Source organism: Melanotaenia boesemani, chromosome 3, assembly GCF_017639745.1.
Source record: "Melanotaenia boesemani isolate fMelBoe1 chromosome 3, fMelBoe1.pri, whole genome shotgun sequence".
In the NCBI taxonomy this organism is placed as follows: domain Eukaryota; kingdom Metazoa; phylum Chordata; class Actinopteri; order Atheriniformes; family Melanotaeniidae; genus Melanotaenia; species Melanotaenia boesemani.
Window position 1 is genome coordinate 15,243,840 of NC_055684.1, and position 71,577 is coordinate 15,315,416.

The 71,577-nt window shown below is 37.4% G+C and overlaps 5 protein-coding genes and 1 pseudogene across 6 annotated transcripts; 4 read left to right on the forward strand and 2 right to left on the reverse strand.

The window, feature by feature from the left end:
- Positions 1-3,425: 3,425 nt before the first annotated feature.
- LOC121637057 (cytochrome c1, heme protein, mitochondrial) lies at positions 3,426-8,632 on the forward strand. The gene is made up of 7 exons (XM_041980953.1): positions 3,426-3,576; positions 5,218-5,408; positions 6,647-6,773; positions 6,963-7,120; positions 7,210-7,370; positions 7,486-7,586; positions 7,976-8,632. Exons 1-7 carry the CDS (start codon positions 3,496-3,498, stop codon positions 8,078-8,080), a joined length of 924 nt encoding a protein of 307 aa, XP_041836887.1. The 5' UTR covers positions 3,426-3,495; the 3' UTR covers positions 8,081-8,632.
- Positions 8,633-11,689: 3,057 nt separating this feature from the next.
- LOC121636441 lies at positions 11,690-13,046 on the reverse strand (annotated as a pseudogene).
- Positions 13,047-17,376: 4,330 nt separating this feature from the next.
- LOC121635866 lies at positions 17,377-22,896 on the forward strand. Its single transcript, XM_041979235.1, has 10 exons — positions 17,377-18,009; positions 18,085-18,149; positions 18,243-18,384; positions 19,127-19,272; positions 19,370-19,509; positions 19,615-19,777; positions 20,222-20,315; positions 20,426-20,504; positions 21,631-21,704; positions 21,827-22,896. Exons 1-10 carry the CDS (start codon positions 17,996-17,998, stop codon positions 22,482-22,484), a joined length of 1,575 nt encoding a protein of 524 aa, XP_041835169.1. The 5' UTR covers positions 17,377-17,995; the 3' UTR covers positions 22,485-22,896.
- A 3,889-nt stretch (positions 22,897-26,785) lies between these two features.
- Positions 26,786-30,089, forward strand: hesx1 (HESX homeobox 1). The gene is made up of 4 exons (XM_041979955.1): positions 26,786-26,906; positions 28,021-28,187; positions 28,479-28,580; positions 29,886-30,089. The coding sequence occupies exons 1-4, from the start codon at positions 26,786-26,788 to the stop codon at positions 30,087-30,089; spliced, it is 594 nt and encodes a 197-aa protein (XP_041835889.1).
- A 1,517-nt stretch (positions 30,090-31,606) lies between these two features.
- On the forward strand, positions 31,607-47,316 carry ergic3 (ERGIC and golgi 3). Of its 2 annotated transcripts, XM_041979771.1 has the most exons (14): positions 31,607-31,776; positions 33,562-33,632; positions 34,696-34,783; positions 34,876-34,995; positions 35,415-35,511; positions 35,606-35,771; positions 36,346-36,403; positions 40,828-40,842; positions 41,913-41,944; positions 42,243-42,339; positions 45,534-45,598; positions 45,678-45,814; positions 46,196-46,251; positions 46,335-47,316. In XM_041979771.1, exons 1-14 carry the CDS (start codon positions 31,689-31,691, stop codon positions 46,412-46,414), a joined length of 1,170 nt encoding a protein of 389 aa, XP_041835705.1. In that variant the 5' UTR covers positions 31,607-31,688; the 3' UTR covers positions 46,415-47,316. The 2 variants fall into 2 exon arrangements, with proteins under 2 accessions (XP_041835705.1, XP_041835706.1); XM_041979772.1 differs by lacking the exon at positions 40,828-40,842.
- On the reverse strand, positions 42,912-45,311 carry romo1 (reactive oxygen species modulator 1). The gene is made up of 3 exons (XM_041979773.1): positions 45,180-45,311; positions 43,846-43,976; positions 42,912-43,165 (listed from the first exon to the last, which is right to left on the reverse strand). Exons 2-3 carry the CDS (start codon positions 43,974-43,976, stop codon positions 43,057-43,059), a joined length of 240 nt encoding a protein of 79 aa, XP_041835707.1. The 5' UTR covers positions 45,180-45,311; the 3' UTR covers positions 42,912-43,056.
- Positions 47,317-71,577: the final 24,261 nt, after the last annotated feature.

The window sequence follows — 71,577 nt, forward strand, 5'->3', positions numbered from 1 at the left end:
CCCTGGGCTGCCCCTGGTGGGGGTGGGGTGGGGGATGGGCAAGGGTAAGGGTTGGGGTAAAGAGGGGTTGTGTTTTTTTTTGTTTTTTTTGTTAGGGGGGGGACCCGCAGACTTGTTTTTGTCCCTGGGGTGCCTAGCCTTGGTGTTGGGTTGGCGTGGCCCACGGTGGATTTGCCTGGGGCGGTCGGGCCCCATCAGGTTCCTGGGTGGGGCTCTGCTGCGGGGAATGGGTGGCCCTTGGGCCTGTGGGGTGCCTGCCCTCAGTGAGGCCCGCGCCGCAGTGCCCGGCACCCGCTGGGCCTGCTCGCCATCGCCCTGGGCTGCCCAGTGCCCCTGCCCCGTCGTGCCGGGGGTTCCGGTCTGGGGGCCCCTCTGCTCTGGTCTGGGTGGGCCGCTGCTCTGTCTGCTTTGGCTGTCCCGGGCTTGGTGCTCTGTGGATCTGCTTGGCCTTTGGGGCCTTGGGCTCCCCCCGTCCCCCACTGATGCTTCGGGGTGCGGCATGATCCCGGCCCCCTTGCGGGTACACATTTCCTCCTTGTTGCATGGCCACACATGCATGTTAACACGTGCATGCTCACAAACGTGCTCGTCTCTCCATCCGCCTCTCACTAGATGTAGCTGATGTTTGTGTTGGTACGTTTATCTGCAGGTACGTTTGATGACTATTGTAATTTTTCATATCATCATCATCATCATCCCATTTTTCTTTTGGTATCATGTAGTACTGTGGTAGTTTATATTGTTTTTTTTTTTGTGATATGTTCTGGGCAGCGTAGACAACTGTTATTTCCACATTTTAATCCTGTCCTTTTATCCCTTTTTTTTTTCTCTCTTCCTCTATCTCCCTGTCAGGTTCAGCACTTACATATAAAGACTAAAGAAAATGAGATAACAATAAAAATATTAAAAATATCAAGGGCAGCCATGTATATAACATGTCTCCCTTGGTAGAGCAAATCTGTCAAGCAAAATATGGCACACAGACCACCGTTCTGTATGTTAGGATGCTGGACAGGACAGGGAAAAGAGAAAAAAAAAAAAGCCAAATTCCAAAAAAGTTGGGAAGCAGTGTAAATGCAACGATTTCCAAACCTCATGAACTGAAATTTTTTTTTCCAATACAAAGAGAACAACATATCAGATGCTGAAACTCAGACATTTTGCCTTTTTGTGAAAAATAAAAAAAAAAATTTTTTGCTCACTTTTTAATTTGATAGTAGCAAGACGTCACAAAAAATTGGAACGGGATATGTTTACTAATGTGTAGCATCCCCTCTTCTTTTATAAATCATCTGTGAATGTTTCGGAAGTGAGGAGACTAGTTGCTGGAGTTTTAGGAGAGGCATGGTGTCCAAATCTTGTCTGATGCAGGATTCTAGCGGCTCAACAATTCTGGACCTTCACTGCAGGATATTTTGTTTTTATGATGCTCCAAATTTTAGTTGGTGATCTGGGCTGCAGGCAGGCCAGTTCAGCATCCAGACGCTTCTCCTGTGAAGCCATGGTGTTGTGATAGATGCAGTATGGGGTTTGGCATTGTCTTGCTGAAATCTGCAAGGCTTCCTTGAAAGAGACGGCTGGATGGGAGCAGATGTTGCTCTAAAACCTTGTTGCTATTCAATATGAGCTAATATTTTTTCATGAAATAGTTAAATGTCTTAGTTTTGACATATATGTTGTTTGTATTATACTGGGAATAAAATATGGGTTGATGAGATCATTGCATTCTATTTTAAATTACATTTTATTCAGCCTCCCAAATAAAATAAAGGTAGGTTGCAACTGTACTTGTTCATCCATTGTATGTGTCATTTCTTTGTTGTTATTTATTTTTATCTGGCCTTCGTTGACAAAAAAAAAAGAAAGAAAGAAAGAAAGAAAGAAAGAAAGAAAGAAAGAAAGAAAGAAAGAAAGAAAGAAAGAAAGAAAGAAAAGGAAAAAAACAATATCATGGGATGTTGACATGGACAATGTCATTTCTGGTTAGAGCTTAAATTATACAATTTTAATGATCAATTTAATCAAATAACTGTAACAGTTCCTTTTTTAACTATTACAAACATGTTCAGGTGTCTATAATTTTCCTTTTGACACCAGTTTTATTCAATTTTATGAAGGGGTCATAGAGCAGCCGCTGAATGAAGTTATTTCTTTGAAAAATAACCTTCACATTGTTCAAAAAAAACGTTGATAAAAAAAAATTCTTAAATGAGAAAACTGATGTCATATTATAGCTATTTTAATATTTAATCTTGTGTTACCAAACAATTAAAAAAGAAAAAAAAAAAAAAAAGATTGTGTAAAATGTTGTGTAAGATTTGCATCAAGTTAACAACAAGTAGCATTGTTCTACATTTCCGGTCAGTCATTCAGTGCTGCCTTCAATATAAAAGCTTACGTAATAAACTCAGTCCATGGAACAGACAAAACAAAACAAAACAAAAAAACAAAAAACAAAAAGGACAGCAAATGTCTGTATCCTGATGGGAGCCACGCAAACACAGAATGTAAGGGGTCCCTGAACATGCTGTGGGTAGTTTTGATTGTCTTTTGTTGTAAGAGGGGAGACATGATAGAGCATTAACAAGATGTTCATTAATTTTAGGACAGGTCTTCATAATGGAGTTTAAGCATGTCTGGTTGTGTAGGCTGATCGAGTTGAACCAGCAGACAAATGAAAAGGTAAGCACACTCTTAATAAAGGAATAAAAGTGGTGAGAATGTCCTTGTTAACTCCAAGTGACCATGGCTTCCAGAGTTGATACTGGCACAAGTGACATTTCCCAAAGATTTTTGCAGTTTTTTAAGGAAAACCCCTAGAAAACAGTTAGAAGTTGTACAATGCACTCCACTATCTCCACAAGTCGACCCTGGTAGTGGTGTCATCCTTTGTCAGCTGTCTCTGCTTACTAAAGAATGTCACAATGAGCTCTTTTATCTTAAGCAGTGTTTCTCAATCCAGGTCCTCGGGACTCCATGCCCTGCATGTTTTAGATGTGTTCCTACTCCAACATATTTGAATCAGAATAATGAACTTCATCATCGCTTTCTTTGCAAGCAGTTCATGTCATTCAGGTGTGTTAAAACAGGTTTATGTCTAAAACATGCAGGGTAGTGGGTCATGAGGACAAGGGTTAAGAAGCACTGTTTTAGGACACAATTTATGGAAGGTTCTGTTGCACTGTGTACTGTATTAATTTGTAAATGAGCAGCTCAACATCTTTGCAGATCTAAATAAACAGTTACATGAAAATAGTGCCAAAGAAATATAGCCCACATATTTTTAGGCTTTGCATATCTCCTGTTCCCAATATTCTTACTCTCTGGTGTGACGAAACCTAGACTGGGTGTTTTTATTGTGACAGACGTCTGAGTAATACCAAAAACGTCACCAAGTGTTTTTATTTTGAAGCTTTAGCCCGGAAACACTTCAGTATTACTCTGACGGCACTCCTGACTGCACTTTCCTTCAAAGAGAACAGTACCGCAGCGAAGATGGCGGCGCTTCGAGTCTCGGTGCTCGCGGGGAGTGGGAGAGTTCTCCTCAGCACCCCAAAAACCCTCAGAACTCCCAAGGTATATCCATGGACCATTCTAGCATAATCACTGAAAATGTGTATTTTTTATGAATGATGTGGTACAGAAACGCTGCTCTGAAGTGTCCTGCTAGCAAGCTAACCTTAGCGGCGTTGCTTGCTGCGGGATAAGACAAGGTCACTTGTGTCTCCACATATTTCAGGCTTTCCGCAACAACTGTACCTTCAACTTCTCAGATATTTAGTCAGTGTTAACTTGTAGATATCGACACTACGCATGTACCTTTTAACACAAATATTATATTCTACTAACACGTTATATGCATTGCGGTAAAGTATATAGTAGGCTAACCAGTTAGCCAACTTGGTCATAATGTGTCATCCACCTGGTACACGCGTAGCTAAAGAGCTTTTTCCATTAACTGTAGAGACTGAAAAGCAAACATGTATTCTGGAATGGTATAGATGTATGTACATAATAAAACTCGGACACGGTCTCTTCGTTTATATTACCTAAGCAGCGGCTACTTAGGTAACTAAGCTATCACTCTAGCTAACGAGCTAACATTTCAAGGACTGAAAGAACTTCCGGTTAAGAAAAGCCGGTTCTCGTCGTATTTCGATTAACATTTCATCTTTGATTAGTAAACTAAATGATTAGTTTGTTCCATTAAGTATCAAAGTTCCATATGTAATAAAGGGTTATGATCTCGTATTATTAAGAAACTAACTTAGTCGTCTGCTTATAAACGCAGGTTTTCTGTATCATTTTTTGAGTCATGGTTTAGCAGAGATTAAGACTGAAAATGATAACTTGACAGGGACTCTGGGACCAGTTCATGAATTCCGGTCGTTTCATTGTCATAATAAATGCCGAGATTGTTTTCCAGCAACTGCTTCTGTCAATTAGTCTCAAACTAAATTTGAATTAATTTGTAAATGACATCCTGAGTGTTGCACTGTGACACCTTGGAGGTGGAGGATGATGAAGGCAGGATTTAGTGAGATGCAGGGATGCAATCATGTGATACCCCTCCTTCCCCTGCCTGGTTATAAAAAACACCACCAGTGAAGGGCAGTTTCATAAGTATGATCAAACCACACATCACAGCAATGACAATACCATGATCTAAACTTCCTAGTCTGTGTCCTTAGAATAATTAGATGTGAACAATATTTTTGTTTTGTGAATGTTGACTTTTATTATTATTGTTGTTTTTTATCATAGCAATGTAATGAATCTGTATTTATTCAAATAACCTGTTTTTGACATAAGCATTTTGTTTTTGTTGAGATCTGGCTAGGTATTATATGACTTACTCATTTAAGCTTAAATTTCATCACTACTAACTCAACTAGAAAACTGGAAACGGTAGTGTAGTAGCTTAGGTGATGGTGAACTGGGCAGCTGATTTGTTCTGTAGGTTTTAATAAGCAGTTGCACAAATGACCATAAAACAGGACCAATGCATATATGTAGTAAACTAGAAAATTGTTGATATTCTGTCTGCAAGGTCAATCAATTGCTCTCAGCTCTAGTCTGATTTTTATAACAAATGTTATTAGACTGGATCTGCTGAGTAACTACCTTTATGTCTTGTGTATAGGTGTGATCCAGAATAAGTGAATAACCTGTCTTCTGATTGTCTTTTCGTCTTCTTCTTCCCTTTTTTGCCTATAGGCCAACATGTCTTTTGCCAGCCTGCCAAGTAAAAAAAAGGTTGCCCTGACGACACTAGGTGTGGTCGCAGCTGGCGGTGCAGGACTCGCCCTGATGCTGCACCAGTCCGTTAAGGCCTCTGACTTAGAACTCCATCCTCCTCAATACCCCTGGAGCCATGCTGGACTTCTGTCCTCTCTAGACCATGCAAGGTGTGTTGAAGCTACTCAAGCATACACAGAATGTGCAATTATCTTTCATAGTCACTTTGAAGCAATGTACTTCAACACAAGAATCTTGCAAAAACAACAGACTTTTGAGCTACAAAATCTTCTACACTTACTGTCACAAAGTTAGTATTTTTAATTAGCTTAAAAGTAAATTTTGTCTTTCCCATTTTGCTGGGATAGCCTCCAGCTTCCTCGTGACCCTAAATTGGACTAAGCGGTATAGAAAATGGATGCTTTCTCATGACACAGCCTGGGCATAAATACTTAAGGTGTCAAAAAAGAAATTAGAAGTTGCTCCTGATGGGTCGTTGTTGAGCACCTTGCATGGCAGCTTCCACCATCAGTGTGTGAATGTGATGTATCATGTAAAGCGCTTTGGGTATCGTTTCAGATACAGTAAAGCGCTGTATAAATACGGACCATTTACCATTTAAACTGTAACTTTATCAAATGGTGCATAACTATCAACGCACATGCAGTCAGCTTCAGCTTTTTTAAAAACCCAGGTTAGCTGCTGCAGAAGTTTCAACTTTTGTGGACTCTGATTCATATTAGCATGGATGATCTGAGTTATGTTTTGACTTCCTTTTAGTCCAGTGATGCTATTTCGTACATGTGAGGTTGTAGCTCATGTCACCATTCAGCTAAGGAAGTTGCCATGATTGTTTATATCCAGTCACATCATCACAAGCACTAGTCTTATATCTTGAAGAGGTGAACACTTCCTTCTCTGTTGCAATTTCTGTAACCATTACAGTTTTGTAGACAAGATGATAATTACCATTTAAAACCAGTTACAAATGGCATTGTGGTTGGTGGTCTGAAACCTGTGTGTAGGTAACCAGATGTATTTCTTTGAGGTCTGCAAGCTGAGTGCCATCATGTTCATTTATATTTCCACTGTAAGGCCCACATCTTGGTGACAAATGGCTGCAGAACTGGCTGCTCAGAACAACCACCTAACTGGTTAATTATTGCTGGAGACCAGAGAAACATCTTAATAGTTTTGACTGTCAAAGTTTGCAATTGTCATTTTTTATTAAACAACTCTAATAATGGTTATAGCATCTACCAATTAGTTCAACTTCAGCCAGTATCTTTTTTTATTATTATTAAATGCACACATATGGTTAAAATCTTGTTTGGACTGCTTCAGTCTTTATAGAAGAAAACTACATGTTAACTCAAATGTCTCGTGTTGTCTTTGTCTGTACCTGCAGTGTTCGCCGTGGCTACCAAGTGTATAAGCAGGTGTGTTCAGCCTGCCACAGTATGGAGTACCTGGCGTTCAGAAACCTGGTGGGAGTGTCACATACAGAGGAAGAGGTTAAGACCATAGCTGAGGAGGTGAGGCTGTGTGTGGGGTGAAGTGAGTTTGGAAACTGTGCACATCATGCTGTCGACGCCTTTTTCAAAACCTGGTGGTGTTTAATTTCTAATGTTTTGAGGTTTATGCTAAGTTCTGCCACTAGATGGTGACTACTGGCTCTCAGCTATTACATTTACAGGAATTTAAACATTGTTTGGTGTGTTTAGGTTGAGATTGTCGATGGTCCTGATGAGACCGGTGAGATGTTCACCCGACCTGGAAAATTGTCAGACTACTTCCCAAAGCCCTACCCCAACCCTGAGGCAGCCCGTGCCGCCAACAATGGAGCCCTTCCTCCAGACCTCAGCTACATCGTCAACGCCAGGTTATTCAGGAAACATAATCACTGTCATTTAAAATCTCCTGAAATATTGATATTCTTGATGTTTACTTGTGTCTCGCTGCTACCTGCAGACACGGAGGAGAGGACTATGTGTTCAGCCTGCTGACAGGTTACTGCGACCCACCTGCAGGAGTCACAATGAGAGAAGGTCTTTACTACAACCCCTACTTCCCTGGTCAGGCTATTGGCATGGCCCCACCCATCTACAATGAGATTTTGGAGTTTGATGATGGTAAGTCAGCTGTGTATAATCTAATGTCATGCTGCTGCAGCAAAGAAAATCTACAAAGAGAAATTTTGAAGTTACAGACAAGAAGGATGCTCATGGTTTCTATCTGTTACCGTAGGAACCCCTGCCACTATGAGTCAGGTTGCTAAAGATGTCTGTACTTTCTTGAGATGGGCTGCCGAGCCAGAGCATGACCAACGCAAACGCATGGGATTAAAGGTACAGTTCACCTTGTAGCCTCTTTTCAGAACTCAGGATTTTTTCCTTTTACTTTTTCCTTAAAATCATTTTACTTTCTTTTTCTAAGATTATTTTAGAATTTGTCAGTGGAGGTCATAATACACCAATGATAACACACATATATATATATATATATATATATATATATATATATATATATATATATATATATAGACATCGATTTTGGCCACTAAACAACAGAAAATGCTACACAGTGGCCCTTTAAAGTGGACCCCCCTGGTTACCTGCAGTTCATCTAAATCACAAGCCCACTGGACGATTTTTATCTTGCAATTTTAAGAGGGGAAAAGTTCAAATTCAGACACAGAGACAGGTGTAGCGGAATTAATCTGTCGTTGTCCTTTCAGCTGTTAATGGGTGCAGGGATCCTCATCCCGCTGCTCTACTACATGAAGAGACACAGGTGGTCTGTGTTGAAGAGCAGGAAGATCGCCTACAGGCCTCCCAAGTAAAGGGAAAGAATCACACCCCAACTTGAGCCTAAAACTGAGAGGGCTGCGTTCAAAGACCCCACAATGCTCACCACAAGACGATTATTTAAACACACATCTCTCAAATACACACATGCCTTTTTAAGAGGGGGTACTAAGAACTAAGGGTATGTATGCATATACTATGTTAATTTCAATGGAAAATGCCTTTTTTTTTATTATTGGCATGGTAGAACCTATTGTGTGGCTCATTCTTCTGTATCTAGAATGTTGTGGTGCAAGTTTATTAGAGATTTGTGGTGTTATTGAACGCACCCTTCACACATTTTGTCGGATCTGCAAGAAAACATGAATGGCAGTTGACATCTGTGTATCTTGTCAGATGCTTTCTGGCAATTGACTGATACGTTTATTGACTAGATATCTTTGTAAGATACTCAATACCCATGCAAATGTTGAGAAATGGTTGGCTTCAAAGTGTGGGTGTATGTAAATTCATCCTTGATTTTCCTCTCCAAAAAACGTGACCTAAACATCTGTTTTACTGTATAAATAAATTATCTTAAAAGGAAACTAACTGTGTGGCAGTGTTTTTTCAGCTGCAGCAGCATTGATGGCACACAACAGCTGTTTAATTTGCTTAGTTACATAAATATGTATGATGTGGTGAATCAATAAACTTTGACAGCTGTTTGTTAACATCTGATTTCGAAGTTTCTATTGTGGTTTCTAGTAGGGCTGGGCGATATGAACCAAATTTAATACATCAATATTTTTTACCTGAATCACGGTATACAATATATATATATATCTCGATATATATGTGTATATATATATATATATATATATATACATTTATATATATCTATCCATTTATTTTCTGCCGCAAGTCAGGTCGCCTAGGCAGGGAAACCCAGACTTCCCTCTTCCCGGCCACATTCACCAGCTCATCCAGAGGGATCCCAAGGCGTTCCCAGGCCAGCCGAGAGATGTGGTGATGTAGATGTAGTATATATATATATATATTTAATTTACAGCCTTGAGTGCTAAATGCACTTATATTAAAGTTTAACTCAAATACACAGGCAGAAATTATTGAATAACAGCAGCCACTAGCAAGATGGAAAGTGATACAGATTCACACAGCACCTACGCCACAGCGGCCATTTGACTTTATTTTAAAAAATAACATCTTTAAAATGTATCAAAAAAAATAGGTTCAAAAGTAAAATATCAAAAACAGACCTATTCAAAAAGCAGTGGGCAGAAGTAAAAACTTATTAAGCCCACCCCCTCATCGGTTAATCATGTAATGCTAACAAGCTTCCTTTGTACAAATAGATATGATACAATATTAATATAAAGTATATATATATATATGTATACATATACATATATATATATATATATATATATATATAGTGTGTGGTATATTTATTCCTTATTTGCAAGTGTTATTACAGTAAAATACAGGAAAAGTGCACTTAGTAACCCTTTCTGAATGTTAAATCTCTGCACCCATGTACCTGTTGTATATCATGTTTTTTTACAGCTTTTTAAATTGCATTATATTTGGACATTACTTCTGCCTGTGCTAGCCCATTCCATAATTTTACATTTGAGTTTTTAAGTTAGATTTTCCTCTGAGATTGTAACCTATCTTTTCCCAGAAAAGTGTTTGAATATTTAAGGGTAGTAAATTATTCTTTGCTTTGTACATTGTCTGTGCTCTTTGAAGCACAGACGACATACGACACGAAGCACCATGACAGACAAACATCTGGACAGGAAACAATGGCTCCAGAAGGACTAAGAGTTTTTTTTTTGTTTGTTTGTTTGTTTGTTTTGTTTTGTTTTGTTGTTTTTTTTAGTTTTAAGGGAAACTGTAAGGGAGAAAAAAATGTTGAATATGAACCAAATTTTATGATAGCAATAAAATTACTTATCTAATTTCATATTGTGGCATCTCAGGTTGGCAAGGCATTGAATAGCACATTTCATGTACAAGACATTCAAAGATAATCACAATTCAAAGTGCTTTACATTAAACATTAAAAGCATTAGAATAGATAGAAATACTTTATTAATCCCTTTGGAGAGTCCTCAGGGAAATTTGGGAATTTATATTAAATTACATTAAATAATAATAATTAAATTAAATTATATTATATTAAACTATAGCAGGGTTCAGGAAGCAATAACAAGTGCTTTAAAAAACAAACTTTAAAATAAATTAAATAAAATAAAATAGAAAAAATGCAAGAAATTAAGACACACAAATGTGGTTGTTGCCATGGTTGCTATGTTGCTGGGTCTCGTCACATTGCTGGAATCATCCAAACTACTGGAAGTGATTGATTCTTGCAGCCTGACAGCTGATACATGTTCCTTTCTTCATGTTATTGTTGAGCCTTTTTTTTATGTCTGTTGTCAAAGGGTATCAGTCTACTACAAGAATCACCAACTCCTGTCAAACTGTCAAACTCTTTATTGATTTAAGGTTACAGGTGCAATGTTGATACAAGGCTACAATGTAAAAAGTCGGCTTTCATTTCTTTTGTTGGCGTGGTTGTTTACAAATAACACAAAGACACAAAAACCCTGTGATCAACAGTTTTAAAGACAGATTTTACAATCACTTGCATTTGTAAAATAACAAGCATTCTTGAGTCATTATTAGGAAGATTACAAAAGACAATCACTACATATAAAGTCACAAAAACATTTACATAACTGGCAAATGACTGGAGGTCTCTCTGCACTACGTATTTACTAAGATAAGCAAGCCTGAAGCTGGTTGTAGCAAATAAATTGGTTCAAATCTCTTGTGGTTTAATGCTTATAGCTTCAATATTAGAAGAAGCAGGAAACACACATAACTTTGCATCAAGCTTGCCAGAGTTTATTGTTTAAATTTAGTCATGGATAGAACATTAGGCAATTAGATAAACAGTTTGATTGGCTGCTGAATTCATATAAATGCTCAGGTGCAGGATAGTTCATCAAAATCTTCTATTGTTTAATCTCTATAAAGCCATTAGGAATCCCCACATTGTTGGCTCCCATAATGGTGAAAAGTTTAACATGTAATGCAAGATATTAGTATGTGTTTATTAAAACTGTAGATTAACATGAGCTTTAAACAGCGATTAACAGGGAAGATGTCAAACTGCACATATCTCAAGCTTATTAATCAATAAGTCTATTTTAGGCAACACCTTGTCAAAATTAGAAAAGAGCTGTTACCTGCCTGACTGGATTTCCTGCTTCATAACTGGGACATAAGTTATTTTTAATAGTAAGTTGGGAGAAAAAGGAGTTTCCAGGCATGTATCCATGCATCCATGTATCCTGGCCTGTGAGTTCAAGCTTTTGGGACAGTTACAGTCTTCCTGTAATGTGTATGTTAAAGCTTCTTTTCTTCTTTTACACAAGGACAGTAACATGAAACACATTAATAAAATGCCTGTCCAGTGACTAGTTCAGCATGCCTTGTGCTCCACTACAGATGTTTTACAAATTCAGTAGGTTTATCCGGTATGAGTTCTCTTGCGCCCCCTGGTGTAATCCTGATACATGTAGTACACAAGCAAGTGTACGCAGACGCGTGTTTAAACAGCAATTATATTTTTACCTCAAGAATAACTTGTCGGATATGATCTTCAGTGGTCGTGGATTCACTGTGTTAAAGTAAGGAAAAAGTCTCTCAGTAAAGTTATGTGTGAAAGTGTGAATGTGTGTGTTAGTGCCAAGATCAAAGAACAGCAGCTTCCCCCTGTTCCAGTCCAGGTAAACTCTGATCTTGTGGAGCTCCCCAACTAGTGAAAGGGCTGTGGACGGATCCGATAAGGAGCGTGCAATGTATTTACCATTAAAGCATCCTATTCTCCATAAACAAGATGGGTGCTTTCCTTTCCTTTGCACAGACTCCGCAGCGACACCCACAAACCAGTCTGTGCTTCCTCCAACCTCAACATCCCAGCTATGGGTTCCTGAGTTAAAGCCCTCTGAGCCCAGGACAATGTGGAAGAAATCAAACCTCTCTGGGTTGTCAGGAACATTCTGTTTATTTCACGCTTGTCAGATCTTTAGACAAGATGAGCTCTGAATTTGCAGAGTTTGGATCCAGGATCACAGGAGTGTATGAGACCATATCTTTCATCTTGCTCCAGATGTTGAAGGTCAGGTTACCCAGGTGTTTGGCCACGTCTATCAGGGCCCCTGAGACTGGCTGTGGATCTTCCATCAGGGGACGTTGCAGGACTCCTTCTACAGACGTTTTCAAGGTCAGGAATGACACATCTTCCGCTCCCATCATTTCCTCTGTGGCTCGAATTGTGTCTGAAAGAGCTGCAATCGCTTTACTCAGTGCTTCAGTCTTCACCTTCATCATCTGACTTTTCTTCTTCTCTTCCCCCCTCAGAGCACCGATCCTGGCCTCCTCTTCCTTTTGGAGAAACTGGTGGAGTTTCTTGAACTGCCCCCTGATGTGCCCCTCTGTGTGTTGAGCCTGGACCTTAATGTGCCCTGCAGTTTCATTGCAGCATGCTTTAACCTCTTCAAAGACCTTCATCTTCTCCTGTAAGGGCTTCAGAAGTTCCCCTAAAACTTCATTAACAGGTTTAAATCTGTGTCCACTGTGCGCCTCTGAATGCTGACAAACGAGGCAGACGAGCTCCTGATGATCCAGGCAGAATAGTTTAAATTTCTCAGAGTGGAGATCGCAGAGGATTTCATTTTCTGTTGAAATTCTCCTGTTTGGTCTTTGTAAAATCGTCTCACAAACCTTTTTTAGTGTCCAGTTGCAAGGAGGGTCGCTCCTTGATGATCTCCTTTTACATACTGGGCACTCCAGGATTTGTTTCCCTCTCCAACAGTTCTGTAGACAGACTTTGCAGTAGCTGTGGTTGCATGACAAGACAACAGGATCCCTGAAGATGTCACAACAGATAGTACAGCAGAGATCCTCGTCCGATCTCAGTGACATTTTCTGTCAATCGGTGAAGCAAAGAACACAGACCCGGCAGCTAGTATGTCTCTCCTGGTGTCACCCTCATACTTAAATGATATTTTATGTAAAAACTTACATTCTGTGGATGATATTGGAGGAGATTGACGTAGCGTTCCCTCTCTGAGTTCATGTGATTAAATTCAGCTGATGGATCTGAACTGGTTGTTTTTGTGTACACCTTTACAAGGAAGACGATCATGTGGTTACTGGCATTACTGAGTCATGTCAGAGGTGGAGTTTTTGTCAAACCACAGCTGTGCATTGTCCAGGAATGATGCCAAATTTCTGTTTCAACTCCTTTGATCTCTTCTGGAATCATAAATTGTCTTTTACATGTTTTCACAGCTGTAACATAGAGCTGGAAAAAAAGCAAATTCTCTTTTTATTGTATGGCAACGCTACTTTACAAGAATCTAGTTGCCTCATATAAACACTTGTGGTTAATAACTGTTATTGGGTTATATCCCTATCTTTAATCAAGAGCATAATTGTTTGATTTGAAAGCAAGATTTCTTGTTTTCATTATCAAATATCATATTGCTCTCTCTCTTAAAACTCTACTCTCACACTGAAAAAGTCCCTTCTTGCTTTCAATATATATCGTTCTTCCTTTCAAAACTCTGCTGCTCTTCTCAAATTTAGTGTTGCGGGTTCAAATCTCCTGCGTTCACTCTTGGTCTCTTTCCCTCACACTCATTCTCACATTCTCTGCTTTCTCAAAACTTCTGCTCTTGGATATTTTTTCTCTCTCTTGGGTTACTGAATGAGCTGTCTGCCAAACGTCGTTCAACCAGATAAATGCTGACTGAGCAAATTCATCACTGCCAGTTTCAGGGTGCACTTGTTTTGTCTTTTGACCTTTAACAAAATGTAAAAAAAAAAAAAAAAACGTATATATATATATATATATGTATATATATATATACATATATATATATATACAAAGTATCCACTAGGGGGCATAAGACAAGTATCAGATTGTATGCAAATGGTTTTGATAAAAGTTTTTACTTTAAGCTAATGCAATAGGTCTCAGAAGGTGTATGTATCAATTATGATACACACTGCATCAAAGAGTTAAAATTAATTTCTAACTTCTAGCCAATGAAAGCAATGTTTAAAAAAAGAAAAGAAATATCAGTTTATTTCTGGTCCATGTTTTTAATGTACAAAGTTATTAAAAAATGGCTTCCATTTTTTATAACTGCTTGTTCCAATGCAGGGTCACAGGGGGGCTGGACTGGAGCCTATCCCAGCAGTGGCCAGGTGAGAGTCAGGGTACACCTTGAAAAGGGCACCAGTCAATCGCAGGGCCAACACAGAGAGATAGACAACCACTCACTCCCAGGCAGGATTCCAGAGTGACCAATTAACCTAACACACTTTGGTACTGTGGGAGGAACATACATGGGGAAGACATGCACACTCCATGCAGAAAGGTCTGGCTCAAACCCCTCCCAACCAGCTGAAGCTTCTTGCTGTGAGGCAATGATGCTAACCACCGCACTATATACAGCCCTATTTCAAAATGCTTTATTCTTAAAAAAAAAGAAGTGCCTTTGCATAATTTCTCACAGTACCAGGAAACTGGATAAAATCTCTCATGGCCAATAGCAAAAGGCAAAGAATGATACAGGTAAAGTACGCCATGCATACCTCCTACATGATTAACTTATAAATGATTATGTGTGGGCTTTATATGAAAATAATGTGATACTTGAGGCTGTTCAGGTTTTTTCTTTTTTGTGCTTATCAAAGGAAGTCTATTTTTTTCATCATAGTGTTGCAAGTTGACATCATTAGCCAGGGGTGATGCATACTTGTCACTATGGTATAATTCAACAGGGTGGAAGCTGAAAGGGTTGCATTTGACACATCAAAAATTTTGTTCCTCTATCATACTGAGATGACTGAATCCCTCACAACATGCTATCATAAACAAGCAAAGCAAAATTTTTAGGACGTTTGAAGAGCTAGAAACATTCAGATTTGTTTTCAAATGATAAAATTTATAGTAAAATGCAAATATAACCATAGTCCCACAGAAATGTGATTGCTGGTTCAACACAGAGAGGCCACTAGTCAGCATCCCTTCCCAGCTGCTGTCAAAGAGCAGGAGAGTCATGACATCCTGCTACTGTAAGAAACATAACAGCAAAAACAATGCAAACATTACAAACATAACAGATTTTACTTTGGATGGATCTGGATGGACTTTTGATGTTCATTTTCCTGAGACATGACAGTAAGGAAGCTTTCAGGAGGCCTGTGGGTGTAAAACATTTTTCCAATCATAGCATTAATTACACTTTTAGCATTTCTCAGAAAAGTCCAACTCCATTTACTGTCATGGGGTTGCCATGGTTGCACTCCTGCTATGTGTTCATTGCTGAATGAAGGTTAAAATGACCTGATTTGAAAAATGACTTGTGCCAGAGTTTGATTTGCAGCATATCATCCAGTCTCTGCATCAGTAATAAAAAACAAGGTAGGTAGACGTGCATCTTATGGATTTAAAAAAAAAGCCTTGTGATCCAGACAAAATGGGGAATGCATGGAAAAGGGAAAGAAAATTAGCTCAGTCCATGTAGTCTGTAACTGCTTGGACAGGGAAGTGATGACCCCCTGGCTGCTCACCCTGCTCATCGCTCAGGTTGGGAGGTATGCTTTGCCTTCCATTCCTTCCTTTTTAAAAACTGGTGTATGTGTATATATAAAGCTATTCTTGGTCTGGGCCTGTGAGCTAGCACAGACAGGCAACTTGACCTGCTCTTCTGTTTTCCATGTTATCTAGTTCATATTTTACATGCCATATATCAAACATACTCATCTAACCTCCGTGCTCTTTTTAAGCTGCACTGTCTCATACTTGCTGCCACCCTACAAATAAAGCCATTCAAGAGGCTTAGAGAGAATACCTGTTAAACTTAAATTAGATTATATTTATTGACTGTGGATTGATCAGTTAGGCTCCAGCTCCATGTGACCCTTCACTGGAACAAACAGAAAATAGATAAATAGTCAGTGAACGTGTGATGAGCGCACCTACAGCCACACATCTCGGTTATCCCCATGCACAAGGATAATTTTTCTTTAAATTTATTTAGCATATTTGACATGCAAAAGTTTTATTTGTAAGTGCACACATTTAGTTATATTTGTATTTTCACCTGTTTTAACTTTTTTCTTATTTGTTGTTAACATTGTTTTCTTGTTTTAACAGTGCTGGGGAAGACACATGAGAAGTGGGGTAAGCAGTAAGCAAGATCAGTGCTTTGACAGCCACATCGTGTACTTTAAATACAAGCTATTTTTTTCATTTTTAGCTGTTTCTTTACTTGTTTAATTAGCAAAATGAAACCCAGTTTTCTGAAACTGCCACTTGTGTACTTACTCAGTCCTTACAGAGAATATCTTATAAACATGTTTATTTTTTATTTTTTTTCCTAAATATTAGATTTTGTACCATTTATTATTTAACTAAATGGTTGCCTACTGGGATTTTAATAATCAAATTCTGTAGACTTATCGGATCTGTCTTTATGAATACTTTTATTGAGATAGCTGAACCAGACACACTATCCAGACAGGATTAATTGATTATTATTATTATTATTATAATTGTTGTTGGTGGTGGTGTTATTATTATTATTATTAATCATAAGAAGAAGAAGAAGAAGAAGAAGAAGAAGAAGAAGAAGAAGAAGAAGAAGAAGAAGAATTTGGTACCACAAATTTGTGTCCCAATTCAGGGTCTGCACACTTCGAAGTGCGCAGACTACGTAGGCTAGTCTACACACTTCGAAGTCTGCTTAACGTTCGTGAAATGGGACAGCCTACCTAGTCTACAAGAATTTCCCATAGCAACAACACAGGACGTTTAATCACTTAAACCTCAGAAATTAGTCGTAGGAAACGTCAGTAGACGCTGAACACGGAGCGGCAACACCGACAGTTTAAAAAAAAACAAAGAAAAGAAAAAAAACGGTTTGAGGCTTTGTTGTTTTCCAGCCGGTACACACTTCATTAACCCCTTAAAAGTAACTGAATATCAAATATTACCGAATTTTAATGTCACCATTTAACAAACATGCTTTAAATGTACTTGGTTTTGTAACGTTTATACTAAAGTGTAGTTAAAAAACGAACTTTTTTAAAAAATAAAACTTTATTTAAACTTAATACAATTCTTCTGAGGTTGCTGATTCGCCACCGTCCTGTGCGCAACGAATTGTGGGCGAAAAGAGGCCGCGAAGGATGCATCACCAGCATCCTTCGTTTGAGGCCAAACGAAGTGCGGATTCGAAGGGTGGATTCAGAGGGTCCTTCAAATTCTGTGAATTGGGACAGTACTTCGCGCACCGCGATGACGTATGTGGCCGACGAATCCGCACTTCGAAGTGTGCAGACCCTGAATTGGGACACACACAGATTCTATCATTCAGCTGCTTTAATCCTTTAGTTCATGTCCAACAGGCTTCTCCACTTCAGCCCTCTGATTCCCTTGAAATGAACTTTTCTTTCCATCCATAACAAAACCTGATAAGCAGCAGAAAAGGTGAGACGAGAATCTCCAACACCCGCTTTTACGGTACAGTAGTTTATTTATTTATGTTATTATGTTTTCTATTACATTCTATCAGAGATTTATTTATTGAGGTGCCTATTGCAAGCAATTCATTTTCTCCAAATCTTCGACCAATAAAATAGAAAAAATGAAACGCTATAGTAGCTAGTAAGTGTAAACAGACGTTTCTTTTGGTTTTATTTTCTCCCTTTCTTTTGAAATGTTGCGCAATCTTTACAGTAAACCGTGTGTTTTCACCGGAAATATTCTGGCACAAGAAACCAGCTGCCACAGTAAACGTTTACCTCTTTATTCCCAACATTAAAGAGATCGCGGCTGAACTATTTGACTGAAGAAAATGGAGCTGAAGCGGTAAAGTCCGGCATTGTTACTACTTTTTCAGAATTAAATGAAAGAAAATTATTAATCTGATTTGATTTTTTCAAGGTCCTCTCGTCGCTGGATGACTTTAATGATGCTTTTTATTCTGGGGAACGTCTCAACTTCATCCGGTAACCTACGTTAGAAACCCTGCTTGTAATTAAAGTTTTTGTTACGGAAGAGTTATCCTAATCCACTTCTCTTATAATATCTATTTTACGCAGCATCTGAAGATACAATGGATTTGCAGCTGGACTGTTACAATGACTGTGAGAGGATGTTTTGTCGTTTCCAGCCACAGGAGCAAAGCTGCAGCGACTACAATCTGAATCTAAGTAACCCTTTAGCTTTCGGGGACAATGAAAAGTGAGTTTAAGTGCATCGCAGAAGTCGCTACTTGTGAAATTTGGACCGTGAAAGGTCATTTTAATCACAGCCGGTGACATGACAGCCCTTAAAAACGTCCAGATTTCAGGAAGTAATTAACTGATAATTTAAACTAAGGTGGTAATCTAACATAAAAAGTAAAACAAAATTGTTAATGCATCAGTCAAAAATATTATTTAAACAACAGTTTGCTTGATGATCCTGCACCATATGGTTTTAATCACTGCTTTTAATTCATTCATGGTAAAAACTTGCTTTGAGCCAAATTACATGACATTACATGTCAGTATTTCTTTAGCATTATTGGCCATTTATCTTTGCACTGTTGTCAAACCTGGTGGTTTAATATGCCATTTTCATAAAATGGTAACATTTTAGACAGACAAATATTGTCACCCAGGAGGTTTTGAAGTGATGCTATACGAATGCTGCATTGCAGCCAGTAGCATTTAAATAGAACATCATAAGAACATAATTGAAAGGTAAAGTACATGCTGCATTCACTTACACTTGGGCATCTAAGATTTACCCAGGTAAAGATTTTATTTCCTACACTTACCCAGATTGGCACCTGGGGAGACCAGTCGGATTCTGGGGTGCTCACATGTCCCCCCAAGGCCATTGCTTTGGTCTTGCCCTTGATCATGATCCAGTGTAAGGAAATGTAACTGTCTCTCTCTCTCTCTCTCTCTCTCTCTCTCTCTCTCTCTCTCTCTCTCAGGGAGAAGAATTGTGTTTTACAGTACGATACTGGGCTGTGTTGTTGCTCTGCTGGAATTGAGTTTGTCATTCGGGAGATTTATAACGTAACAGTTAGGAAAAGAGGAAAAATCATGGAAGTGAAAGTAATCGACCTCATACGCAGCTGTAAGTTGACTTCTGTTCAAGTCTGCAGTCTTTTATAAACAAACTAAACTAAGTTTAATTGATGTTAACTTTCTTTTTTTCTGTTTCTGCTATCCAGTGAAGCCCAAAATTCCAACAATCACCTCAGTGAATGAATCCAATGGGAATTTTGAAGTAAGGTGGAGGACGAACATGGAGAACTGTCCCATTCCTGAATACTCTGCTGATGTAACTTACTGGAGAAAAGGAGACAAACAGGTAGATGAAATGCCACTAGCTGTGTATGATCATTTAGAGAATGGAAGCACAGGGGTGGTTATTACAGCATGACAAAGAATTAAAACCACCATTCCTCTTTTTAAGGTAACACATCATAATTTTAACAAAGACTATGTAAACAGTGCTTACTATCAAATACCTGCTCAAGACCTGGAGCCAAGCACAACATATGTGGTCAGTTTGAGAAGCTTTCAAGATCAGAGTGGCAGGTTCAGTGACAGTAGTGAAGAGTGGGAATTTACAGCTGGTAAGTGTTGAATTATTTTAATTGATCATCAATATGTAGCATGTTTCTGTTTTGTGGCAATGAAAGAGCTCCTGTTTTGCATAGTTGTTTCCAAATTATTTAAAGAAGTCATGATGCAGCATGTGTTTCCTCCCCTAGCGTTTCACAGAAAATAGATTTCATCATACAAAGTATGTTTTTATTATTTTCTGTGTAAACGAAGGCTTTACATACAAAATAAGGCTACTTTGGATACAAATGAATTGTTAAAATAGAAATGCCTTTTTTTCAAATAAATAACACAAGAAACAATTTCACTCCACCACAATAAAGCTAAAAGTCACACACACACACAATTTCAGCTTTAGTTTAAAAATAAATAAAATCGTCAAAGAGCTTGTTAGCTGCCTATTTATCTGTTATGTGTTGAATTAGAAATAAAACAGCCACCTTCTTACTCCACAGCTGCCAAACCTCAGTCTCCGCTCATTGTTGCGACTATCAGCCTCAGTTTTGCTGCTGTCATCGTCACTACTGCTGCATTTGGTTGTTATGTGAAGTAGGTATAAAGCACATGCACATTATTATTTCCTATTTCGGAGTTAATAAAAAGCTCATTCTTTTGTATGTCAAAGTGCTCCTGTTGATTTATTTGTGTTCTGACTTCAGGTTGAAAGCTAAATGGAAGAAAAGCATTGCATTGTGTCCAGTGCCAGTTCTTTTGGAAATGCGTTTGGGTAAACAAGAGGTGAGATACCTGGAGCTTAAACTCTGTAGTTTTACTAAAACTATGTGGCATATGTAAGCATTCTTTGCATTATGGGGTTCTCTTTGGCATCAATTTAAAAGACTCTGAAATAATTTGTAAAGTAACAGCAAAGAAGAAACCCTACTTTTAGAAATTGTGAAATGGAGGTGCTCATCGGTGAAACGGAAAAAATAGAAATAGAAAAGAAATTGGTTTTATATTGGTGGTGTCAGTTGTGAAATAACAAAAGGGTCTAATTTTCTCTGAGGTTTGCACAAAAGACCCTACAGAAGTAAAAATGAAATGTTTAGAATAAAGAGATATAAAAAGTGCATCGTGACACATTTGCCTTTGTGTCTAAATGTGAGTTCAGCAGAGCACCATAAAAAATAACACTAGAGTTGAATTGACTCAATGCTTATTTCATCCTAAACAGTAGTTGTCATTCCTGAGAAAATTACACAGCTTCACTGCAAGAGTAGCACTAAAAGTCAGACAGGAAGTACTTTATTTGAAGCCAACATGTCACAGTTTCAACTTATGCCTTACTTTGACATTTCCAGTAATTGTACTTTCTAATAATTGTAAACATGCCAGTTTGTCCTGTTTTTCAAATGCACCACTCATGTAAGATTTTTTTAAAAAGTTACAAATATTCTAAAGGTGCACAAACAACAGGGAAATGCCTGGATCATCGATTACTGTGACCCATTATTTGTGAGGTCGAGACTTGTGACCATAAATGTAGCTTAAAGTGCTTTAGAGAACAACAACAACAACATTTAAATCAATGAAAAAGAATTAAAGAATTCAAAAATATTCCATTGGATATATTGGATTAAAATCAAATGGATCCAAAAGCTTTTCAAGATCAGCTCAGCTCATTAATTGGAATCAGGTGTGTTGGAGCAGGAAAACGTCTAAAACCTGCAGGACTGTGGCCCTTGAAGACCAGAGTTCCTCACCACTCTAAACAATGCATGGGATGTGCACACTCTAACCAAACACCTTAATAAAGACCAGTTTTTATGAAGAAAATGTTGGATTTGGAGACCAGTCTTTACTTTAGCTTTTTATCTAGTGATTCTCTTTAACATACTAAATGTTTTCACCCTTCTCGTTGCAGCTTTTAAAACCAACAGAAGTCAGCGTCTGCCTCGTCGCCATTGATCCTGTAGTTCAAAAAGACAGTCCAACAAGGTTAGTACAGCTGCACTGGTGCGTCATTAACTAAAGATATTTATTTCTAATGATGCTGTCATTATCATATTTTCTATTTGAGGATTAAACGCTGTTCACTGTTCATGTTTCTCTGTTTTCAGCTTGGAGACGTCATCGAAGGACCCCAACAGCAAGAGTCAGCAGCAAAGCAATGGAGTCTGCGCTCACTCATTCTCTTTCAGTTCTGTTGACGTGGAGGCTGAAATCCAGAAAGCCCTCAGGGAAAAGTTAGGCCATCTTTTGCCAGCATCTTCAGTGACCAGCAGTCAGCCCACAGGACCAAACACAGACAGTCGATTTCCTTTTGACGTTTCAACTAATGACTCACACAGTTCTCCTGAATGCATCTGCTTTGACAATCTGACGTATTCCTCTCGTGTTGGATCAAAACAGAGCACTTCTCAGACTGAGAAAGTAACGGTTGACTCTGCATACCACCGCAATGAGAGTAACCCTTGGGACCAGCATGCTCCAACTTGTCAGGTTTCTACAGAGCAAGTTCTTGTACCAAAAGTGGCTTCCTCTCTTGTGATGACAGACTTGTCATATCAAATGTCTAGTGTAAACTCAGGAGCATTTTCACTTGTACATGACTCCAGCTTGTCTTCCGTCTCTTGTGACATTAACACAACCGCATCTTGTGATCTTGTGCCCAGTGCTGAAGCTGCTGGTGATAGCTCTGATTCTGGTGTGATGAAGCTTAATGATAAAAAAGAAGATGGCGCCTTCTGTTACAGAGAGCCTTGCTTCGAACCATAAGCCTGCAGGACCACTCGGCCTCTCTGTGGATGACGACTATCAGCCATTTCCAAATATAATGGGGCAGCCAAGTGTTTTATTTTCCCAGGAAAAAAGTTTCAAACAGAAGGAAATCTCTAAGGACTTGTTGAATTCAGTTGTTCCAGATTTAATTAATGTTTCCCAGACTCAGTGTTTCTCTGAACTCCAAAAACCTTCTGACTCTTTATTGTCTGCTCAGTCTGTGCCACTGATCACAGACAGTGGCTATCGCAGTGTGTAGTTTAATGACCATGATGTAGGTTTTAACACAAATTTTTAAACTGATAAATGACTGATGTTTCAAGTTATCTTTATATCTGATGGTGATTTTTACGTTAAATCTATAAATAAATTAAGTTTACTTTTGCTCAGATCAGGGGCGTTACCAGCCCCCCCCCCCCCCCCCCCCCCCCCCCCACACACACACACACACAGAGCTTTGTGCCACATTCCTATGGAAATGCTAATTGAAATATAAAACTGACTGTTTTTGTGACACATTAGGAGACCTCAAACTGCACTGTGCGCTCACCCGACACACGGGAGACGTGTGTGTGGTTCACCTGCTGCTCGTGCACAATGACATGCAGAGACAGAATGTGCCCCTGAGCTGGATCCTCTATTTGGAGTTAACGCTCTTGCTACGCCTTTGAGTTGAAATATATATCTTTTCCCATCTGAATTATCTGAATTGATGTATAATAAATATTTACTGTCAGCATTTATACTGTCACACGTGCCCCAGTAAATGGGGTCTGGCGACGCTGATGGCTCAGATTGATATGTTAAGAATATTTCATTTGTGAATAGCAATTCTTTTCAACGGGTCAGACATTACAAAAATGCAATTAAATTCTATGGAGAATACAATTTTTTTAATTCTTTTGATATATGTGAACATCGATTTGAAGACAGCTAGGTTGTCCCATGAAAATACTGGATTTTTTTAAACATATTTGAAGAAGAAAGCATTACATCCTCTTAGTTATGATGGGTAAGATTTTCAGTTAAAAAAAGAAAAAAACTAACAACCTAGGCAATGTTTCTCCCTCTTGTCTCTATCAGTTGTGTGCATAATCCCTGTTGTAGTGTTGTTTAAGTTCAAGTTGTTTATTTGTCACGTGCAAGATGGCATTGAAATGCAGACCTACATGCATCCATGGCTGTGCACGGCCACCTCAGCGGAGCAGTCTGGACAGCGCCATCTTGAATTGTTGGCTGTTGTGAAGCACTTTGTGATTTTATATCTTGAGAGGTATTATTTAAATGAAGTTTTACTTACTTACTTTCTTTCCATGACCAGAACCTCCATTGTGCCTTGCAGTCTTGGCTTTTCTAGACAATGTTTAGACCAGACATTCTAGACATTTAATATTTTTTAATGTAAGCCATTTCTTCTATCTGCTATGATGCATAGTAAGCTGGCCACAGGAAGAAATATTTCTCTACTCAGGCCATGAATGTCTTATTCAAGTACACCACTTCTCATATGCATGTCCTTGACCATGAATGTTAAAGAAAGATGTTGTAATTGGGTTGAAATGTGAGTCAGCATGGTTCTTGCTCATGTAAACTCAAAGACAGGAGGCTGGAGGCTTTCCTTGATTAGGAACGACCACTTACTGTATCTTTGGGCCCAACAATGGCTTTATCACTTTTACACCAACTAGTGAGAAAAAAATGAAGTACAAAAGACAGGAAGAGCTTAAATCCTGAAATACAGTGTAGAATCCTTTAACTCTCAGGCCTCTACATGAGTTTGAAGGACAACCTCCCACAAGAGGGGCAGGGAATTTATGTAGGCAGAATAACGAGGTTGGTTGTCACACCTTCTTTTTTAATTTCAATTCTGAAAAATTGTTACCCTCAACTGATTTCATTTTAATGTGTAATGGAAGCCTAAAATGTCAGGTCATAATAGATGGACCTTTCGCTCCTCAATATAAATCTGTTCAAAAGATATGAACTGCCAAATACAACTCCTGCTTTTGTGACATCCATCCTCATTGTGGGGTTGGTTGTCCCAACGCAATCTCAGTGAGAAAAACATTACAAAGAAGGATTCTGAAAAAAAACATTATTATTTGATAAAACCTTTCAATTTAAAACATTTCATTTAATATTTTAGTCAAAACAGCCTCACATGGAGGCAGCAAGCTCATCTATGCCATGAGCTCACAGAATTTTACTTGGGTGGAGGGGGAAAAAAACAAACAAAATAAATAAATAAATATATACATACATATATATATATATATATCCATCCATCCATCCATTATCTTGACCGCTTATTCCATTTCGGGCCGCGGGTGAGCTGGAGCCTATCCCAGCATTTTAACAGGTGAGAGGCAGGGTACCCCCTGGACAGGTCACCAGTCTGTCGCAGGGCCAACACAGATAGAGACAAACAACCATTCACACGCACACTCTCTCCTAGGGAGAATTTAGAGTGTCCAATTAACCTATCATTACTTTCACACACACACACATATATATATATATATATATATATATATATATATATATCAGTGTTTAGCAGCTGCACTGCTCTGACTGCCTGAAGCGTTACATCAGGTGAGGTTTGGCCGTAGCTCATCTTTCTGACAAATTTCCTGTTCATTTTTATCTCTTCAGAAAGAGGACTACATCACATGATGCAAATGTGGGAACATCAGTATTGGCCAACACCAATGAGGATGTGACAACCAACGCTGTCCTCTAGCAAAGAAAAAAAAACTATTTTAATGGTAGGGCTTCCTTGACATGATGATAAGTGTTTAATTATAAACACATTGTGTAAAAGACTTAGAAGAGAAACACAGAAAATTTGAAAAGTTACCTTTTTATATGAAAAACACTTAAAGTCCTCTCCCTTCAATGTCAAGTGTCAAACTACTAAAAATTAGCATGTAGAAAATCTAGCGCCCTCTAGGGGTTGAGATCTACCAATCCTGTTTTCCTTTTGATGATAAACAGTTATATTTTAGTCTCTCTCTGTCTGTCTGATCTCACAGAAATACGTGACAAACTTTGAGCTTGGTTATTTTACAGCCCCCTTGTATAGACGCAATTTGGACATCCTGGCTGGCGGTTGGAAATCGTCTTTGCAATGTGTTCAAGTACTATGTTATTTGTTCAGGCACTGGTGGTACAAGGAGAACCAGTGGGAGACCTCTCAAGTTAGTTTGGTATAGAGGAGCTGTAAAAATCAATGACAGATTATTGCTCCTTAAGGTACTTGTTGCTGTATCTTTTCATTTTAGAAAACAGCCTATAAAGCTGTTTCTTCTTACTTCCAATCTTGAGCTTAAAAGAAACTTTTCCTCCAGTTGTAATTAACCAGTCACACTGAGGCTAAGTTTAAGTGGACTTCCCTGTATGCACTCATCACATCCATCCCACCTTTCATTGTAAGATAAATAAACAAGCGTGCTGTTGGTTTAAAGCTGCCGTAGGCCTTCATTAAGAGTTAATCTGGCTCTGAAAAGGTTTTCCTCCCTGCTGCTTTAAACTGCATTCAGAGATGATGAGCTTCATCTGCATCATAACACATACAGATTAGGCTAATAGCATTAGTGAATCTCCCTGGATCATTATTATTGCCTTCATTATCATCATTATTATTATTAGTTTAAGCTCAGGAGCAGACGTGTGACAGAGGGGTGAATGGAGTTTGAGGGAAAACTAAACTGATTTTCTACTTTGGTAATTTAGAAGAAAAGGTGGCAGTTCTGCTTTGTATTGGTGTCATGGTAGCAGTTTTTAAAAATGGCCTTTTTTCCTAATCTGATCAGCTGGGGGGTACACATGCATTACAGCGAACTGTTTTTTATGTATTTATTTAACTGTTTTTCATTTATAATGAAGGGTTTTGATTGGTTGTTGTGAAACTAGAAATCCAAACAACATCTTTAGGTAGCACCCCCAGTTAGCAGTGATTAGCTGATGTATGGAATCTCATTCACATGGAAAAAGACTTCGTTCTAATTGGTGGCCATTGTAAATCCCCCACTTCCATTTAAACCAGCAATCAGCAGCGTGTCGTCCTGCTGGTTTGCATGAGCCTCAGCCCAAAAACATCCATTCTTCTCACCAGTTTACGTTGGATCCCTGAGCTGAGTGAAGAACGAACAGTTCCAATGAGATAATCACTGAAAGCAGTTTGAGTTGAGGAATTATTTTTCTCATACTGAGGTCAGAGTAACTTCCGTTTGGGTTGCTGCCAGTACTTTTGTTCACTCTGAGGGCCTTCTGCCAGTGCTGCTTCATGACCAGTCATTATGGAATCTTCTCTGACTCCAGCGACAGCAGAAACCAGGCCGACATTCTCTATCGATTGGATTCTGGGTTTGGATCAGAACAAACGTGGAGGCTGCCTGAAACTCCACCGACCCTGGGCAGGTGAGGAGTACAAATTCCAAATCTTAACACTTTTGAGGACAAACGAGTGCTCTGTTTCTTCCTCACGAGATTTCAGCAGTTAATTTATAAAATTCTGTTGTTCTGCAAATGTCTGAAACATGAGCTGGAATGAGATTAGGGCACAAATTAATGCATCATTTACTGTTTTTACAAAAGAAATGATCTGTTTTGTTTGGGGAAAAGAAGCTTTGCTATATTTCACATATAACAAGCTTATTGTTGCAGACATTCCTACAAGTGACACAGATCAGCAGAATATAATGAACAGATGTTTTAAAGCTTGCTTTTGAAAATGCATCATTTGGATTTTTGGCTCTCAGAGCAGTGTTAAATGTCATACTTATCCAGTTTTCCTGATGAAAATCTATTTGTTTTGTACTTTCCTAAGCATTGATTTTTGCTGCTCCCATAAATATTTTTATTACAAGATGCTTCAGATTTAGCAGAAAAAGACAAATACTCTAAACTTAGCTTTACACATTACATCATTACATCATTATTGTTCATATTACTCATAAAACAAGCTGCTAGGACTATGACTAAAATGAGATTTTTTTATGCTAATGTAATTTGCAACTAATATTGTAACCCTGAAACTGCTAAATTATTTAATTCAGGCTCAGTCAAATCAGTTTATGATACATTCTTTTTTCAGTATTTATTTTTACTTGTATTATTTGATAAAAATGTACATTTTTTTGTCTTACTCTTGCCAAAATGACCTAGTCTCCTTCATTCTGGACAAAGGTCTTACTAATTTATGTTAGGGATATTTTTCAGGAGGAACCTTTCGTGAAAAGGATGCTCTCAGCTACAATATATTTAACTAAGACTGAGATTGAAGTACATATTTTTAAAGTGCAAATATCTCATGGTTGTATTGAAAATAAATATTAAATATCCTTTTCTTTAAATTGCTGATTTTTGTATGTTTTTGTATTTTTATCAGCTCATGTTAATCAATCTTTGAGCTAATTTGATGTGAACTAGTCATCATTTCATTCAAAGTATAGAAAAAAATCCCCTCATTTGGTTATATTTTGAGTAAACTGTGTGACAATCTTCTCCTTTATTTTCTTTCACATCACTCCAGAATATGGAGCAGAAAAGGAAAACAGAGGAAACTCTCTCTGCTCTAAACAACAACTCGGTCATCATCACCAACAACAACAGCATCAGGCTCAGCAACACACCTTACCCAGGCCTGCATCAAACTGGTACATTGGCCGCAGACCCCGCACCGCCTTCACCCACAGTCAGGTAATCAATCAATACATCAGTATATATATATATCAATATATTGACCTAAAAAAGTTCCTGTTAGTCTCCTAAGTTCAGTCACATCAGAAAACTGAGGTCGATCCATTTCCAGCCACATCACTGAGATTTTGATGTATGAATACATCATATATTTCGTTTCCTCTTTTTTTGTCAAGCACATTGAGCTTATCTGTAATAAATTTAATAAATAAAACTGTCTTACCACATGAGGAAAAATATAATGTTTTCATTAAATGTCTCGCTTTGTGTGTGTGTGTGTGTGTCCTGCAGGTCAATGCACTGGAGACGGTGTTTCAGGTGAACTGCTACCCAGGTATCCAGCTGAGGGAGCAGCTGGCAGGGAGACTCGACCTGGATGAGGACCGAATACAGGTTTGGACAGCATATTTTAATATTCTGTACTTTTTTGTAGTTTCCCAGATTACTTCATTCAGTCCAGCCCAGTCTCACCAGCAAATGTGCTAATATTTCAGCAGCAGATCTAGAGTGTTTGTGGTGGGGGGACCAGGCAGGGGTACAATCTGGGAAAAGAATGGTATAAGTAAATGACATGTTAACAGTTTAGTACAGCTGAAGTGGTCAACTCATGAAAAACAGAAAGGCAAAATTCTTTCATCAGTTATTGTTTTGTTTGAATCAGTGGTTCCCAAACTTTTGGAGCAATGACCCACAAGATAGTTCACATTTTTGGTCGCAGAACAATTGTTAGCAGAAAGGAAGTAAATTATATAATGAAAGAGGAAACTATTTAATTCCAAATAAATGGTTTCTGCTATGAATGTCCATTTGGTTGTTTTATATCGGGAGAACAAAACGCAAACTGAAAGCAAGATTGGTCAAACATAAACATGCAATAAGAACTGGCAACCCCCAATATCCTATGGCTGTTCATTATAAAGATGCTAATCATAGCACTTGTAATTCATTAAAGATATCAGGTGAAGAGCACATTGAAAACTCAATCAGAGGTGGAGACAGGCTCAAAAGACTCTTACAAAGAGAGTCCTTTTGGATTTATACAATGAAAGCTACACATTACCTAGGCTTAAATGAAGAACTAGATTTTTTACCCTTTTTGTAAGTGTTTGGATGTTTAACTGGCAGCTCTGCTGTCTCTGAGAATAAATATCTGTCTACTTGTGGGCCTAATAGGGAGATGCAGTTGTTGATATGGATGTATACACGTATGTTTCTTACATCTTGTTTAATTATCTTTTAAGGAATCTCTGACTTTGTCATTGGCAGGTCATGCGCACCATGTGACCGCCTACCTGCCCACACAGAGCAGGTGTCTTTGATTGCCTATTTAAACATGAACTGAGCTTGCTGACAAACATCTTGCTATTTGCCATGACTAAGGCCTTTTAGGCTGAAACACTTTGGCATGGACATGTTTTTATGAAACTAGCCATGCTATAATAAAGGCTTTTTATTCATCATCTCCCTGAGTGCCTCAGCTATCTTTATATATAGTTGAGTTTACTTTTAAATAGACGCTGTACAACGTATGCAGAACATACACAGCAGTTCAAACCTGTTTTTTTGTTTTTTTTACCACCTCTGCCCATATATTCAACAAGTTACTTGGTCAGTCTTGATAAAAAGAGCAAAACTTCATCAGAGAAAAGCATAACGAATGTAAAAAAAAAACAAATATCTCCTCTGTGTCTCTCTCAGATCTGGTTTCAGAACCGGCGGGCCAAGCTGAGGCGTTCACTCAGAGAGACGCCACTGCGATTTGTTCAAGCCACCGTTGCAGACCTCTGTGTCGGTCATGAGGTCGGAGGCCACATGAAGATAAAGCAGGATGGGACAGCTGTACCTGAGTTTGCCTCTCCTCATCAGTTTGAGGTTGGGGAGGAAGAGGAGGGATGCAGATGAAGGACTAATTATTTTTACCACCTGTACTGTTTCTGATTTGCATGGTGGTTTTGTCAGTTTCTCGAGCGTATGTTTTTTTTTTTGTTTTTGGGCTGTTTTCCTTTAAAATGTGACCTAGAAACAAAACTGAACAACAAATAGTACAAAAGAAAGTTGTGTCGGGGGATATCTAATGTCTTTGGTTGTCAGGATTAAACACAAAATGAAGTTCCTCGATTTTAAATCACACTGAAGCTGTATCTGAGTTTAATATTGTGAGCACATGTATACATTTTTATTTCCTGAACTGTAGAAATTTTGTAGAAATTAAAGTTAATTAACATATTGAAACTCATGTCTGGTTTTATGTTTGTCTGCACTGTACGTGTATGTAACAAGAGATTTAACTATTTTAGGGAGAGCTTTATTTCACCAGTCACAGTATTTGTAATATGTAAGATAATTTGAAGAGAGTGACCGGGTGTGCTAAAGATCATTGCTGATTATGTACCTTAAGACAATGTTCTTTTTCTTTGAAATGTTATGTTGAAATATGCTAAATATATGATAGCTATCAATATATAAAACCTGCAGAAATTTTTATAATTATAAATTAAGTTACTAGATACAGGCAGGTGGAAAATTGGATCGTTTTGTTATGATAGTAGAATCAAATGTTATTTCAAAGCGCATTTTCTTCCCCTTTTTTCTTTTATTTTTGTAACTCAACAAATACAGGGTGAAAAAAAGAATATTTCTGCTGTGATTGTAGAGAAATAAAACCAAAGTTTGATTTATTTAAGTGCTACTGAATTAGAGATTTCTTTCTCAGAGTGTGAAAAAATACGTAATGAAAAATATTCATTTTAATGTTCTACACATTATTACTAGAAATAAAAGATTTAGAAATCTTGTGTTTATATATGATACATTCTGCTTAAATGTGTACTGATCTGTAAAGTTATATGTTCACTGAAAAGTAAATCCATACATAGCAAAGCAAATTTGCCAATAATCTGAATATGAAAAGAAATAAAGCTTTTTTTCCCTCCCAAACACGTTTTGTTCACTATCAAACAAAATGCTTATTCAAAATAAGCTAAAAAATAATGCTGTTCTTTATTATTTTTATAAATCACTCACACATTTTAACTTTATTTATTTACTTAGTTAAAATATTATAAAGTAATATAGTGTTTGTCCAAATATTTCCTACACAATCTTTCACAAAAATTTCCAGTAAGGGAATAATAAAGGATTAGTCTGTTATTATTTTACGCTCTTTTTGTTACTGTTCAGTTGTCAATATAATATCATCCAGGTCTTTGTTTGACACTCACTCGCTTTAACTTGTTTGTGAGAAAGCTCTTTGAATTCCAACTGCATGGCTGAGAGAGAGTGTGTGTGTGTGTGTGTGTGTGTGTGTGTGTGTGTGAGAGAGAGAGAGAGAGAGAGAGAGAGAGAGAGAGAGAGAGAGAGAGAGAGAAATTACGCGGCTGGAGGTGATTGGTCCACCTTTGTAACACATGACCCGGAAGTGAAAGCGGAGGTCTATGTGTGCCTGGAGTACAGGGATCTGTCGTTAACGTTTCTGGGAAACGGTGGATTTGGGCTTGAAAAATGGACACGTTAAACAAACTGAAGCAGTTTGACGCTTATCCCAAAACTCTGGAGGATTTCCGTGTGAAGACATGGGGAGGAGCAACCGGTAAGAGGCTGTAATTTATCTTAGAGTAGCAGCCATTCAGACACACAGGGTGCTAGCTACTTCGGCTAACTACCAGGCTAACTGATTACTTTCTCTGTTAAATGGTCACATAATAGAAAAAATGTCAATATAGAACTTTGACATCCCTTTAAAAACGACGGCCAATAAGGAATACCAGAGGATAAATGATTATAAGACTGGCGATTTCATTGTAAATGAGAATTACAGCTAGCCCATTAATAAATAAGCAAACACTACAGTTACCATTAGACCTTACTGTAGCTAGAGCTGTCTCCGAACAGCTTTGTCATATCCTTATTTATTATTATATATATTTTTTAGCTTTGTTTTTTACTTACTGACATTAGAAGTGAAATGTGTATAAACACTTTTAAAATAATAATAATAATTAAAATTTTTTTACATAAACTTCCTCATACATAACCACTTTCTACTGTGTTTTTGACTTAATTATAATTGTCAGGCATCTTGTTTGCACACAGAAAAAAATCAATTGCAATATATGTTTGTTTTTCTGTCTGTAAATTTCATACAAGGATTCAAACTGGAAAGTAGCCCTGTGATCCTTACTGTTCTGTTTTCTACTGATCTTTATTAATGGAAACTGTTCTGTTCTGCATATGGATGAAATTTAAGAACTGAGTTGACAGATACAAAATGAAGCATGTGAATTAGCTAGGAAAACTAGAGGTAAATGCCCATAGTCTTGTTTTCAGTGTTTGTTCACAACAACAACAGAAAAATAAAAAGATGGGGGAAAAAAATAAATAAATAAAAATACCTTAAGACCACTAAACTAAACTGTTTATCTGTATTGGGTAAAGGTAGGTTTACACTGAGATTTACACTTCAGAACATGAAGGTTACAGTAGCTGTATTGTTCTTGTTATTTTTTATTAAGTCAGTATCAAACTTAAAATTGAAAACAAAATTAAAAAAAATTCTATATTTTTTTTATATCTCAATTAATTTAGTGACACCTGCCTCTGCTTTTGTACGTTTGTGCTCATGTGTTTAACCTCAGCAAACCACTCGGGTAGTAATAAAATGATCTGTTGCTAAATTCATCTACAGAAAACAAAGCCAAAATAAAATGTTTTTGTTTTATTGTCTGAGATGTAAAGATTTGCTGCTTTCCTTTCTAAAAAATCATCACATTTAATACACTGTTATTCGCACAGATTTTTAATTAGGTCTTCATTTTATTAAAACTAAAGTAGATTTAAAAAAAAAAAAGAAAGAAACTGACAGAAACAAAGATTTTAACTGTAACTGAGCTTGTTAAGACCAGTATGAAACAAACACGGAGTGAATCCTACTATAATTTTTTAAATTAATAGTTAATTGCAGTTATATAACTTTTAAAGATGAACATATCTTGCTTGCAGAGTGAGGAGCTACAAAGGAGCAGAGACCCTAATGTATTATGTAACATTAAGCACTCTGTTGAATGAGTCATTAAATCACAGTTTTATTATTTATTTTGGTCAACTTTCAGATTTATGTCTAACAGTGTTGTAAACATTACATAATGTCATTTACTGACATAAAAAAAGGAGTTTTTATGATTCACTTTCGGACTATTTCTTTTAAGAAATGATAAAATGCATTCTTCAGTAAGTCATAATATTGTCCTCTAAAAGCTAAACTGATCCATCCATGTGTATGAAGCTCAGCTTAGTCTAACATCATAGAATAGTTAGAACCAGCATTTCTAACAGCCCTTGTGATTTCTAACATCCAGCCTTCTCTGTATCCCTGCAGTGACCATCATCAGCGGTGTCATCATGTTAATCCTGTTTGTCTCCGAGCTGCAGTACTATCTCACTAAAGAGGTACGTTCATCCACGTTATCCCATCATCTTACACCCTCCTCAGATTGATAAAATCTTTCATGTGACATTAATCTGACACTAAGGTAAATACAAGAGGCTTTACACCTGAAATGACTGTTTACCTTCTGATTTAACATGTGCACGCTGATCAGCTCACAATGTCATAGGATTTAATCTTAAACACTGATGATTCTGAGGACAGTTTTATATTCTTAGTAGAGCTGCAACATTTTTTTTTATTTCACTTCATCCTTTCAGTCATTATTTTAAGCAAAAATTTACTTGTTTCAGAAGCTCAGATATGAGGATTTTCTGCAAACTTTTGTGTCAGTTGCCCTGTAGCAGCAGGGTTAATGGGGTATTATACTATTTCATATTCCTTTGGGTTTTGTGAATTCCCATAAAGCGACCACCTCTTCGTCCATCCACACTTTAAGGGTTTTTGGTCGCAGTTCTCAGCTTTAGCAATGTTTTAGGAGAAGCAGGGACATTTCCTCTAACAGATCAACATGTGGCTTTGTAGCTTCCTGATGTGTGCTGCTCTGGCTTTATTACATTGCCAGCAGAAGAGATGCTCTCAGACTCTGCTGCAGTTAAAGCATATTAAATGGGACACAATCTACATTTGTTTATTCATTCTTTAAGTATTCATCACTATATTGTGTGTTATTGATAAGTGAAATGGGATTCAATGATTCAAGGTTATTTCATTCACTGTAGTTAAATAGATTTTAAACACAACCATGAATGCAAGTAGTGGATGTTACAGTATTGTTTAACCTTCATTTTGTCCAAATGAAATAAATCTGGTGACGTGTTTTACAACCCTGATGGTAGCTCATCACTATGGTTACAAGTCGTTTCAGAATGGAAAGCTAAAATTTTTCCATCAAGATATTTAAAACCTGTTTTTCTTTTAATTTCTTCTTAAATCTGTTTGTTTCTTGGGGAAACAATCAGAAGATGCATTTGTAAGATCCTTCATATCTTAAGTTAAAAGTTAAATGTGTACAGAAAGTTTGTGTTTTGTCTAAATCACTGAAAATTTGTCCTCGTCCTGCAGGTCCACCCTGAGCTGTACGTTGACACGTCACGAGGAGACAAACTTAAAATTAACATTGATGTCATTTTCCCTCACATGCCCTGCGCCTGTAAGTGCTCCTATCTGTCTGCCTTTAGAAACTAAGCATTAATTTCAGTCTGGTTCAGGCTAATAAGAAAAACCTCACCACCTTCTCCACAGATCTTAGTATAGATGCCATGGATGTGGCTGGTGAGCAGCAGCTGGATGTTGAGCACAATCTGTTCAAACGGCGACTGGATAAAGATCTCAAACCGGTCACCCCCGAGGCAGAAAAACACGGTAAAGCTGACTTTATGCTGACTTGTAACCTCTGACACTGTTCATCGGCATGAAAGGCCCTGAAACAAAGCTCGCTCAGAGCTGCAGCTGGCCCTGAGCACAGGTTTATTCATTTGCTAGATGAGCTGTTTTCTTTTTGTAAGTCAACAATTTGCTTGGATTGTAAGCTGCTTGCTTCTGGTTACTTATTTGAATTTTGTGTGTAAAGTTGATCTAAAACTCGCAGATATTTACTACTTTGTTCACTAAGACTGCTATTGCTGAAGGGGTTGTTTTATCTATTTTCATACACAGCAGAGAACTTCTGAATCAGTCTGACTGGATTAAACAAAGCAGAACTGAAAACCTCATTTAGTCTGAAAGATCAAACTAAACTTTGTTTTTATTAATCATTTAAATAAAAATGTTTTCTTGATCAGAACTTGGTAAGGCTGATGATGGCAAGGTATTTGACCCCACCACACTGGACCCAAATAGATGTGAGAGCTGCTACGGAGCTGAGACTGAAGACCTGAAGTAAGACCCGACGCCAAACATCACCCAGGCTTAGCTTTTCTTTTCTCTTTAAATCTGCATGAACTTGCTTTGCCTCTGCTTGGTGTGTGTGCAGATGCTGTAATACTTGTGACGACGTGCGGGAAGCCTACCGGCGACGAGGCTGGGCCTTCAAAAGTGCCGACACCATCGAGCAGTGCAAGAGGGAGGGTTTCACTCAGAAGATGCAGGAGCAGAAGAACGAAGGTTGTCAGGTTTATGGTTTCCTGGAGGTCAACAAGGTACCCTAACTCATATCAGTCACGTACTTATTTATTTATATTTAACTTAAGGTCCTACAACTGTGCCAAATTCTAACACAAAAGGTTGGAGTTTGGGGACATATAATCCTTTAGTTAACAAGAAAGTAGTTTTTAGATTTACATTTCTTAAACCAGTAATTGTCTTTAAAAAGTTCAGATCTCAGAGAAGTTTTTAAAAAAGACACCTTACACAGAATCCATCATGTAGGAACATAATTTGATGTCAATGAGCTGAGAAACCAAGGAAAAAAGACCATACCTGATTCCATCAATAACTGTCTCTAATTAGGAAAAACAGGATATTTATGTAGTGAAGTCGTATCCATCATAGGACAGTTTAAAGATGCCATTTTAATGGGTAAAAAAATCAAATTTCACAGTACATAGTGACCATATAGACATGCTGAATACATAAATATAATACAAATACTCTGTGATGTGGTTACTTTTTTCATGCTGCTTTTTCTCAATGTATTCCATTAAAAAAATATCAAATTATTATTGACAGCTTATTGATGATTTGTGCTTTCCCTTCCCTCCTATCTGTCCTTAGGTGGCAGGGAATTTCCACTTTGCTCCAGGAAAAAGCTTCCAGCAGTCTCATGTTCATGGTAAGATCAGCTGCTAATTAAACTCTGCTCATGCATGCACCTAATTAAAGGTTTTCACACCCTTTAATACTTACAAGTGTATACCAGTACCTATTAACTATCAGATCTGAGCTAGTGCCTTTTTCTTTTATTTTTTTAAAGGCCTCAACTTAAAGACTTATTTGAAGCAATGACTCAGCAACAAGTGCTTTGATTAAAAAAAAAAGAAGAAGAATTGATCAAGGCATTTGTGTGCTGATTAATTTAACATATTCCTATTAAACAAATGCTTTCAGATCATTCTCAGCTCTTTCTGCTTTGTTTCTTCTTGCCGTTGGTTCAGTCGAGATTATTTTAGACTCAGCTGTCAAAAAGAGATTTCAGGGACTTATTTAAAACAAATAAAACGAGTATTTAGCAGACTGAGTGAATCCTTGATTTAAAAACCTGTCAATTATTTCTTTTTCAGACTTTCTACAGTAAAGTTTGGTTCTTAGTTTACTTGTTTAAATGTTAACATTAGAATAAAGGGTGTTTAGAAACTTTTGATTAGTATATATGTTTATCAGTATGTTTTCACTCTTTGATTTATTCATTCATCTATTATCCATCCTCTACATTTAGTGAGCGTTATAAAGCATTTATAAAAGCTGGATGTAGCCACCTTGATGCCTTTCAAGGAAAAATAAGCTCGCCACCACTCGTCCACTGCATATGCAGGAAGCTCATCCCATCACGTGTTGTTCTGCATGATAGAATCACACACTTGCATGTACATAAAACAGCAGGGAAGAGATCAGCAAAACAACAGTAAACACTTCATTTGAAATTACACGTTAGCAGAGATCAGCCTTTCGCTTAATTACGTTACTCAATGTTTGCATATCATATGTGAAAAAGCTATCTAGAAAAATTAAAGAGCTTTATATGAAAATTTAGACAAGGTTAACATCTTAATTTTCACCAAAGACATTTAAAAAAAAAAAACATGGAATTCACCATTAAAGCTACAAACTCATTTTGGAAACATTTTGAGGTTATAATGCCAAGTAGGGTCAGTTCCTTCTAAGGTACAATTAAATGGTAAAAAAAAAAATCTTCTGTGTCGCTTTTTCAACTTGATGGAAAAACATAAGGACAAGGAAAGATGAGAAGGGGAATTCTTATTGATTTAACAAAATGAAACAAAAAAAAAAAAAAAGAAAAACAGTGGTGCTGCAAAAATAATCTGATTGCAACTCCAAATTTTTGATGAAATCTTTATAAATGTGGACAACCCAAGGAAAATACTACTAAATAAAAATAAAACAAATAAAAAGGTATATAGGTTTTAGTTTCCTCTTACTTGCCTAACAAGAACCCCGGCTGTAATAACTATATGAAAATAACCAGAGTGCGAACCATACCGTGGGCTTGGGGGGAGCCGCTTTTTTGCATTTCCTATCTTTTTTCGGCAAGTAAGAACATGATGCCAGCTGATATTACAGCTTGCCCCACAAAACATAAGCGTACCAATACATAATGGTTAACAACTCTTATGCAACAATAATACATAACAGGTGCAAATGTCCCTTGCAAAAAAAATTTTTACCACTCTTTTTGCGAAGATCAACTTACATAGTTAATATTCCCCACATATCACACACGTACACAGCGATGCTTGCCATACACAATATAATGAGCAATGATAGTTTCCCATATTGTAAATAGTTAAAGCAGGTCTTACCTTACCTTTTACGCATTTACTTCTTTTATTTTGTATTTAACGTAGATCTACAGGAAGTTTAACTTGGAGCGCCCCCACGCTTCAGTGGTCACAATAATTATAGCATCCATAGTCATACTTTAGGCTACAGTGAATTTGTGAGCAATCAGCATACATTTTATTGTCAGTATTATATAGCTCCCCCAACATTTCATAAATCCTGTTTCTAGGGGAGCTCATGTTTCATTAAGGGGAGCTATAGCTTCCCCAGCTCCCCTGTGGTTCGCACCCTGAAAATAACACAGAAAATTCACTGCTTCAATGAATATTTGACTTAAAGATGAGAGTTACCGAAAGAAATTTTACTATGTGAATGCATGATGACAAGAAAGACTTGTTGAACCTTGAAAGGTGATGGGATTTCTCTTTTTCTTACAGAAAAGAAAGTCCAGTGAATCTGGCTATAAAATTAGATTTGTTTGGTTGTTTCCAGCTCCTATGATGATAGTTGCAAGGCCATTTGAGTTGGCAAGAAAAAAAAAATCTTTCTGAACAAAAATGACTGAACAGATTAAATTTTGGGATTATCTAAGTCATTGTTTGCAGGAATGCACCCTGCTCGCTGTCATTACTCTGACCTGGAGGATACACTCATCTTTTAAATGGAGTCTATGACCAGTGACAACTCAGGACTTCAACCATTAATTTCTTAATAAATATTAGACTTCCTCTCATTTAACTTCTTGTTTTGGCATTTAGTGTTAAAATGTCTTTTAACTAGATTTAACAGCTCTGAATATCAGTTGTGATAATGAGGATGGTAGGAGTGCAGACTAGCTGATCTTCAGCTAAAGCTAGAAATAAAAAGCTGTTAGAAAATCGGACAAGTAAGTAAAAAATGGTTTAATAAGTTTTGAAAATTCAGAAACTGTGATTCATGTGACATTTTGCACTTTCAGCCACTGTGAAAAGAAATGAATTCAGCATTTTCGTTAATGTTGGTTTCCATTCAGAACAGTGACAGATTTTTCATGATGGAGTACAGTATTATGTACTACCAGCTCTACTTCGATACTGAAATGTTTTACTTGGGTTATGATGGAGCTATTGATTGAAGACCACACACTTCTGTTACTTTTGTAGACTGTTGCCTTGCCGTTGCACATCTCAATATTTTTTGTTAAATTTGTTCAAATGCATTGAATGCCTGATGTAACGCGGATTCCAGGTTTAATGGGTTGAATGAGTTTTTTAGGGGGTGAGCATTAAGTCACATGACCATGCACATCCTCTGTTGATTAGGGATGTCACGATTACAGATTATCTTGGTGCGAATTTTGTCAAAGAAATAATCACGATTTTAAAATGATCACAATTATTCTGAGTTAAATTCCCAACAATATTAATGTGTAAAACCACATTCCTTATAGGTTTTATTTATTTTCATCTTTTAAAGCCAATATAACAAAGTAGAGCAACCAAGAAGTCATTCCATGTAAAGAAGAAATTAATCCTACACATTAACTGGATTTCTCTCAGAGAAAACAGATGGAAAAGGCTAAACGACCTCTACCTGGACGTGTGATGCTTCTTTCTGGAAACTACATTATAAAAATAGTTTTGAACATTTCTTTACAATCTGAGTAGAAACAGGAAAAACATGCAGCTCGCTTTGACTTCCAGCAGTAGAACAGCTGTTGTTTGACATATACTGGAACAATGGAAATAATAAAAACAAATACACCCTTTTCTACGGACTAGTGTGGCGACTTAAAGCCATACACCTCAAGCTGGGTCGGTTACATTTGCACTGTCACAAAGGTTATAGTTTTTTTTTCTCATTGTTCTTGTTATGCTGTGAGATCAACCCGAGTCATACATGATTACAAAATAGTAATTAACAGCATTAACCAAACTACTGTGCATTTACCTTCAGCATAACAAGCTGCTGGTTATCCTACAGGTGGTGAGACGTACTGCTTGTATTTCCTCCTTTCTCCGCAACTTTTTATGTCCTGCTTTACAGGCTGCAGAGCCGTCCTCCACAAAGACACCTTGGCATTTTTCTTCTACTATAACCAAATAATTAATAAAAATACAAGTTATGTTTCACAAATAATCCTTAATAGAAAGTAACGATAGAGGAATCTTTACGATTTAATTAATCGTAGTTAATAATTGCAGAATGAAGTAATCGTGACATCCCTGCTGTTGTTTTTAGTTTCATGTGAGGTTATAAGTTAATCTGACTCGTTTATTACACATTGAAATGATTAGCAGCAGAAACAAGAGATAAGAATCACTTGGCTGATTGAACAAAAAAAATATCAGCCACATCCATATTCTGATCGCAGACCTCTCCTTCAGTCTGTGCTGCCCTCAGTGTGTTAAACCCGTGTGTGTTCGGGGCTGCACAGTTACTCTGACAGAGGTTAAAACAATTTGTTTTTAGCACATTTTTACTGCATCATATAAAATCTCCTGTTTATGGATGCAAGAGTGTTTTTGAATGAAACTTTTAACACTTAGAAACAATTCACTCACAAATGCAAACAAGTTTTTTTTTTATTTTTTTTTTTTACAGAATTTAAAATATAAATGCACAGGATACAAAAAAAAAAAAAAACACAAAACATTTTGTCAAAGCTGTGCAGCCCCTCCTGGAACCCTCTCACATATTAAAGTTGCAGTTTGTTGTTTATTGCACCATACTTGTGACTCTTCTCTCTTCTTTCTGCAGTGCACACTGTGGAAAGTAAGTCACTCCTTCTTTGCAGATTTCCATTTTTCTCTCCCAACAGCCTTTTTCCTGTGTTTAGAATTGAGTATTGATGGAATTTCTAACAGTGCATGAACATACTGGTGCAAAAGTTTGTGTCAGTAGTTGCAGTCCTGGCACGTAAAAAGAAAAGAGGATAATTCGTGGAGAAAAAATGTATATTACACATGAGCCTATTTAGATTTATAAAGGTTCCTTTGACTTTATTTAGCAGCATGAAGGCTGAGAAACTGCACAAAAAACTAGACCTATGTTTGTAAAAAGAATTTGTGTGCAGGTTTGTTCTTGGAAAGATGTAAACTCACCAAACTAGTGTAGCCTGATCTGCATCTTTGTTTGAGCTCTGCAGCAGCCCCCACCGCTGCTTCAACATGTTCATATGAACTGGAAGCAGCTCACTGAAATCGGGTTGACTTTAATGCATCAGCTGATTTTAATTTTGTCCACCTCATAGAAGCAGAGTTGTCGTTTGTACAATGTCACTCACACTGGAGTCTGTCTGCAACTTTATATAACATTATAAAGCTTAATCTTTTAATCCTGTTCACACCTTTGAGGGTTATATCTACTATTGATTACTTTTATCAGTGCACATATGACTGCATGTTACAGATATAAAAGTAATATCATTCACATCAGACTGTGTGATTACTCTGAATTTAATGTTTTAAGTCTTCATAGTCAAGTTAAGCTAAAGATCTAATTTTTACGTGGCATGTTTTGGTTTTGAGCTGATTTCCAATCAGTCGAATGGTTGTAAAAAAAAAAAAAAACCCAAAACAGCAATAAACTTGAAGTGGTCTCATTGTACTGTACACGAATAATTAATAAAAGATCAGCATGCTCAAGATATTTTAATTAAATACTAAAAAGTAAAAGATGTGGTTGTATCTGAAAACCATAATAAGGTACTTGATTCCACATCTCAGTGTCAATACCTGGACTGCAGTAACTACGAGTTCTGCCCTTCTCATCTTGTGACTGTTTTACTTCATTTTTTTCCATTTATATTTTCAGTAAAAAGTTTAAATGTTTTGTTTTTGCAGTACACGACCTGCAGAGTTTTGGCTTGGACAATGTAAGTAACAAGTGATGTTTTCAGGTTTTAAACTTAATGTTAAAAGTCACATTCTGAAAATTTATTTTTGAGTTTTAAGTGCTATTTGGTAGTTTTACTTTGGCAGCAATCTTTATTATGTACAGAATGCATAAAAAAAGCTGTTGGAACAGTTTGAAATTAATGTTTGATGCAGTCTTGTTTAAATAAGTTTGCATAAAGTCTACAGATAGGCCACGAAAGCAGGTGAATAAACCATGTTAGGACAATTTAATACCTGCTTCTCATTACACTTAAGTCTTTTAACTTTGTCCTACAGATAAACATGACCCACCTGATAAAGCACCTGTCTTTTGGTAAAGATTACCCTGGCATTGTTAATCCTCTCGATGGAACGGACGTCACGGCACCACAAGGTCAGTCACGTTTTAGTTTTACTAGTATCAATTATCATTGAAAAGCCTGTTGAATACCAAACTGAAAGGATTCTGTCTCCATTGGTGCAGCAAATCCAGGGTTTCTGGGTGAACATACAGGTGCTTTACACACAAGAGTGACACTAATGTGCCACAGATTTTTTTTTTTTTTAATCCAATCTTAGTTGTCGTGTTTGATAACCAGCAATCTAACATTATCCTGGACTCTGTAAGCGACACAAACTCTTGGGTTTGTTGTTCCACCATCAGAAGATGGGAGAGACATGAGTTCATCATTTCAACTCCCACATTAAAAACCCAGAATGCAGCACAGCTTCGTGATAAGTTAAAAGTTGGGTCAGGGGAGAAACCCATGCTTTGATTGGTCTAATCTGAATCTTAACAGTCTTGCAATGGTTGTTAAAAGACATACATGATATCATGTATGAGAGATGATACAGAGGTTATATGCAGAATGAGTACATAAGTGAGATTTTCCTACAAGATTAAATTGGTCATTTTGTTTCAGGTACGCTTGTAGCATCAGAAAGTATGACACATCTACTCTGAAAACCATTTGATAAATCTCAACTTTTATTGACAAAACTAGACTGAAGGTTGGGAGCATGACATCATTGAGCAGACCGAGAGCTGGGAGTTTAGTTATTAGAAAAGTCCCATTGCTGTATAGTTGTGTGAGGGTGCATGGGGTTATCCTCAGCAGCGGATGCCCATACCAATGGCCATGAAGGTCCCAAATGTCCCTCCGCTCTGCATCATGGTCTTCCCAACTCCTCCCATTAGTTCCCTCCCGCGCATACCGATCCTGGAGACGAGGGAAAAAGAAAAAAAAAAAAAAAAGAAAAAATGCTTTTCATTTGGTAAAAGCTCCTTGAACTATTGCTTTAGTTTGAATGTCTACTATATCAGAAACTGTCCAGTCAAGTCAAAAAAATTGATCAGGCAAATGTTTAGGAGCAATTATTTTAATTCAGTTTCAAACTGAGGCCATACTGTACCAATATGTAATGTGCCTGGATTAACAACATACAGTTCTGCCTGAACCTCTTCATACTCCAAACCCAACTCCTTACACAAGGCACAAAATATCAGAAATACACACTGTACTCTGAGGAGGAGAAGAACCACTTAGGAATACTTTAACATTAGGCTGAGCAGAGGTTACATTCTAGTTAACCACTGATTATTTAACTGGTATTCGATGCACTTCTTTTCAGTTAAGTCATATTTAATTTTTCATTTACAAAATTACTTGTGAAGGAAGTTGGGTTAGTAGTAGCAAGGAACAGGCTTTCATCTACACTCAAAACCTTAAATTTAGCCAAATGAGGGCTGGAAAATGGCCTAATGTATGAACAATTCATCACACTTGGAAAAATAAGAGTAGAAATTAGTAGTCAGTGCATCAAGATGCCACTTGTCCACATCAGTTGCAGTTTAACAACAGTTAGCACATTAATGGTTGCACATTAAGTCCCGAGTTACCTGAGACAGGAGAAAGTGCCAAACATGGCACCAGCAGCCATTCCTACAGCAAACCCCATCATAAAGCCCATCTTGACCCGATCAAAACAGCTTGGCTGGGTCTGGCCATACGGACCTACAGCTACCGGCATCTGAAGAACAACAGGACGTATCAGAGACCAAACGGATTTACAGTTTAACCTACATCCCCCATATTTTAGTTTCTCACATGATCAGAGCAAAGGCCTCATTTGGTTTACTTGTTGAATGGGGTTGAATTTGTAGATTGCTAATCATTTTGTATAAAATGACATCAGAAGATGCTGATTAATATCTCAAATACTACTACTTCACTACTAAATAACATTAACAGACAGAAGTCTAATATGTCAAGGATTTGGGACAAAAATTATTACATTAATGGGATAATAAGTGTTTTTTTTTTTTTTTAAAGTCAGTGTAAACAGTTTAACTGTTCTGCTTGTCAGCACATCTATAAAGACATTGCAAGACCCATATTAACTTATACATGATATACAAAGTATTGTTTCAGTATATGTGCATTTATTCAAATGATTGTGATTTGGACCATAAATGATATATATATATCTATATAGATATATATATATAGATATATATATATATAGATAGATATATATATATATATAGATATATATATATATATAGATATATATATATAGATATATATATAGATATAAATAAATAAAGCATTTTATATTTGCTTCAAAGCAAAAAGCACATTAATCCATGTATTACAGTCTCAATTTAAACAACACTAGAACGTACACACACTTTGATCCTATTTAGTGTTTACAGTGCAGCTCCGATGCAGTTGGTTTGCAAGTTATATGTGGGTGAGCAGTGAGCTCACAAGCTTTACTTTGCATGCATGCCGAGTTCCTAAAGTCATGGTACACTGAACAGTCAACAGTTTTGGGTTTCATATGGGCCTGTTTTTGTTTTTAACATATTTTCGGTTCAACTTAATACCGTTGCCATAGCTAGAGATTTCCAGTTGTGCTGCTGTCTGAGGAACAGCCTGGCGTTTCTGCTTATCTCTAATGTCATATATGTGCTAAGCTAACGTTTACTAAGTCCTTGTCTATATCTGCATTTTCCAATGTGTCACGCACAATTAAATCAAACATCAATTTGTCTGTTTACTTAAAATACTCGTTTTTTTGTCTTGTTGCAGTTTGTTGTCCAAGCTTAGCATGCTAACCACCTGGCTAACGTCACCTGTGGCCTTGACAGATTAGTTACGGCACGTTTCCACCCACACTTTGCGTACTGCTTTAACACATTTAATAGAATTCGTATGAGACCGAGCTTACCTTTTAATTATGTGGCTATAATGGGGCAGGTGACTTGCGTCTTCACTTGAGGATTTACGTATTTCTTAGCACAGCTGCGTTTAAATGCCTTTCTGGCCGACTTCCATAACCGGATAGAAGAAGAAGAAAAAACAGAGGAAGCAGATAAAGAGGGACACAAACACTGATGAGAAGTTAAACAGCGCCACCCAGTGGCTTTGTTCAAGATTACAGGAGCACGACTTTCCATTTAAATTTTTAGTCGCTAGCTGTTTAAATAAATACAATCATGTAATAAATAATCTTTAAGTTATCTATTTATATTTCTATTTACTGTATTTCTATTTTAAATTTAACAAGCATTTCTCTTCACAGCATCAATGATGTACCAGTATTTTGTGAAAATCGTCCCTACTGTATACGTGAAAACTGATGGAGAGGTCAGTCTGACAGGTTTTTATGGATTTGTTTATAATATATATATATATTTCAGCTAACATTCTTTTCTCCTCTTTCCAGGTGGTAAAAACAAACCAGTTTTCGGTCACCAGGCATGAAAAAGTTGCAAATGGATTAATAGGCGACCAGGGGCTGCCGGGTGTCTTTGTATTATATGAGCTCTCGCCAATGATGGTTAAATTCACAGAAAAACATAGGTGAGTTGTCTTTTTTTTCCCCTTTTACTTAACACTGTTGACATTTTTTCAAAACCATAAGTCTATAGCTTAAAAAAACTTGTTTTAGATGGTAGATTGGTAATTAGTTACAAATAAATGATTATTTTCAGCTCACATGGAGATTCGCATGTTGCAGTGTTCTTACTGTGCATTGTCATTCAATATTACGGTAGTGAAAGGGTTAACTTCACTTGTATATTTTTTTTCAAAAATAGAAGAAACGTTTAGATTTACAAAACTATTTGATAAATAAGAGTGTGGAAAGGGAATTAGATCATAGACAGCTCTGTGTGTCGTTTTTAAGGCAGCGATGTGAATAAAAATATTAATGAACTAAATAACTTCTCTGTATTTGCACAGATCATTCACACACTTTTTAACAGGGGTTTGTGCCATTATTGGAGGTGTATTCACAGGTCAGTCTCTCTCTCTCTCTCTGGTCATTTAAACTGTTGATCTGCGTATCAAAAAGCCAACTAATTGTCTCCTAACTCATCAGTGGCTGGCTTGATCGACTCACTCATCTACCACTCTGCACGTGTCATCCAGAAGAAGATAGAGCTTGGCAAGGCGTCGTAACAGTGCCCCCCGATGGCCTCCATGGTGCAACGCAGATCAAGACACTGACAGATGGACAGATGTACAGGAAGAGGGGAAGTTCTCCATCTTTCCGTCTGATGTTAGACTGAGAGAGAAAGCCAGAGGGAGACAGATGTTTCTAATCAGCCAGGTTTTAAATTCCTCGGACCTCTTCTCGTGCTTGTACAGCTCTGAAGAGGAACTGGTGAAGATTTTTTGAAATTTCATCTTTGATGTTAAATTTGAAGCCAAACAGGAGGACAGAGGCAGAATCAGATTTCTAACTCGTAAGCAGAGCGGAGGACGCCATGTCGATTTAAGGCACTGACTCCAGGAGGTTTGACTGGATAAAGAGACGTTAATTTCGTTCATCCAGCGTTGGTGTTGGTCAGTAATCACATCACATCACTACACTGAATGTTTGTTGGAAGATCTGTGGTTCAGACGAGTGAGGAACAGTGGACATAAGGACTTGTAAGATTTTGGTTTCCCATCAGTTTCTCACCTCATTTAACCCGGACGTTCATTTTGTTTACGAAGTACCACTCTGATGGAGAGACCGTGTCCCAGCTTAGTATACTGACATTACCTACCAACAGCTTTCTTTGGTTGGAGATTTTAAGGATTAATCTGGTACAATATTATACTTCTGTTTGGCAACAAATCAAATGAAAAGACCAAACCAGCCGACTAGGAGTTCATTCTCCACTTTCAATAGTTTTCACGTTCTTATTCCTCTGTGCCATAAAGCTTCACCATTATAATCTGCCTCACAAGACATGCACGCTGCCTTCTGTCTGTGTGACGGTTAGCAAAAACCTCTGCTACCGCAGACTAACACTGGTTGGTTTGTGTCTTTTTTAATGAGATTTTTTGACGACAGAAACAATTATGGCTATCGTATTTTTTCTCACCACTTCACATTTGTTTCTGTACAAGTTGAACAGGAAGTCAAATGTTAAAAGCAATGTTAAACGTCAACCCCCCCAGACAGAGAAGGCTGTAAAACCTGAGTAAGATGGGGAAAAAAGTAAAACCCCCATTTCACCAAACAGCTTGTGAGACCTTCTGACGGTTTGAAGCCGCTGACTTCCAGTTTCTTTTTTGGAGCTTTGTGTTTTCAGGACTTCAAGTTGAGGGTATCTGATTTAACAACGACAAAAAACACATTTTAAGGATTTGCAAAGAGAAACTTGAAACAAACTGATATCCTTTTAAAGAAGCTAAAATGATGAGACTGCAGAGTCAGATTTTTATCCACACTGTTTAAAGCTGCTGTGATGGCCTTTTGGGATTTAGCAGCCGACTGGTCTGAGTCCGGTGTTGGCTGGTCTTTGATCTACTGCACAGGAGAGACATTTCTCTTCCTAATCAGTCTGACGACAGCTCTTCATATCAAGTTTTCCCAACTTCTTTCCTTCATATCACAACATCCTCTCTGGTTTATGACTTTCAAGCAAACTATTCAAATTTCTAAAAAAAAAAAAAAAGTATTAATTCACAGAGGTGTGCAGTCTTTTTTAAACAATGGATGCTGCCAGAATAATGATTTCCTTTAAATCTCATGTTTTTGGTGGGAATAAATAACTAAATGAAGTTGCTGACATGCAGTTTGAATGCAGACCAAATTTTCTCAGGGGTTCGGCTTTGTTTCATTTAGCTCTTGTTAAAGTTGTAGAAACCTTGAGCTGCAGCAAAAGTTTGCATCATGTTCAGTTTCTAATGACTTTCCCTGCAGCCTGGAAGACATCTGTAGCCTCATGCAGGTGTAAGAACACATTTCATAAAGCTCGGTCTGGCTTTCATCCTCTCTGCAGATTTAAGCCGGCTGGAATGTAAACATCCTGAAGTAAAGCTTCAGTACGCTTTTAAACTGATTCACACCAGAGAAAGTTTCCAATCTGTTTGCTAAGATGAGCATCCGGCTGACTTTTCTTCATGTGCAGTCTTGCATCTAAATGAATTGAAATATTAATTAGATTTAATTTAGATGTGTAAATAACATACAAGCACATCCATCAGTGCCCCAGAGAAGAGAGGAAAATTACTTTAATAAAGCAGGTGGGATTTTCCTGTAATAAAGAGGGAAGAGGAATGCTTCTGTTCAGCTTTCTTTTCTTTCATTCGGTGTGATAACAGAACATGATCCACCCGTTAAGACTGCTGATTTTTTTTAGGAGGCGGGGTTTGTAACCAGTAGCTTCCAAAGGCCCCAAACCCAACGTGCTACTTTCCTCTAAATGACAGGGTGACTGGGAGGCAGCTGTAAACCACAAGAAGGCAACATTATACATCATATTATTGACTCACATGGTGACTCAGCATGTTGAGCCCAGATGTTTCTTCTACTTTGATTTTTTTTCTTTCTTTCCCCAGAATTGAAACCAGACAATCTGGCTTGAAGGTTTTGTTTCCCATTAAAAGTCCATCACTGATTTAAGCTCTTTAACTACAAAATAAGGCTAAATGAACTCACTCATCAGCCCTCTGACTGGATAAAATGATGTTTTGGTTCTTCAAGCTGCAGTCAGCTGTATTTATGGACATTTATTCTGATTACTGTCCAATCAGGTCCTAACTGGAAAACTTTGTCCAGTAAACCTGAATGTTGCAGATGATGACGCCATAGTCAGACCTCTTCATCTGATTCCCTCCTTCTGCTCCGACTGTGGATTTACTGGACAGCGTATATTGCTGTGAATCTGTGACTGGAGTTCATGTTGGTGTGACAGCTTACAAAAAGTATTCAAGCTGTGTTTTAAAAAAAGAAAGAAAAGAAATCTCCTCTCTGTGTTAAAGTCTGACTGGTGGAGTTTGATCTCAGCACATCCTGATGTTCCAGTTGGTGTTTTGCTGTTGCACCTTTAACCTCTAGATCAGGGGCAGGGGTTGTATGTATGTGCACAGGTGTGTGTGTGTGTGTGTGTGAGTGTGAGTGAATGTGTTCTGATGCTAGTTGCTGTGTAAGAATGAAAGAGAGATGTATTTATATTTTGATTGTCCTCAAACAGTTTTTAAAAGGAGAGGAAATAAATGTTGACTACACCAGCTTCCACCGTGTGCTGCTTCATTATTTGGTTGCTCAGATTTTCTGTTTTATTTTGAATGATTAAATAAGTTAAAGTGTTTTTACTGACACGACTCATAATGTTTAAAGTGTGAGCCACAGTACGATCATCTCAAGGCAAAGTTGCCTCACTGTCACCATGGCAACTGTGGCTCATTTCCCTGATGAAAACAATAAGCTCCAACTTTCCTTCTCTAAGCTCTTTCCTTGTTAGAAAAAGCCATGTGCTTACAGGAACGTTAACAGAGGGATTATAATTCAAATTAAAAAACACTTTGTCTGTGAAGGGAATTTGTTTGGAGGATAAAGATTTAGGAAAAAACAATCACACGTAAACTAAGATTTTTTTTTTATTTTTATTTTTATTTTTTTTTGCCACACTTAAAACTAGAGACGTTCAATAATTTTTTTCCAGAAAACAGCTTTAGATTTGTCATCTAAAGCCATCTGATAATGTTACAGGGTTTATCATTTATGTCAAATATGATGCAGTCTAAAATGATGAAAATGAAAAATAATTTATCCTGATTCAGAGTTAAGGAAAAAAAAGGAAAAGGCAGAAGACCGAAAAATGGTACAAGCTGCTGCTTATATTTATCTAAATAAATATGATTGTATGAATACATTTAGTCATATATCCTTTCATTCATTTTGGATGGTCCGGCCTAAAAGAGATGATAAAAGAAGCTGCTTTCATCACGACCGCTACTTATACTCCAGGTAATTTCCCTGTCAGACCCACAGCATTCTGCATTAGTTTGGAGGTCCATGTAATGCTCCTACAAATGCTAAATGATCTGATCAATATTTAAAAAACACAGTTAAGGAACAACTGAAGAAATTTGTCAGTATTTGTCACTTTAGCTAGTTTGCGGAGAAACTATTGGAATTTAAGGGCTGATTTGGTAAATAACTTTTGGAAATAGTGATGTAAAAAAAACAAACAAAAAAAACAACTTTATTTTATTTATGTTGGAAGACTGTAGCTGTTAGGAGACTGTAGAAATGATTTAATCTTTGTGACACGGTGCACACCCTTACACCACCATCACTAGCCTGAACTGAACATACAAAGCAGGATGTTCAGTGTTTTTATGGATTCATGTTTCCACCTAATTCAGACCCTGAATGTTGCAGCTGAAATAGACGTTCCAGGTAACATTTATCTAATCTTCTGTTATCTGTGTGAATTGTAGCTGCGGTTTCCTGTCCTTAGCTAACAGGGGCAATACCCAGTGTGGTCTTCTGCTGCTGTAGCCCATCTGCTTCAAGGCTGGATGTGTTGTGTGTTCAGAGATGGTGTTCTGCACACCTTGGTTAAAGTTAAAAGTTACCTTTCTGTTGTCTCCTAGCAGTCTACCTTTTTCTCCTGTGACATCAACAAAGCATTTTGCTCCAGACGTCTGCAGCTTACTTGATATTTTCTCTTTTTCAGACCATTCTCTGTAAACCTACAGATGGTTGTGGGTGAAAATCCCAGTAGATCAGTAGTTTCTGAAATTCCCAGTCCAGCCCATCTGGCACCAATAATCATGCCACGTTCGAATTCACTTAAATCCTCTTTCTTCCTCATTTTGATGCTCAGTTTGAACTTCAGCAAGTCGTCTTGACCATGTCTACATGACTAAATGTATTGAGGTAATGTCTTGTGATTGGCTGACAGATGTTTGTGTTAACAAGCAGTTGAACAGATGGACCCAATAAAGTGGCCAGTAAATTTTTAGCATCTTAATATTCAATATGGCCTCCTTGGGTAACTCCGAACTCTGTTTCAAAAGAGCTAAATGTAGCCAACTTCTTTTATTTGTTGCTTTGGAAGTGGTATGGGAGGCTGCTCTGCCGCTTTGGATTCTTTCATTCCTCTTCTCCTGATCTGTCTCAAGAAGCATTTTTTTTTTCATTTATCAAATTTTTATTATTTTGTTTTTTAGTTATTGAAAGTCTAGTCTTCAGTTAGGCCATGTAAAGGAGTTTGTTGGCAGCAGAAAACAGTTTTGGCTTCAGAAGCTTTCGGGTTGCAGCAGGTCTTGGTTGGTTACAAACAAATGATCTCCTGGAGAAGGAAACAATGAATTAAAGATAATCTGATGGTGGTTTAGCTTTTTGGCATATTTAAATTAATCTGATATATATAAAAAAATAAAAAAGTGTGAAAAAATGGAAAGTTTAGCAACTCATTTGTCAATCCTGGTGTTTTATTCACACCATATTTATGCTGCAAAAGAAAGTTTCTCCAACACAAACACAAAAAGAAACAAAATACTGGATGAAATACCCTAAAATAAAAGTGTGAATCCCTCAAGTCCCTCACTCACTGCCATTCAAGCACTTTTTTGTGATTTTCGGAGACATTCGATGGATTTATGACTGAAATAAATAGAAAATGATCCTTAAAATCATTCCTCACTAATCACAGGAGCTGTCCCTGATTTCCAACATGTTGTCTGAAGTTAAACTGTCAGAAAAAATCTAGCTGAAGTCAACATTTCTCCTCCCTGTTTCTCCTTTAATCAACAGCAGCTTCAGCGGCCACTAGAGGGCAACGGCGAGCCACCTCGTTTTAGTTCCTGTCATGCTCACACACACACAGGAACTGAGCATCTGAATGAAATTACAGCCAGAACTTCCTGTGTCTGAGTAAATGTGTGTGTGTGTGTGTGTGTAATAGCCAAGCAACACTGACCAGTCCAGCCTTTAAGTCCAGAGATAATGCTTTGATACTGGGAACATAATTATGTATCTCGGGTGTAGTGCACGTGTTTAAAGTCGTCACGTGTTTCTTTGTCTTTTTACCAGACGTCATCTGATTCATGAGGAAGTCTCTGCTGTTGGGCCGTGATCTCAAGCGGGGTCCCTTTTTATTCAGATAAGGTTGTGAGAGATTGAGGTGGAACTTCCAATCACAAAACATGGAACAAATGGGATACTGGTACTCATCCACGACCTTCGCAACAGGAATTTCTTAACATTGTGAAAGAGGGCTCACATTTAATCACTGTGTACTTGGAAGTATTCAGATTATGTATGGACTGCAAATTTATCAGACGTACTCAGCCTCATTAGAATATGTTATGTTTTATAAAATCTTTAGGTTAGATGTCAGAAAATAAAAGAAATTGTGAAGGTTTTGGAGAGATTATAACCTTTATCGTCATTATTTCTAAGAAAAACAGCTGACCTTAGTTTTTTTTCCTCTTGTGGTGAACACATTTCCAACATTTCCGAGTTTATAACCTTTTTATGCAATAAATAAATATATAAATGAATAAAGCATTAAAGAGGAAGTGGGATTTAGTAATTGATTATGCCAGTATGTAATTTAACAAAGGAACCAGAGCACCTGTTAAAGGAGGCAGATGCTGCTTCTCAGTCCACACAGCGCTGATCCCAGGTGCTTGCCATTTCATCTGTTTACCAAGCCTGCCCACTGATTACCTGAAAGACAATCATGACAACAACCAGACTACACGGCCATGATCCAGACCCAATTTTCAGCTGGCATTAACATACAATCTGTATCTGTGTCTAATCTGGGTCAGGGTAAACAGGTTAATTCAGACGTAAATGTACCCAGGACATGCTGCAGTCGGACGGCTGATCAAATACCAGAAACTGTCTGGAGCTTCTCAGGGTCAGATTTCATTCAGGGGGTAAAGATTTAAAATATCTTCTGCCTCTTCCTGTTATGTTGCAGTGGCCTTCAGATCCATGAAGAACAAAACAAAGTCAGTGTCCTTTTACCAAGATGCCACATGCAGTTACATTCACTAATGAAATTTGTACACTGGCATCTTAATGCATTATAGTTTTATTGATACCAGGCTGAAACGTAATTATTTAAAATCAGATGTCATTACATGAGTGGTTTGCTTCTTGCGTACTGGGACTACTATTTGGCTGTAACATTTCTCTAAAAGGTCATACAACATATTGTTGGACAAAACTATAATATCTTCTCATCTCACTATTGGATTTACCTGTGCTGCCCTCTAAAATCCCACCAATTTACTATGATGAAAGGGAAACAACACACAACACATCTACATGAAGGACAAAGGGGTGCTGATGAGCTGCAGCAGCCGGTGTGGCATCTATTATTTATTTATTTATCTGCAGCATTCATTTCTTGCATTAAGTAAAACTAACACTGAGCTAGATGTTCCTGGGTGGTGGGAACTTGGAAATTGTGTCACTTTTCTGACAGTTTCCAAGTGAAACATGCCTTTTTATTTAGCTGTTGACAAGTTCTTGCAGCACTTTTATATCTTACCTAACTTTAGAAATAGGTCAACATTTCTTTAAAAGGTCTTTATTTGATATTTAATCAGTTTAAAAATAAAAGAAAGGCAAGCTGCCTCTCTATAGATTTATATACACGCTATGTTTGCTATAAACGAACAATCTCTGTTGCTGGATCATGTTCACATTATGGCCCTCAGCCTTGTCCAGTGTATGCAGAGATTCCTTCTGAATCTCTGAATCTTTTAATGATTATTATTATGCACCATAGCTGTATGGTCTTCAAAGTCTTCACAATTTTAAGTCAAGGAACATTTTTCTAAAGTTGTTCTGCAATTTTTAGACACAGTTTTGTGAATCTGCCAATCTTTAAATCTGAGGGGCCCCTCTTCAGGAAATGCTCCTTTTATACCCAATCATGTTACTGACCGCTAGTCAGTTAACCTGCGTAAGGCCCATTTATTCTAAAGCTAAAGACGAATACTGAATCTTTCGTCCATCTTTCTGTATCCTTACAAATATAATTTGGTTCGTTTTCAGGAACTAGGGGAAATCTAAGCTCTGTACTGCCCTCTGGTGGACAAATTGCCAAACAACCATTTAAAGGACTCGCGAGCGTATGAACACACTGGCTTTTGATTCAGACAGATTTATGTTTGTGAAGGCAGCATGAATGCGCCTCTGGTGGTCAAATTATCCTCCAGTTGCTTTTGATTTGTCCTAACTGCTTTTCCAGTTCCAACATTTTTGAGCTGTGCATTACTTTGAGATTCCAAAACCCCAACCAAGTTCTCAACTTGGATATTGGGCTCTAAAGTCAGGAATCAGGACTCACGGCAGTTGTGGAATGAAGGGGTTTAGGTTACTAGATTAGTTATATAGTTATATAGTTAGTAATATTTGTGAGTCGTAAAATGCTGCAAAATCTCTGTTAGGATGTAACGTGTGTTTGTCCATATGATGCAACAAATACTCCTCATAGCTTCATTTGATTATTTCATGCTGATCAGAAAATGCTGTTTATATGGCAGTGTCTTATTTAGAGTGAGTTCTTATTTGGGTTAATGCCAGATAACTGCAAAGATTTCATGAAAACATAACCATGAGTAATAATGCATGTGAGGGCACTAAATAACCCAAACAGAGTTAAAAATGTAAAAACTCATTCCAGTAATGAAACCTCCTGACAGTAGCAGATTGATGGCTTATCAAAATTAAAATATGTCAGTATAGATATAGAAGTGTGTTTTTTTTTTCATAACTCTGTATTGTTGAACAGTAATACTGATTAAATCCTGTCTTGATGCAGTTTGAGAGGAATTAAGGCCTCTGCCTGTATGCTGCGGTCATCTAAAATCAGGGCTACCACGTCTGGCTAGCTGTGTCTATCATATTCTGAAGGAACAGTAAGATGTTAATACATTTTCCAAAACTCCATGAAACTCTGAGTCTGTTGTGAAATTGTGAAAACAAACCACTTTTTATTTTACCTCCCTTGAGTAATTTAACATGTTTCTCTTGTATGATTTATCATTTGCTTGGTGTGACTCATACAAACCAGAGAACAGATTACGTTAAATCTTATAATCTGACTCCCCCACACAGAATACCCTCACACACCACCCCACCCATCAGCACACACCCTTATCTGTCTGTGCAGTCACATCCAGTAAACCCCATAACAGCACATTTTACTGTAACCTTCACCTAATATGAACAGAAATAATTTCATGTGCGCTGAGACGGGGTCACACAGAGTTCGAGAGTGATTCAGAGTGAAGTGATGGAGACTGGAACTGATTTTAAAAAGCCGTCTAGTTTCTGCTGCTTTCATGGGATTCGGCAGCAGGAAGGAATAAGTAAATAAATCAATGAATTAAAAAAGAGAGAGATAAAGCTTTCAGTCTAGGTGAAGTTGAAATTTTCCCGGGTTGTAACACACAAGAGCACAAGCTGTTGTACAATACCAGAAGCTAACATCCGTTACAGATTACTAGCTAACATGTCAACCTGCCTGCCCCGGTTTCTATTTAATCCCAACCTTTCTTTATCCATTCTTTAATTCACTTATAAGTGGTGAGAAATAAGTACTGTTCCAGTTTATTCTCAGGCTGGGTGAACTGATAGACAGCTGTTTTGAAGGGCAGGGATCGGACTAACTCGTCTTTTGGATCATGATGACAGAATTAAGAATGAGGGAAGTTTGACAGTGTGGGAAAACAGTGATGAAGTGTAGCATGATAAAAAGCCCAAACACCAGATGTGAAGGAAAATATCTTCCTTTTATGGACCTAACACATAGCCTTGATTTAATTTAGAATCTCTCAGAATGCTGTAGATTTCCTCAGAAGGGTCTGAGTAATACAGTGTAATCACCAGGAAAGGTGCAAAATATAAAGTCTCTTGTGGTCTACAATGTCTTTTAAATGTTTTCATTATATAAAAAACCACGAAATTATTTTTCCTTCGCCATTTGGGACATTTTCACGTAAGAACTGGGTCATTTCCCAATCAGGAAACACCCAGTTTCCAGTAGGCTGACCAGTTTGTTGGCACAAGTGTATAAACAAATGTGAAAAGATTAAATCTTACCGTAGAACATCTCCCACTTCTGTCCAGACATACACAGATTTTTCAGGTTTTTTTCCTCAGTTTTTCTTGGTTAGTTTTGCCACAATAATGATCTCTGCAGCATTTCCCCCAAATCAGCTGATAACTTGTTGAGTGATGGTTCTCATGGCTGAAGGATGCAAATTTAGGACAAAACTATAAAATTAACTAAGGTGTATGAAGAGCAAATGTTTGGGAAAGAACCAATTTTGTTGTTCATACTGGAGCAGTGTGGTTACAAATGCAGTTTAAGGACCAACGATTTTCACCTCATCGTGCAAGTTCTATAGGAAGTGCATGGAGAGGGAGCAATGTTGCCTGCCGTGTGTCGAGCCCATAAGGCTCAGCACTGCATTCAGCTTAACTACAAATATCTATGCTAATAATGCTAATTCTTACATGAGGGGCTTCTAGTGGCTGGTTGGCTTAGCATCTGAGTTGTCAAAGGTTGAACTGAGTTGAACATCGGTTCCAACATGGGGAAACTTTAAAGGTCAATAGCCTTTTGTAACTGCTTCAGACCATAGACCATAAAAGTAATTCACAACCAGCAGAGGGTGATCTAGTATCTTAACATAATGTATGATCTGGTAACCTCTCAGGAAAATTAGCCAATGTTATATTTGCTAAGTTGCAACAAAATAGCGACCCCCCCTCAGAGGACGGTCTTATCACTAAATTATCTGAGATCTGTCTAATAATAATAATGATGATGATAATAATAATAATAATAATAATAATAATGATAATAATAATAATAATAATGATAATAATAATAATAATAATAATAATACAATTATTTAAAGATGCTTTACATACAAACAGGTAGTAAAAAAGAAATTGTTAAAATTAGACAAGAGAAAACAGCATCCAAGTAGCAGTCAAGTATTAAACATTAAAAGCACTTTTAAAAAATTACTTTTGAGTAGCAGTATAAATGTGGACAGTGCTATGCAGTTTCTGACTGAAAATGACAGTTTTGAAGAGAAAGGAGGCTCCAGTGGAGAAGGCTCTGTCTGGTCCTGTGCTTGGTTCTGAGAGGAGGATGAATGAAGTTGAAGTCTAAAGGCCAGAGCCTTTGGGATGGAGCATAGGGGTGAAGGAGTTCTGTAAGGTAGGAGGGGACCTGATTATGAAACTGGATGCAAATGCAATGCTGTAGATGCAATAGATGCAATATTTGTAAGAATCATATATTTCACACTCTTCATGGCTTGGTAATGAAAGCCATTTGTCAATAGTGTATAAAGCAGTTGTTTTAAAACAATAACAACAATCTCAATCCAATCCACTTCATTTATAAAGCACATTTTAAAAACAAAGAAAAGCCTCCAAAGTGCTGCACACAATCAGCAATAATCAACAATATTGATCTAAAATAAATAGAAAAAAATATACATGTCTGTATATATATATATATATATAAATATATATATATATGTGGGGGTGTGAGTGTAATAAAAAAGTCATCACTGAAAAGATAGTAAGATGTAAAGATGTGCAGCCCACTGGAGAATATCCATCATGCACTACAGTTTTATTGAACATAGTAAAGCTGTGTAAAAAAAGAAAATATAAAGATGATACTAAAGGATAAGACCATCGAGGGATATAGAGGGCATGACAACACTCAGTTACATTATTAGAATATTTATTTTTCATTTGTTAAATTTTTTTAAAGGGAGAGCTGATAACAGTGAGTTAAACTTCATTTTACACATACAAATTAAAGATACAGTATATAGTCAGATGTAATAGACTATTTATTATCACTTACGTGGAAATTCTTCTGTGGGCTCTAATTAACATTTTCTACTTAAATGCTAAAAAATCTGACTTTCTTTTTCTAAAGAAAGCTTGAAAGCTCAGGAGTACTGTTAAACTGGTGGGTTTTTTCTCTTTGTGCAACCATTTTTACCTCACACCAGCTGGCTGATCCATTGTATATGTAGTTTTTAGGGAGTTTAAATCTCACAATAAAAATTCACATGTGACAGCTTACTGTTATTCTACACTCAGATCTTTTCATCAACAGCTATCCTTTGACTTTCAAAGGGGCAGCAAGTACATACGTTCTTTCTTTGTCAGCCATGTGTTTTTATGTGTGAGCGTTTATGTGTGTTGACACTGTATTCACACAGTTATCCACTCACTTCCTGTCTCTGGATTATGATGCCATCACTGCGAGCAGCTGCTCTATCAGCTGGGATCTACCAGCTACGGATGTTAGCTTTGGGATTTAAACACACTCATAGATGCCCCTCACACACGCATGCATGCTGGTTTGTTGGTAAAGAAAGGAAGAAAGGAAAAGGCGTAGTCAGTGGTTCTGTTGACCAGATGTGTTGGTTTGTGAATCAGATCTCTTAGGAACAGTAGGCAGAGCTGGATTTGTTCCTAAGAAAATCATCTTTATAACTTATCTAAAATATTGGTTTTTTGTCTTGCTGTTTGCACATGTTCTGCAGGATTTTACCCTTATCTAAACAATGTCTCCTTGTTTCAGTGTTTGGTGAATTGCTAGGATGGAAATTCTAAGAAAGAAGGCTGATAAAACTGGAAATATGTTGCATCTGTATAAGACATAAATGTATTAATTGGCTTTAACATGTCAACAATCACATCTCCAATCATGAAAATGAACAGTGGCAAAGATGAAAGGCAATGACCACTTTGACACCTTGAATGTATGATTTCAACAGCAGATGGAAGCCATGCTGATTTTCAACCGCTAAACCAAAATGTGTGACTCAATTATCACGTAGGTATTTGATTTATAAGTGAATTCAGTTAATTATGTTCCTATTTTGAAAAGTGTTCAGACACTGTAGTAAAACTCCCTGAACTTGAGAGAAGGAAAAAAAACTAAAGTAGAGCATCAGAACATTAAATCAGATCACTACTGGTTTATTCTTTTAGTGAATTCAGACTAAAAGCACAAAAGTTTCTTTGAAATCAGCTGAGGCCAGCGTTTCATTCAGCACGTGAGCTTTGTGCTTGTTGCCAAGTTTAACTTTAAAAAGCACCAGTTTGCTGCAACAGAGGCTCCATTTACAACACAGTATACTTGTATCCAGATTCTGATCCAGATATCATAAAAATAAACAAACAAACAAAAAAAGCATTTTTATACTCTGTGGTTATCTTGTTACTAGCTGATTGCATGTGGAGTGCAAAATAAACACATTTAAAGAGTTTTATGGTCTGTTTCCCTGGTGTCTGTATTAACACTGCAGTTTGATTTCCAGCTTTTATTGAAACACTCTTTTCTAACAAACATTCTTGTTTACTGTTGCAGGACAAAAATCTTATTCATATTTTTGGAGGGAAAGAAGTCTGTACATAGTCATTTAATTTTGGAAGATACAGAGTACCATAATATCACCCTCAGCTAAATTTTGGAATATATTTTTTCAGTGGAGTGAGAAGTTGTGCATACAAAACATTTGAGGAAATAACAAATGTAGTTGCCCTGGCCTGACTCAAGAGAAAAATATAGAAAACCTTAGTATTGGTCCTTTGGATTTTTTTTCTCCACCTGAATATGTTGTAATTACTCTTTCACATCAATGAGAAGTTTCCATTTTTAATCTATACAGGGCTTCTCAATCTTGGTCCTCAGGACCCACTGCCCTGGATGTTTTCATCTTCTCCTGCTCAAACACACCTGAATGAAATGGAGGACCTCCTCATCAAGTTCTCGGCAAGCCTGTTAAAGCACCATTTATTTCAGCCAGGGGCGTTGAAATAGGGAATTTTTTTTACATTTTCCTTTCACTTCCAACAATGTTTTTCTTACTATAAAATGCATGTCAAATTTCCTTAACGGAAATAAGGTGAGCATAGATCAAAGAAGGGTTATATCAGGGATCACTTACTTCGGACCTCTTGGACCAGTGTCCTGAAGGTTTTAGATGTTTCCCTGCTGCAACACACCTGACTGAAATTAATTAAGTCATTAAAAGGCTGGTGCAAACATCACGACAAGCCGTTGGAAAACCATTTTATTTGAAGCAGGTTTGTTGCAGCAGGGAAACATTTAAAAAGGACTCTGGCTCAAGAGGTCCAAAGTTGTTGATCCTTGGTACAGAGAGTTTAAGCAAGGTCTCTGCCATGGCCATTTTGGCACAGTTTGGCACCATCTGTTCTCAATGTCCCCCAACTGGGGGACGTCAGCTTTTAATATTATATTAATGATGTTATACAGTAGACTAAAGGCCCATTTTAATCCCTTTTTAATCGTAAGTAGGTATGTCAGTTCCAAACATCACTGCTCTCATACTTTCATGTGTCCTTTACGTTGGCATGGCTGTGTAATATATTCACCAGAGGCCAGTGCAGAGTTTCAGACAATAACAAACATAGTGACAGAGAACAACCAGGATAACGTTCATTATTAGAAAGAGAAATGAGTCAGCGTAGTAAACAGTGATTGTCAGTACAGTTTTTAAATACATTGTGTTTTCTTTGTACCTTTCGCTGTACACACAGCAGCTACACTGCTCAGCACTACAACCGTGGTTTCTGGTGGTACCACCATGTTTGCTGCATAGGGGTATGCATCCTTAAAGGTCCCATATTATGCAAAATTAACTTTTTAATGGTTTTGGAACAGTCATACTGGTCCCCCCGCATGTGTAGGAGACCCGTAAGTGTGAAACTCTTTCAGGCGCTCTCTCTCCCCCCTGCTCCACCTCTAGGGAAGTAAGCGCTGAAATGAGCTTGTTTGAAAGCGTGTACGTTATGACGTCATAAGGGACAATAACCACTCCCCACAGAGCGATGGACCCGTCTACCGGCTCTCAAAGCCCGCCCTCTAAAAATCACCTAGCGCCCAGTGTTTTTCCCTCTTCGGCAACCCTCGTTAGCGGACATGGCTAAGCGACAGAAGCACTGTTCTGTTTGTGGCTGCATAAATGAACACGAAAACGTTTTTTTTACTTCCATCCACTGAACCCACGAGGACTGAGTGGATTAATTTTATTTTTGGAGGAAATGTACCCGGAAAACTTCCAAAGGTTTTGCATGTCTGTGGCCTGCATTTCAAAGAGGACTGTTTCCACAACATGGGGGCATGGAAAGCAGGCTTCGCCAACCGTTTGAAGCTGAAGCCAGGTTCAATACCAACTGTCCGTGACACAGCAGGAGAGGTAAGAGCTGGCAGTTATTTTATCGTTTCGCCCTTATTAGTCTGATAGCTTGAAAATATATTAACCTGTCAATCACCTCATGACGGGCGATGCGATGGGCGGAGCCAACAGCTGAGCTGCTCCACCAGGGTTCCGCCCACCATAAACGGCACATTTCTGAAGCTGCTAAAAAGAGGGAGGTGAAGAGAAGCCGCTGCACTCAAACTGAGGGTCGATTTGTCCATACCATGGCGGAAATATTTCATTTAGATATTAATGAATGGTCTCAGATTGGGAATAAAGTGTATAATATGGGACCTTTAAAAACGATGAAAACAAAACAAATTACTCATTTAAAGGACACAGGAGAGGAACAGAAAGCTCCATATCCATCTTTAGTAAAGAGCCCAAACAGGCCTTCAGGATTTACTTGCAAGTGAACCGAAACTCTTGGTTTTCAAGCGAACCAAAGTGTGCTATTTTGGTCTGCACCAGAGTTTGAATGCATGATTACACTATTCCCTATAACTGGACTATCTGTGGAAAGCAGACCAGGATTTGTTTAATGCAGGATAAGCAGTGCCAGTGTGAATGCGGCCCTAGAAAATTCAACACTATATTCTTTGGGCCACAAGTACAGTAATGAGCTAAAATCTATATAAAGCAGCTGTCCATGTTTAATTTTGCTAAGTTCCTACATTTGCACTCTTCCCCCAAAATGTCATCATGTATCAGTTAAGTAAGGTCATTCAGTTTAAATCAGGAAATAAAACTTTAAAACCGTTTTTTTTTTTTATTTACTTCAATACAATGCACTGCTCCTCAACATCATACAATAGAAGACTACTCTACTACTACAATAACATACATACATGGTCACACATACATTTATACCCACTCATTTTAACAACCCACAATTACACTTTTAAATGTTTTCCTTCACTGTTTCAATGTTTTAATATTGATCTGTAATTTGAATTACATATTGTTGCTGTTTTTTGCCACTTGTAGAATCTACTGGAATTATTTAACTCATCACTGCAAATAAAACTGATTGGATTATCTCTCTCTTTTTAACAATAAGCCAGATGTTTTTCTTTCTATATTCACCTCATAACAATAGACATCCTGGCACTGTGCGTCAGATCTAAAGGAGGACCTTGTATTATTTGTGTGTTATCTCTATGATAATCAGACGGACCACAATCATTTTAGACAAGACAAGTGACTGATGACCGATTTCCTCTGCGAACTAGGCACAGACAATTATAGAAACAGCTACTTCCCTCAGTAAGTGGACAGCTGAATATGACTCACAGTGTTGTCTGAAGCTGTGTTTCCACAAAAACGGCAAAATGGAAAATTTCAAACCTGAATTTAAAGTTAGTCTTTCTCTGATTCTTGACTCATTCTTAGACTGTTCTGTTGTTGTCTGAGCTCATGCCAGTGACTTCCTCAAAGGAAGACGTATTTCCCTCATTGGTGGTTTGGCACAGTGTTGTTCAGTATTTTTTTTTTTTTCTTTTTTTTTCTTAGAAGGAATAAACCTTCTAAGTACTCTTTGGTTTAAATGGATATTACCTCTAATGAAAACATCAACTAACAATGGGACCACAAAAGATACACTTCCACCATTTAAAACAACTCAAAAATAAAAAGTTCAAATTAATGCTAGATACAGAGTTTTACACATTTTATTTACTTCTCAGTCTTTTGCAAACAAAGAACTTCAACAGTGCTCATTGCATCTAAAGTGGCTGCCTAATGTATCTGTATCATCAGCTGGCATCAGATGTACTGGATAGTTTACTGCTTGTGTTTGCAGAGTTTTAAATGGTGATAAGAGGGATTATCAGTGCTTCTCAGTCATTTTTACTATTTCATTGTTTTTTATTATAATGTCAATCAGTTCAGGTACTCAGATTTACTACACAGATGTGGAAATGTTCTTGTATGTACATTTAAAATAACTTCTATCTTGAAAAGTTACTCATCATAATTTGAAATGGTGCATTTTTCAGTTCCAAATACCTGTGATTAAATGTTTTATTTAGTGGATCCATTCTGACCTGTAAGTTGTAATGTAAATATGTACAGTAAATAAAAAATTGTAAATAAATGTTAATGTTTTCAGCTTTATCATTTAAATGGATTTGAACATATAATACTGACTTTTTCCACCTTTAAAAAAGTCAACACTCCTTTTTTTCCATTAGAAAGAGTCACATCCAGGAATTCGAAGTTACAGTGTTTTGAACCTTTCTTGAGCTGAAGTGGTTAGTGAGAACCAGTAAACAGAATGCCCAGAAAGACTCTTTGCCTTTTTCTTTTTTACCTGTTAGTCTTGCCATTCATCCATTTACCAAATTACTAGGTACAGACTAAACTGGCAGCTGTTTTGTGTGTTGCGCCACTTTGCAGCACCGCCATTACCGAGGTGGCCAGTCCTGATTAACTCGTATCTGCCAACATAGATAGCAGCATGGATATCTGGACTCAAGGACAGTGGTGTACAGTTATTGGTAAGGGTACCTGGTACCTGAGATCTCAAAGTTATTCTATTTTTCATATTAGTTAGACAACAGTACATCATTGTAAACTATGATTAATCTGACAGAAACTGTTTTTAATAACTGAAAATCTACACTAGACTATGAAACACAAATATTGTTAAAATAATTGATCAAAAGTTGGTAAAGAAATTGTTTCAAACTTTTGCAAAAGCAGTTCATTTTCAAAGTTATTTATTTGACATAATTTTGTCATAACTCGTTTAGGCTGCAGGAAACCGTGTACATGATCTGTTTGTACTGCTGACTGAAAGATTTTTATTTTCTGGTCACAACGTTGCCCTGACAAGAGAAAATAATGTTGTATTTCACAATATCTTGCAAATCAGTAATTAACTCACAGCAACACTGCAGCCCCGTCTCTTAGTTCATTAGCATTAACTAGCGTAACAAACGTTACCCGTTGTGTCACTTTTAGGGATGTGATGTTCATGAACGAATCGATTCTTTTGATGGCTCTTTTAAATGAACAATGGGAACTGAGTCACAGCTGTGAGCCATTTATTTGTGAGCCATTCTTTTTATATACAAATTTTCCACACTGCCTTCATCACATTTGTGACATCATAGAAGTCTGATGTCCAACACACCCCATTCATGTGAAGAATCTATGGGCAGAGAGTATTGTTAGGAAACAAATACTATGAGTTCTATCCAAAACATTTACTAGAATTTGCACTGACTGCTCAGGTTTATCCTTTTGTTTATCCTTTCGTCTATTTTTTCCTACAATTTTTTAATCTTGTATTATAGATTTTAGCATGTACATATTTTGATTGTTTCTCATTCTTATATATTGTGAAATTTTGTAAGTAATTATAAGAACAAGCCAGTCTTTTCAATGGCTCTTTAAAAGGAACTGCTACTCAAGATCCGGCTCCCTTCAAAGAGCCATAAATCCCATCTCTAGTCACTTTCACTTGGATGGCAACATGGATACACAAAATTTAGTGTCAGATTGACAACTGTTCACCGAAAATGACCATGTTTTTGTTATTGGGAATGAAATCCAGTGTTCTCTGTGAACACACCACCATCAGTGGTGTCAACCACTGTGTGGCCAATGTCTGTGTCACACAGAGACACAGACATTGGCAATCTTCATGGAGCTTCACATCAGTTTTTATTGTTTTAACCACAAAGTTTTCCACTGGTGTTCGAACAACCAAGAAATGTACAAGTCCTTCCAGATTTTTTTGACATCATTAAGAAAATAATCAGTTTTTCATCTATTCTGCTCTGACATGAACAGAAATGCCACCTCGGCAATGGTGGAGGATATACTTCCAATGTTTGCCCAGATTAATCTACAGTTTCTTCACCCTCAGGGATGAAGAGACTGATTGGCAGTTATAGTTGTTGATACATTTCATGTAACCCAAAGTCTAACAAATTGGGTTTCCATCCCCTAAAAAGTATCACACATGGGCCCAAAAGCTAACTGCAGCTTTAAAAAAAAGTTGCAGTCATAAAAGTGGACAAGGTTTTGTTTAAACTAACAAAAACATGGTCTTTTGTGGTTTTATTTGATGGCTTTTCTTCTGTCTAATATTGTTTTGCTATGGATCAGCTTATTCAAACCAGATGGTGAGAAGCCTCAAAGGTAAGTCTGCAAGGTTATGGGATGGTTAGACAAATAGAGTGAAATATTCTGTTCTCTGGATACAACTAAAAGGATTTGGAGCTGTATCTGTTCAGCCTAATATTGCAGTAAATCTTCAATAGATCCATCAGTCCAATATAGGAGAACCCGCTAGCTTTACAGTTTGCATTCCCAAAATGTGGGAAGCACATGTGTTCACAAAAAATTAAATGTGAATATTTGCAAAAACAGTAAAGGACATCTCAGTCTGAATTTGAAGCAATTGTGGAGGCTGGAATTTGTCTCATCTGGGATTCTTATTTTATGATTTTCGTGTCAGACCTTTACTTTTTCTTTTCTTTTTTTTTTTTTTTTACCTTTTGCCCATTTGTATGTTTTTTTTTTTTTTTTTTTTTTTAAGGTCAAGGTTTTAATTAAAAACAACTTATATAAAACATGACCATCGAAAATCAGACATCTGGTAGTAATCAGATAATTGTAAGAATCAGATCAAACATGTCTACATGCACTTCTGAAATACCATATTTGAAAAATCGTGTCTACATTTACCAGTCCATTATCTTGGAGAGAGTATGTACATCGTAAAATCACTTCCTGTTATTTTGAAAACATTGGATTTCTGTAAAACACAGCGGACCCTACGGTCTTTGTGTTAGCTGCTAATGTGAAGGTAATAAGCTGCTAAAAAGTGAGATGCTGTCTCATTTCCTCATCTATCCATCCAACCCTTTCGCAATGAAGTGGGGAGCGTCTGACTTCCACTTAAAAGTTAAAGATATGGGTTTATCAATACTCTGGAGTCAATACTTCAATGTAAGCCAATCAAAATATTGGATTTAATACTTTTTGTTAATATCAAGATACTACACTGCTACTACAAAACATGCCATTTCTTTTCACTTCTGAGAGTTTTAGGCAATAACATTGCTTGCAAAGCCCAGCCACTGTTTTCTTTGTGTCACATGGTTATGGTAGCCTATCAAATGAGATGTTCTTGAGTTTTATTTATATTTCATACAGCCCTAGCAATACAGATAATGCACACTGTGCAAGCATGATTTTTCTTTAAGGCGCAAAAAGTGCTCCATATATATATATATATATATATATATATATATGCACACACACTTTGGTGCCTAAAGAGTAAACTCTTCTACCTTTTGGAACCTCAGTTTCCTCTCCACATGTTTGTATGTGTCGTCGTGCTTCTTTTCAAAGTGTCTTCTTAAGTTGTGTTCTTTCATTACAGCCACACTGTCTCCACACAGAGGACACACAGCTTTGCCCTTTAAATCCACAATCAAGTACTCTGTTTTCAATGTCCAGTAGCTCCATCAGGCTGCTAGACAACGAATAAGGTACGCACTCGCGGCCCGTGATTGACGAGCCAACACACTGGTAGTGCATTGTGGGATTTGTAGCATTATAGTCAGCGGCCCAGCTCTAACAAGGATTAGATACGATCACATGGTCAAAGGATAATTCATTCACGGATCGGATGTGGCCGGCGGGTCTTAAGTATGACACATGTGCTAGGGTGTGCAATCTCATGTAATTTGAACAAGTACACATTCTTTACTTACAAACACTGTGTTCAGTTCAGCGTTCAGAGAAAAATAAACATGTACAATGATCACCTTCACATTCTCATTTGAACTTGTTAATGCACAACCCTGTCTATTGAAGCATGGTTGGGCTTGCAACATTCTTCCAGTTCGAGTTTGCTTTCACACTGCACTTAGTCAAATGAAATGAACCTTTTGAAAAATGTAACACCAGGTCGACTAAAACATGAGTTTGACAACAAAACAGACATGTTTAATAAAATAGTTACTACTATTGTCTGTTCTAACTGCAACTTGAAGAGCATTAAGTCTGAGGACCATTTCATAATATTACTGCAAGCTGTTTTATATTTACTGATGAGGAACTCCTGACTCTTCATTTCCTTCTGTATAATTTTTGGGGTTGAGGAACTAAAGGCCCATCCTCCCCCACACTGAGTCAGTAATGGATCTATTCTTCAGAGTGAGGAAGTTTGGGCTTTATCAAAACTACAGTTTGACTAAAAATCTAATCACAATGTTCTCCATTTACTTGTCTTTAAATAACCAGGATTCAGTCTGTACATTTGTCTGTGCAGACTGTGGTCAGACTGTTGGCAAAACATTTCTTTCTGGTAAATTTGTGCCTCATCACACATTAGAGTATTTCCAGATCTTTCTTTGTCTTCTTTGTCTTTGTCAAGTCTTTTTTGAGTCACATATCAGCTCTGGTTGAATTTTGAATCTGATCTTTAATTAATTCTTGACAAGTTTGTTTCCTCTCAACAATTAAGTGGAAGTAACCTGCAATAATGTGCTGAAATACTCAACAGCCTGGAAATCAAGGTCAAAGAGCCATGATGCCGCCTATGATACAAATAGTGCTGCCTCAGCTCACCTCATCATCTTATTCTCAATCTTTCTAAGTGTTCATGTACAAACCTGCAATAATTCCTGCCCCAATTATGTTAGCTTACTTTTGTTATTCTATCCAAATACTCCATGAAAAAAGAAAAAGATAGCCTTGTCCCAAAGCATGCCCTGTCTGTTTTACTCTAAATTAGATTATATAAGTTAGGGTTGTGGTTTTTCCTGGATTTGTGTGTCTCCTGCTCCTGCCTTCTTTTGGGTGTGGCCTCCCATGGCTGACTGATGACTCATTCAGCTCACCTTTGACTGTTCCAATGGCCTCCTCAGTTTAAATGTGGGTCTGTTCCCAAGTCAGTGATAGTTCTCCTGCTTTCATGTGGTTAACTTTTCGAACTTTTTTGATTATTGGTTTTAAGTGAACTCTGTTTGGATTATAGCAGCCCCGTGTTAGGGATGGTGAAACCAAAGCCTTGAAAGGTACTGAATCACTTTGACACAACTACAATGAAATCGATTTATTAGTTTGACGCATTTGATACAGTCCAAAAGTCGTAATATGCTTGTGCATGTGTGATGCATCTGAAGGAAAGTTCTTTCTGGTTAAATCAATGACTTTAAATAGAAAAAGTAGGAGGAAAAGATGCTGGTGGTGGTGCTGCTATGTTTGTCACGTCTTGTTCATGTCTGTTGGTTGGAATGAGCCTTTTCCAGGATGATGTCGTGCAGTTGGATCCTGGCATAACTCTTCCGTTGTCTTGTGACAGCTGCAGGTGTGTTTTACCTCAGGGACACATGGTGTCTCCAGGAGCTTATTATCAGGTGAAAGTTTCAGGCTGTCTTGGCTGACATTGAGACACAACTGGCTTCTCACACATGAACATTAGTGTGATGACATAATGCAATTATTTAACCAAACCTGCATGCAGAATGTATGTTGTGCCTTCACCTGAATTCCACTTAGTGTTTGAGTATGTACTTAAAGGAGAGTACTGAGTTTGAAAAATGCGACCCTGCTGAGCAACACTGAACTGCTCTTTGACAACAGGAAGTTAATTTTGTGAGCTCAGTTTTATAACTCAGGCTGGGGGGGATTTAGAAAAGACATGAAACCAGACTCCCTTTTTAAATGCTCACAAGAATCACCAGAAACAAATATTTAACCCTTAAAATATCTCTTTGAAAAGTGGGAAATTTTGGTTCCCATACTACTAAACTATTTGATCTAAACATGATCCCTTTAAAAGACTGAATAAGAGATAAATCTTAAAAAAAAAAGAAAAAAAAAAGAAAACGGAAAAGGAGACACAAAAGATGCTACAAACTGCTAAACAACCCCAGGGCTGTTGTAAATACTTACAAGAGAATATTTACAATGTTTCACAAAGGGTGTGGGCTTCAGCATGGGGGCTGGTTTGAAGTGAAGAGTTGTAGCCCACAAGATGTTTTTTTTTTCTTTCTTTCTTTCTTTCTTTCTTTCTTTCTTTCTTTCTTTCTTTCTTTCTTTCTTTCTTTTTTTTTGTCCCCGCCATAAACTAGGTCTGACATCAGTCAGTTTCCTGCTGCCACCCATTCACATAATCCTTCCCTCACATGAAGCCAGGGAGTAAAATCCACAGACACAAAGTGATCTGCAGAATAAAATTACTAATATAAAATAGTGTCAAGTCATGAAATAGAGACTGAATAACTTTAGCCGGTTAATGGGTTCCTCTCCATGTGCTAAAAATGTGTGAGATATCTTTTAACATGGCCATCCCCTTTAAATCCCTCCAGCTGTGTAACTGTGGGTTTTTTTCCGCTCACCACACACTACTCCACGTGCCGTGTGGACGCCACGTCAGCTGTGTCAGCCTGGCTCTGTGCACTGTGTGTCTCCGTGTGTTTAAAGGAGCCTGTGTAGAACTGACTCCAGCTGCAGGGTGCGTGCACAGTCCATGTTATATCATCAGACCCTGAATTTGGGTTTCAGATGTGAGTTAAATGTTTAGGTAAAATGGCACCTAAACTCAATCAGCACATGAGCTCAAAGAGACACTTTATCTTTGGTCCATGAGTAGTTGTTTTAGTTTACAGCCTCTTGGGTTTTTCAGCAATAAATACCAGAGGAATCAAATTATAATTAAAAACATTCAGCGGTATGGACAATGCACTCCGTCAAAACTGAACTGTCCTAGAAACAAATCCATGATCTTTTAATTGCTATATGATAACCATTAGTTATTTATATGAGCAGGCTGTGGCATATCTACTGCTGTTAGACATCAGAATGAAAAAGAAAGACTGTGGAAATTCAACCAATAGGGAGGCTTCAATGATGACTACATGTAGGTCAAATGATGATCGTTTGAAAGTTAGTTCGATGTGGAAAAGCAAGGAATCGCAACAGAGTTGAACAGGAAATGGCTGCATTAGACAATCTTACAACATTATAACATCTAAGTTTCACATGATAACAAAGCATTTCTATGTCCTCTGTGACTTCCATTTGTTTGTAGTGGGACAAAAGGACCAGCAACACAATCAATGTAAACAAGAATAACTTAGATTTTCCATGTATTGATAGCATTAGCCCTAAGTGGAGTCAGAAAACACTGGGCCTCATAATATCTTCTTACCAATTTTTAAAAAAAATTGTTCTTAAGATTAACTAAAGTTTTTTACAATCACCCACAGTTAGATTCACAAGCATATTCAAAGACCACAATAATATTTTGTCTCTTTGATTGGTGAATATTACTTTCTGCAAAATGCTGGCCCTACTTTAGATAGGTAAATTGCTGAAAATGCCCATAATAAGTCATGAGACTTATGGGGTGTGTACAGAGATGAAAAGAAGCCAGACTGAGACGAGGAAAACTAAATAATAAGAATAAAAATCTGCACTAAAACCTGATTGTCCTAATTTTTAAAGTGATACCCTTATATCAAATCATAAAAAACACAGTGTGGGTGACAACAGCTGGGCTGGACCAGTGCTGAGAAGTTGGAGGTTAGAGCAGCATAACTGATCAGGCCTTAGTCTTTCCTGTCTGTTACCCAGATTTGTGTTCACACTGCATGTCATGGCTTATTTTGATGCACCACACTATCTTAGGTGTGCTAGTGGCAGTCAGTCTGGGGTTGGTATAACCTGGGGGGAAGTAGGGGCTGGTTGGCATGCCTAGAGCCCCACCATGCCATCCTTTATCTTCAAGAGGGCCTGCAGTGGATTCAGTCGGCCTACAAGGGATTCGTGGGAATAAATATTAGCGCTACAAACATATATTGATTAATAAGTAATAATGACATTTTTCATATAGATATTATTCATGTCATTACATTTATCAATGTGGTGATGATGATAGTGATTGTTATTATTATTTGTAGAAGTAGCAGCAGCAGTAGTATAGTAGTAGTAATAGGAGTAGTAGTAGTTGTAGTAGTAGTGTTATTGTTATTCTTAGTCTATTATTGGTAGAAGTAATGGTGGTGGCAGTGGTGATGGTATTATTAATATTATTATTATTATTGTCATTATTATTATTTCTTTTT

Coding starts and splice junctions, on each gene's coding strand:
- LOC121637057 (XM_041980953.1), top strand. CDS start 3,496: ATGGCGGCGCTTCGAGTCTCGGTGCTCGCGGGGAGTGGGAGAGTTCTC. Junction 3,577..5,217: donor AAACCCTCAGAACTCCCAAG/GTATATCCATGG, acceptor TTTTGCCTATAG/GCCAACATGTCTTTTGCCAG. Junction 7,371..7,485: donor GATTTTGGAGTTTGATGATG/GTAAGTCAGCTG, acceptor CTGTTACCGTAG/GAACCCCTGCCACTATGAGT.
- LOC121635866 (XM_041979235.1), top strand. Junction 19,273..19,369: donor AATCGACCTCATACGCAGCT/GTAAGTTGACTT, acceptor TCTGCTATCCAG/TGAAGCCCAAAATTCCAACA. Junction 20,505..21,630: donor TGCGTTTGGGTAAACAAGAG/GTGAGATACCTG, acceptor TTCTCGTTGCAG/CTTTTAAAACCAACAGAAGT.
- hesx1 (XM_041979955.1), top strand. CDS start 26,786: ATGGAATCTTCTCTGACTCCAGCGACAGCAGAAACCAGGCCGACATTC. Junction 26,907..28,020: donor ACTCCACCGACCCTGGGCAG/GTGAGGAGTACA, acceptor ACATCACTCCAG/AATATGGAGCAGAAAAGGAA. Junction 28,188..28,478: donor CCGCCTTCACCCACAGTCAG/GTAATCAATCAA, acceptor TGTGTCCTGCAG/GTCAATGCACTGGAGACGGT.
- ergic3 (XM_041979771.1), top strand. CDS start 31,689: ATGGACACGTTAAACAAACTGAAGCAGTTTGACGCTTATCCCAAAACT. Junction 31,777..33,561: donor GACATGGGGAGGAGCAACCG/GTAAGAGGCTGT, acceptor GTATCCCTGCAG/TGACCATCATCAGCGGTGTC. Junction 45,599..45,677: donor ACGTGAAAACTGATGGAGAG/GTCAGTCTGACA, acceptor TCCTCTTTCCAG/GTGGTAAAAACAAACCAGTT.
- romo1 (XM_041979773.1), bottom strand. CDS start 43,976: ATGCCGGTAGCTGTAGGTCCGTATGGCCAGACCCAGCCAAGCTGTTTT. Junction 43,166..43,845: donor GGCACTTTCTCCTGTCTCAG/GTAACTCGGGAC, acceptor CCTCGTCTCCAG/GATCGGTATGCGCGGGAGGG.